Genomic DNA, 69,759 nt, shown 5'->3' on the forward strand with positions numbered 1-69,759 from the left:
AGTCTGGACGAGGACCACTGCCTGCTCCACAGGGCTCAGCTCCTGCATGGGCAGCTCAGGTCACACCAAACACGTGTGACAGCAGTGTATAATGAGTGTGTGTGACTCTCTGCATGTGTCCACCCCGTTTGCTTGCCTCTGCAAGTACATATGTTTGCAAGCACACGTGTGAGCCTGTGTGTCCAGACTCCTAACCCCATTTCTCTGGGAAGGAGCCACTCAAGAGCTCTTTCCAAGTAACGTTTCCAATAAATAAACCTGCGTAAATGGTGCGTAAAGCTTTTATGAATCAAACCCTTAATCAGAACTTTGGGTTTCCGAGCACATCCTTCAGGCCTAGCAGCCCTTTAATGCATTCATCACATTAAGAGTTAATTTACAACACGCGGTTTGAGACAAGCTCTCGGCCCTTCGGTAAGGATCCGCCTGAAGTGTGAGCCATGCGTTAACAACCCAAATGTATTCCACTCTCAGGAAAAAAAAATTACCCCTGATATTTTTGCCCTTCAAGGGAGACTGTGGGCTGTGGAACAACATAGCAATGGTGTGACGGGACCACTGCCGCGTTCATGAATTTTAGATGCCTGCGAGAAATTATCTATTTTGCCGGACCCTTGCTGGGCTCAATCAGTTCCTCTGTGGCTGGTGACAATTAAAAGCCAGTATGATGCAAAGAGGATATTTTAGACACTGCTTGACACCAAGACTCCCATCCCACTAGCTTTGGTTTCTTCTCTACCTTCCAGGAGATGTGCCTTCTCTCTCTTTCCCCAAAAAGGGTCAGTATGTTTGATGTGCTCCCAGTTTCCAGGAACTGGGCTTTCATGTCCAAGGGTTTTGTGTTTCTATACAGAAGTTATAATTGTATTGGAAGGAGAGGAGTTCATTGCCTAAAGCCATCTGCCCATGCAGGACATTGGGAAGTCTTGAGACGGGACTGTGGAGCACTGTGGTCCATACAGAGTGGGTATCAGAAGGGCAGATCTTCCTCAGCTTCTCACTTTTCTTCCTCTCTCTGTTTTCTAAGCAGATGACAATTTTCAGACCGTTTTTCTCTTTTGAGACAGTACTATTCTGGAGCCAAGCCACAAATCTGCTAGTGAAATAAAAAGGCCATGCAAAGCACTTTGTTAAGCAGCATCTTTCCTGGGGAGATCTTGCAGAGCTTTGCAAAGCTTTGCAGATCCAGAAGGTTACAATAGTAACACGTAATGTATTGTTCTCCCCATGTCCTCTTTTGTCTTCTCATAGTAACAGATCAAAAACTGAGGTGCAGGGGACATGAAGGGAGATTACAAAGCCACACTGCCAGCTCTGCAATACTCTTCCCTCCTCCCCGACCCCACTGTCCCCCTTCGCTGCACCTGTAGCGCTGCATGGCACAGCTCCTCGTCTCAGCTGGTCACAGCCCAGCTGCAGGCGTGGGCTGCACTTTGTATTGGATAGAGTCATACCAGGAGAAGGGAGATGATAATCAGCTGTAACCCTAAAAGAGGTGGCCAGAAAAGCTTTACAGTTTTTTATGAAAAAAAGAGGCTATTTTAATTTAAATGAAAATCTTTTTCAAAACACAACAATTTCAGCATAATATTGTCTAGGAAAAAAAGGCTCAAATTATCCTGTATTCATATGCTGGCATTGGATGACTTCCGTTTTTCATCTGTTTTAATTCAAAAACAAACCCAGAGTTTGTAAGAGAGAGAGATATATCTATCTCATATAGCATTAAAGGTCAAAGCAAAACAAAGCTTGAATTCACTGAAACTGAACATTTCAATTAAAACAGTTTTTACAAGTTAATAACATTGTACAAGTTTAAAACTTTGGTGTTTTCTACTAGAGAACTGGAGAAAAAGAGAAGGATTTGTCAAATTTTAATGAAAAAAACAAGCGGTTCCCACCCCACTCTGCTACTGAGAAACTGACATGAGGAACGCAGGAAACTTGGGTTCACATCCCTCATCTGCTTGATTTGGACTAGAGACTTGGATGTGACTTTTCTACAAAAAAAGCCTTACTTATCTCTCATGGGCTTCTGTCATTGCCTGCCGCTCAAATTGTTCCACTTTTCCACAAGGTAAATAGAATAGACCTGTTAGGCTTTGCCTGGATTAGGGCAGCATCTCTCCATCAGTTTGTTTGCCTTGGCCTGACTCACTTTAAATACTCTGTGATGAAGATAGCATTGCTTTTTCTAGGTGAAGTTTGCTTGATCTTCCTGAAAAACAAACCCATTCCTTGATAAGTGGTTTCCTTCTCAGCCTCTGATCATTCCTCCTGTTGTGCCTGCCTTGGTGCCCCTTGCTTAGCAGAAAGTCTCTGCTTCCCAGCATTGCAAAGCCTGGCTCACAACTGCAGGCATCTGCTCTTTTCTCTTTTGTACCAAGATCTCAGTTACCTTAATGCCAGCTACTGAGGTTTTCCTGTGTTTATAGAAGATGGTGAAAGCTGTATGGTGTTGTTGAGAAAGCTTCAATTTCTCAGCCCAGGCAAATGCCCCCTTGACTTTTGCAATGGAGCAGAGACAAGTTCTCTGCTGCACAATAAGCAGACAAATAATTCCCATGCAGTTTATTGCAGATCTCTTGATCCAGTCTTTGAGTTTGGGAGCCCTGTATCATGTAAATACATATGAAAGCCTATTAGCTCCTTTGATCATATTAACTTGCTGCTGTGCACAATTAGTTTGAAATCTTTGAAAAGCTCTGTATCAGTGTAAGAAGAGGTGCAGGGGAGGGATTCAGCATGTCAGAAGAAAACTATTGTTGAGAAGATGAAAATTGTGTACAGTTAGGTGATTCAAACATAGTTCTTTCTAGTCTAACATGAAAACCAAGTCCAGATTTATCATGAAGAGCTCTAGGATGCACTGATCCCTCTGCTAGGCTTGTGTTGGGGCAGACACCATCCCTGGCTGTAGGCGGACACAGCATATGAAATAGTGGGGTGACAAATGGTGACAGCACAGAAGAAAAGATGATATCAGAGCCTTGATATTAAAGAATTTATGATCTAAATAGACACAGTGTTTTGGGGAAACAAGCATAATGTTGTTCCTATTTCAAAGATCTTATCTGTGGCTGGTATATATATATATATATGTAAAAAAAAAAAAATCCAGATTAAATGCTGAGTTTCCAGTCCAATATATTCTCTTACCCGTGGGGTGATCAGTCCCTCTCTGGAGGGACCCAGTTTTCTGTTCTTTGAAAATGTGTTGATCAGCTCATGAGACAGAAGATTTTGCATCCTGCAGTTTCACCTTGACTGTTGACCGTATCAGTTTCATTCTCTTGAATACTCTTGTCCAGAAGGGATGTCCATCCTGTTTTCTCCAAAAATTGCCTGACATCATCATCCATTGAGTAAGCTGTTCAGGAAACTCGCTATCCTTGTGAGATCAGTCTGGCCTCTGCTGGAACCCATCCATCTCCTCTCTCCTACATGGGCTGTTCACCTGACAATTTGTCATTTTTAGCCTCTCCAATTAGCTGAAAGGATGAAGACAATGACAGCTTTGTTTCTCCTATACAAGGCATGGGAATTACTGCTTCTATTCATAGATTTCTGCCCCTGCCTTGGTCTTACAGCTCAAGGTGGCTGGACCTGCAGCCTCCCAAATGAGATACAACCTCCCTAAAAGCCACTTCTCCACCTGTGCGATAGCAGCAGTGTCTCTTATCTGCAAAGATCACATAAGCAGTAAAACACTCCATCCGAGCCAGGCACAGCCAGGTTTCCAGTGTAATTAAATATAAGGATCAGTTATAGGGGGAAGGGAAGAAATCTAACCCTGTTCAATGAAGGTATTCCAGAGGGAGCTGGTTAAAGTAATCCATGAGGCTAATTAGCCACATTATTTTCTTGTTATTTCTGGGTCCCCTGCATGGTGTCAGATGCTTGATAGTGGCTATTCTCCAATCACCAGCAAAGGGAAACAAAGAGCATCCTCTAAACACTATGCTGGAAGAAAGTTCGCTATATCACGTCTTCATCTGTGCAAGACCCAGTGAGATCAGCATCTCTACCCAGCTCCTTGGTCTGTCAGTGCTACCAAAACACAGCGGTTCTCCTTGTTGCATGTGTCTGGCAGTGCTGGTATGCTCTGGTCTTCCTGGAAAAAGCCCACCCCACACTGCTTGAAAAATCTGCTAAGCTCCTTGCTTTGCAACTCACACTGCTGACATACTCTTTGCTGGAGTCACTCTACACAATTAGAGTTAAGTGCTTTGTTTTTCAAAAGGGAGACGGAGGCAGAGACGAAAGAGCTACACATGCCACATGTTTTATATTTGCACACATGCTGATTTAGCCTCTTGCAAAGGTTTAAGTGGAGCAGCAAAGAGGCTCTTCTGGCCACTGAAGGACCTTGTTGGTGAAGGGACCTGGGTCCTCCCGTTGCCTCACTGTGCCCTCTACGCATTTTGTGCGGCAGGAGTGCACCAAGTTGGTTAGAGGAGAATGTGAGTCCTCTTGCAAACCTAACTAGATTTTGGGAAATGTTCACCTGAATATGGCATCCTGGTTTGTGTCAGACAGCAAACCGTTGGCTTAAAATACCCCAGCCAAATGTTTTGGTGCGCAGAGCTAAACCTTCAGAAGAGGGAGGAACTGGGCATACAAAAGATGGTCATCAGTTACTTGGCATCTGCTCTTTCAGAGGATGTGAGACCTCACCTTAGGCAGAAAACATGCGTATTACAGAATAAGCTCAATTTCAGACCTGTTATTGCCCTCCTAGACACAAATACAGTGTCACACCAGGCAGCGAGCAGCAGCGGGGAGACGGGGATTGCTCCTGTTCATAAAGGTACAGGAGGTGCTTCCCCAGTCGCACCCCCTTTCAACAAAATCATTGCAACTTTGGGTAGGCTGTAGGATAGCTGTATTCCTTGGGCAGTTTGAAGTGGGATGATACCAGGAATAATGATAACATCTAAGCATTGTCATGCTTGTCTTCTGATTGAGCTGGGTGACCCATATGCTTTTTGGCACTGTGGGGGAGTGTTTGCTAAAACAGATGACAGCTAGGCATTTCCAGGCTTGTGATAATTTGGGGAATTGTAAAGAAATAAATTGTTTACCAGTTGGATAGAGAAAAGAGAGGAAAATAGCAGGGAATGCAAATACTTGAGATATCTTTTCTCTGCTCCCCTCTTAGTAATGGTTCTCTGAGCAGTGATAATTCAGGAGCAGCCTTTTACCTCCACAGCCAGCTGAGATGATTTTCCAATTAGCCAAACTTTTAGGTTACCTCCCCTGAGCTCTGTGGAGAACTTGCTGATGCATTATGCAGCCCTGCTTGCCATTTCTACTCTTTCAGCTCACCTACCTACCTACCTACCTGTTCCTCCTTGCAAAAACCATGAAAGCCAGGCACAGGTTCGTACCTGTACATGTCCTTGTATCCAGGAAAATGCCAGAGAGCAGCTTTGCAACAGTTGTGGCAATGAAGAACAAACAAAGGGAGCTCTGCTTTTCTCCTCATCCCTCAGTGGGTTTTGGTTCAAGCCCTGCAGGTCACTTTGATGAAGAGACAGTGCTGCTCTGCAGACCCCAGAGAGTAAGTGGTTTCTCCAATGGACTATTTGCTGTGGTGGCATTTAGCCACATTTCTCACACTGGCAGAACGTTCAGCCTGACCTGATCAGGAACCTGTTTTGAAGAGTATCACTGCATACATACTGTAAATCACATTGTCCCCAGCAATGGGACTTGCATGGACAGGGATGGGTGTATGCTGTGGGAAGGCAGAGTTTGGGAGAAGCATTGGAAAGCCAGGCTGCAGGTACGCTGTAAGTCCCATTACTAAAGACTTTGCCTGAGTTTCTCGGCTGTAATGGCATGCTTCCCAGTCATGATGACTTCTTTCCATGGGTTCCCAGAGCTGTGAGCCATGCCAGGTACCTCAAATGCTCTCAGATCTGCATATTGAAGTTTCTCAGAGACGAATTACCATGTGTAATTGCCATGATGGATAACGCGACAAGGTATTGAACGGGGCCCTGGAGTTATTCGGGACCTACATTTGCCCATTTTGTTCAGATGGAAAATTAAATGATTCTTAAAATAATAAATGTGCACCCTGGAGAGAAGTACTCAGCTGCTCCCTCAAGAGGTGCTGTGCTGTTCTTGTGTTGAGCAAGGAATAATGAAGGTAATTGAAAAGTTATTACTTTGGGGGCAAATTTATCTTGGCTTGTATAGCCTTGCAAATACACTTGGCTGGTGAAGCAATCCATGCCCTGCAACAGGGAGAACAGCCGTGTTTCAGGAAACCAGGCCATCAGTTCTGGGGTCAGATTCTGCGCTGCCTTGTTCTTTGTGTGCTCACAAAGGTCTTGAACGAATCCCATGCTAACTGGCTGCATGGTGCTGCCTGATGTGACCCAGGTGGGAGTGTGCAAGTTAATGTGTGTCACCCGGGCTGGGCAGGCTGAGACCTCCACCAGCCAGGCTGTGGTGCAGAACTCCCTAAGCTGCAGGATGCTGGGCAGGGAAACTCTGTGCTTGGATATAAACGGCAGCGTAAGTGCTATATGGGAGAGGTTGGCCCTAGCCCGCCCATCGGCATTACTGAGTCACATCACAGCAGACCGCCAGGATTTGGCCATGATTCCTCTTGCTGGTATCAGCCATTTGGTCTCTTCCATATAATCTTATCTTCTCCATAGCCACATGACGGAGGGGGAAGTGGGATGGGAGAACCAGTGGGTGCAGGGAGGATTGGCTGGACCATCCAGCTTGAAGGACAGTTGGCTGGAGAAAGCCTGTGAGAAGCCACTGGGGTGGCGGGAGTGGATGTATGAGGTGAGGGGGAAGGGTTGGGTTTGTTTGAGCCTGAAGATGAGAAAGACAAGGAGGATCTCACTGCTGGCTTCATCTACTGGTGGGGGAACTGAGAGGCTGGAGCCAGACTGTCCTTAGAGATGCACAGCAAAAGGACAAGAGGCCACGGGCACAGGCTGCAGCCGGGGCAATGCCAACAAGGTGTAATAAGAATCACCTTTGTAACAAATGGTATGGTCCCAAGTCAGGGCAGTGGTGTGGGAATCTCTGTCCTTGGAGATACTAAAAAACCTCAGCAAGACAAGGCCTGGAACAACATGACCTAACTTTGAAGTTGCCCCCTTTGTGCTGGGGGAAGGACCAGAGACCTCCAGAGGTCCCATCCTGCCTCAGTTGTGCTGCTGCTTTGGTGCTGCTTTGAAAAAGAAGAGGAATTAAACCCTGTTAGTTCTGCAAAGGCAAGGGAGCTGTGGGAGCTGCACTGCCTCACCAGAGAGCTGCAGGTCAGATGAAGGAACAGCTGAGGGGGTTTTTGTATGTTTTAGACCAGGCAATGACAGTGTCCCCTGCAGCTCAGGGACGGGTGGCACGCTGCTACGAGGCAGTGCATTGATTCCTTGAGGTGTTTCCAGAGATGGTGTAGAGGAATGAAGGCAGGTTAACGAACATCGATAATATACAGCTGTGGGCTGGCTTCAGGGGCGGTGGGTTGGCTGATGTGGATAAGGTGCAGCTGTGGCTGGTTCCTGTTAAGTAGTTAAATAGCTCTAAGGGGAAGGGAAGAGAGGTACTGGATGAGGGAGGGCATAGGCTGAGGCAAGACCCAGAAGAAGCAGAGGGAGGAGAGAGAGAGTGCCCTGCATGTAAGAGAGGCCCTGGGGGAAGCAGGGGTCCTGGATGAAGAGGGGCTGGCTGGAGAAGGAAGAATCCAGACACAGTAGATGCAAGAAGCAGGGTGGACTGCTCTGAAGAGGATGAGGAACCATCATGGACAGTAGAATCTGACCAATGGTAAAAGCCTTGTTGCAGCCGTGCTAGTTTTGCTAGTGCTGTGACAGTGCAGGAGCATCCAGTGTGTGAGTGGTCCCCCCTGCCCCACACACGCTGAAGAGAGAAAAGCAAGAGGAAAACAAAAGGGAGAATTTGCTCCTCACTGCTTGCCTGGGACCTGGCCTGCCTGCCGTAAATTTCAAAGCAACACTTCAAAAAAGGGGTTCTGTTTCTTTTTTCTTCTGTTTGTTTTTATAAAACAAACTTAAATGAAATGAAAGTTTTCACATGTTTTTTTTTTCTTTTTAAAAGCTCTCAAATAATTAGAGTACTCAAAGTAAACAGGCTTTTCATGCTTTATTACCTGATGTGTATTATGGCTCCATTAATGCACTGTGGCACTTCTGCCATTTTCCATATTTCAAAATGTTTTAAAGACGGGGCTCAAATCATCAACATTAATTGCCAGCAAAACAGAAATGAACCTTCTAAAAGGGAAATAATTTTACAGCTCTAATTTGATTAAGTAGTAAAGCTCATTGTTTCCATCTTAGGTGGACAGTAAAAACACAAGTAAAGTTAATATTTATTAATCTTAATGTGCAGGCCAGGTAATTACGTTGCCCATTGCGGCAGTGCGGACTGTGTGACTCTCACTTGCTCTCTCACTGTATGTTTGCACACCCTTCTGGTAAACAGAAAAGAAAGGAGGGTTTGGTGCTAATTAGATTAAATTCCCTTTCCGAAGGGCTCCTGATTTTAGTCATGTGCTCTGGACTATGGATGTAGGTAGATAACTGCGTGTGGTGACAGTGGCCAAAACCCATTTTTTTGGGTGGTGAGCAGCTCCGTAAAGAGCCGTGACTTACGCACGCAGAAGTACGTGTGCAGGCACGCACACACACAGTCACACATATGCTCTTGCTGCATGGTGTTAATTTCCTACACAGAAATCTTTCTACTTCCAAAACTACTTTTCTTGCAGATTTTTTTTTCATCTTCTCTCTTTTCTTGCAGCCTAGAAGCAAATCCAGCTGAGATGTGGAGCATCCCAACGCTGTGAGCAGGACCCACACTGCTCTGTCACCAGTCTGAGCTGCAGAACTTGTGTCAGGGGCACCGCTGGAAGCAGAGTCTTGAGTTTAGAAACTTTTGGGGCAGTTTCTACCCAGCTGTGACTCTCCCTGTGTGGACTGTGACAAAGGGGCAGAGCAAAGGCAGGGGCAGGGCAGAGCTGAGCATGCTGGCTGGCAGGGAGGAGAGGGCTTCTGCAGCCAGTGAGGAATTGCCTCTCCTTGGCTGCTGGTTCAAACGCACCTCAGGAGAGCCATGTCTAGAAGGTTTTGCCTTCAACAGTTTTGCTTGCCATGTGTCTGTAAATCTGCTCGCTTCCGTCATTGCACTGAACACTTGTCAGCGTCTTGGCTGGTAGACGCTGGGCTCTTGTGTAGGAAAGATGCTTTTACAGGGCAGGTGTAGATACATATGTGGAAGAAAGATGACAGTTGCCCAGAGCGGATCAGACCCATCGCTTTGCTAAGTCAGACCCATGCCAGGTGCAGAGAGCTTTTGTGTCTCTGATTTGCCTGTGCCTGCGTCAAGCCCCCTCTAACCACGGGGGCTTCACATGGCAAGCTGAGCGCTGCCTTCAGCTACACCATGCCTGTTGGAGTGCCAAGCCTGGCTGGGACCTGCCCAGCCGAGGCAACATTGGCCCCACGGCTCTGCAGACGGCACTAGCTGGTGGTACTAAACCTGTAATATCTGGATCAGCACTGACCTGAATTAACATGAGCTACTTCTAAGGCCATTTGTGCTGGGCAGGAGCAGATGTAGAAATTTTCTAGCCTCGTCTCAATCAACCCAGTGAAGAAGAAAAGAGCCCCAGTGTATCACAAGTCTACCATTTGATTTCCCCACCAAGACTGCTCAGCATCTTGCAGGATTGGCCCTCCTGCATCCTGCCTTTTAATTGCTGACTGATTGTAATATAGGATTTTATTTTCCCTATAATGACTCTTGGGGCCCCCAGATGTTCTCCTCAAGTGTGGTTGCGTCAGCACTAGAGAGTGAATGACTGATACCAGCAATTTTTACAGCTTGAAAGAGGAGAAATATGTGAAGGGGATTTAATTTAGCTCCAATATTGTGTCTTCATCTTCAAGACTCTACAAGAAAATGACACCAAAAGGTTATTTTACAATGAGAGGAGGGAGAATTAGCCTGAGAGAGGAAGAGATCACCAAGCTGGCTTTCTAATATCAGTTCATTACAGATAACACGTTTGCACAGCCACTTTGCTGCTGCTGTTAATTTAAACCTGGATGATTAAAAGCTGTAATTGCACCATTTTAAATAAATGTCCGCTATCTAGATTATTATATTTTTAATTAGTGTGGCTCTGTCAAATGTTTTTATCCCTCTGATTGATCTGTTTATACTGTATTTATTTATAATTCATTGATCTCCCTGACCCTGCTATCTCCTGAGCATGCAGTTTGGTCATGATTCCGGCAAATGGAAGAGGACTGAACCAGAAAAGAGCAAAAGGTACCACCAGGTCAGCTCTCCCTTATGAGCTCTTCGCTGCTCGCCGCCTTCGCCTCGTGACCCAAGTGCTCTTTTGGTCTTTGCTTTTTCCCTCCTGTGAGGGAGAAAGAACAGCTTGGAGGACTGGCTGTCTGGGAGGCAGGATGGGGGAAAACTGAATTGCCATCCAGCAAACCTCAGGATGTGTTGCTGGTAGGAGCATCCCTGGACCCCAAAGTCTTATCATGTGTGTTAGGACCCATTTCTTAACCCTTGCTTCACAGGCAGGAACCTGCTCCTCTGTCTCTGGGGGACTCTCTAAAATTACAAAATGTCCCTGACGGAAGGCATGATTTCCTGGCAGGCTGGGTTACATGTGCTGGAAATGGGTCTTCCAGGACGCAGGCCTCCACCATCCAGATCTGAGTACAAAGCATATTTCTAAGCCTTGCTCTCTTTCTTAATACTACCCAAATGTAGCTGGTATTGGGAAAAATCCAGAACAAGCACCTAGATCCTTACTGGAGTATGATGCCCCATTGCATGCTGTTCTCTGCCAGGAGCAAGGAGATGCAAGCAAGAATAACTTGCAAATCATGATCTTCCTGTTCAGGGCACTCCTTATTGCTGCTCAGGGGCTGTGCTGAGTGGCACCTGTGAGAACACACTGAGAATATTCAAGAGGCCACTTGCTCCTGTAGGACTCCAGGACATCTCTGCTGATGCACTTACCTCCTATCACATGTAATATCTACAGGACAGGGACTATCACTTGCTCTGACTTTGTGCTGCACCCATTACAGGAGGTTTCTGCCTGCTGGCAAGGGCCCCGAGGCACTCTAAAAATGTGATGCATCATGATGAATAGTCTGCCTGCCTGGCAAATACCACAAGGCTTCCAAACACATAACTTTCCCCCATTTTCTATAGTCTCTGGAATCCTTAAGGAATGTATTAGGCCTTCAGCATTATAGGAGAGGTGTCTGCCTGTGTCCTCTGACTACAACATAATGTGTGGCCTCACCATATCAGTGCTGTCTGATGGTCGGTGGCTTTTCCTCTAGCAGTGTGTCAGATGCAGCACTGCAGCTGCTGCATGGGTCAGGAGAACAGACTGGTGATAGCACCTTGCCAGAGAGGCTTTTGCAAGGGGAACACTATTATTGGGCAAGTTTGAGTGTGAACTGAGTGACAGGGCAATAAATGGACAGCCCTCCTAGGTAGCTGTGCTGGAATGATGTTTGTGCATCTGTACAGAACATTTCCAGGACTCGGTGGAGAGGAAGCTATAAAAGCAGCTGCTCATGGGGCACTGGCTACCAGAAAAAAGGGAGCACAGCCCTGAAGGAAACCTCCTGGAACAGCGTGTCCGGTCACCTGATCTCAGAGCTCAACATGGATATGAATTTACTTTTGGAAGACCACACAAATGACACCCAATTGCATTGCATGTAAGCTACACAGCTCCACTCCAGCCTCAAAGCTTGTGTCTAGCAAAAAAAAAGGGAGGGTGTCCCAAGGACAGAGCAGGAAGGAGTTGAAGAAAAGAAACTGCAGAGGTGTCAGCCATGTTCTCATTGTGAATCCTCCAGCTACCCGGTCAGAAAAAAGGGCAGAAACTAGATATGGATGTACCAGAGCATAATTTCATGGGTACTGGGGCAGCCTCTGGGCAGGTGCAACACTGGAAGAAAGGGGTAGGTGAGGGGGTGGCTGTGGCTTTGTAAGCAGCATTAGAGAGAATTATAGTGTGCAGCAAACTAATAATTTTGGCCACTCAGAAAGGGTAATTACACTTTGAGATCTCTGGGGTGTATTTTTCTTGTCCAGTAATCAGACTGTGTATTCCTTTTTTCTTATTTTAATTAAAAATACTGCTTTTCCATGTTCACCAGGCAGCTAGTCACCCTGCCTGAGTATGAATGCTTAATAGCATTTTGTAATTGGCTGAATTGTCTATTATCAAGTAAGCCTTGCAATTTTGTGATCATCCTTGAAGTGCTTACTGTCGTACCTGACACAAAGCTGAGGACTCCTACCTTCAGGAACTTGCAGACAAGAGGAGTGTTAAAGACAAATCAAGGTGGTTTTACATGAGAATAACAGCACGCTCCTATTTAAAACATGGGAGGGATGGGCTGGGATGAGGCACTGGCATTCTGCAGTTGTCCATAGCAACTCTGCTTTCCTGAACTCTTCCAGTTTGACAAGTGGAAATGGATTTGAAAGCCTATGTCTTACTGATTTTACCTAACAGAAAACAGAAACTTCAGCCTTTGCCCTTGGTAGGCTCATTGGGCAGCTGATGGTCATTGTGCGGACAGGCAGAGATGCTGTTTGGAAGCCCAGATCTCTTCAGGCAGCTCCCAGCTGGGAACCTGGGCACTGGTGGTCTGATACCTTACTGACCATGAATGTTTTGACTGCTAGAAAATCCCACGTCAGAAGGACCCCTGTGGAGGTTGTCCAGGCAGGGTCAGCACCCTGGCTGGTTCTCTGCCCTGTGCACTGCCTGGATTTGTGTGCTCTGGGTTCAGTTTTCTCTTAAGGCATTGGTCTCACCCACTTACATTTTTTTAAAGACTAAAAAGGTGTACTGTGACATGGAAGCACGAAGACTGTGAGCTCTGGAAAAAAGCAAACCCTATAGCTGTTCCCTGAAATGCAGAGGGAACCTGGAAGACCCTCTTCCCTTTGCCTGGATTGCCCATCTCCTGGTCTTAAGACTTGTCTCCTCTTTGGAAAGAGCAACAATTTGCTCTTTTATTTACCTGCACCCCTGGGGAAGGGATCAGCCTCTGCAAGCGCACTCAAGGAGCCAGCCTGAGCTGGAGTGACATCTCCCTAGGTAAGCACATGCTTTTAACACGCTCCCCAGCTGAGTACCTGTGCCCCAGCACTACCTGCCCCACTCTCTTCTGAACGACAGCAACAGAGACATCAACCAGAAACCAGGACTGGCGCCGGGGGGCTGCAGCCCTGGGGTGCCAGCCCACAGATAACTCACCTGGTATTCATGCTGGAGATTTTTCTTTATTGATCCGTGGTTCGTGCCATCTGCCCATTGATGTGTGTGTGGAGGAGGGCTGGCTGGTTCTGAGGTCCCAGTGCTATTTCTGCTGGTGGTTCTTCATGTCCCTTGGGACATCACTGTTGTGCAGCCATGGAAAGAAGGGAGAAGCATGACATTGGCATCTTTCGAGGGGAGCTGGCTGGCGGGGAGCCTGCTGTGCGTTGCTTTTCTTTCAAGGCTGTGTTGCTGCTGCAGGTGAATGGCAGGTTTTCCAGCTGGCAGGATGGCATCACCTTCTTTCCCTTTATGGTCCCTCTTGGGATTCCTGTTGATCTAAGGGGAGATGCTTCCATTTCAGGGTACATCCCCAAGGGAGGAGGAAAACGCTCTCTGGTGTCCTGTTCTGCCTGGATGATGGCCAGGCTTTGCTTCACACAGCTCTGAAAGTAGAGTGAGAGGTTTTCTAGGAAAGATTCCAACTTCCCCTTGGGCTGTTTTTTCTTGCATTCATATAACTCCTCTAAACCCTCCCTCAAACTCTCCTTGGAGCAAATTTTCTAGAAGATGCTCTCTAAAACCTGCTTTGTCCTTTGCAACCCTGCAAGTTGCCTAGGGGACCTCCTCCCCTGCTCCTACTTCGGTTTTGTTTGCCACGTGCTTGGCAGTAGGACTAACTGTCTTTTGGAGGTAAGCTTCCACCTCAGAGCCAGCTGTGTCCTCAATCAGGGTGAAGCGGTCCAGGATCCTCACTCCTTTCAGCCTGCAAAACTTTTACAGCAGAGTTTTCAGGGTCCACAGTGGAGTTTGTTTGTGTGCTGCCTCAGTTTTTCCTTTGCGAGAGCCTTCATGAGTACGCGGGCATCCAGAGGATTTCATCCAGGCTGATGGTGCTGATGGTGCCTGGGAGAAGCCTGGTGGTCCTCCTCTACAGGCAGTTGGCCAACAGGTCAGAAAATTTATCTGGGCTGCCCTCAGCAGTCAGGCTGCCTTGGAGCAGCTTCAGCAAGGCACAAAAAAAATCTGTGTCTGGTCAGATTTTTCCATCACCCTCTTCACCAAGACATTAATGGTCTGCATTCAGGATATCTGGCTTTAAGGTAAAGAGATTGTTCGTTACATCCTTAAGCACTTCCACTGAGGCCTGCTGACCCAGTTCCTTCTCCTGGAAGACATAGTTACATCACAGAACAATTTGTTCCTTCCCCTATTTCTTATCTGCTTCCTGTTGCTGGTTGATAAATTTGAGTCATTGAAAGCTGGCTATAAGGAACTCATTAATGTGACCAGACATGGCTTCTACTTTGTTCTTCTGTCTCAGGATGTCCTCAGTTTCTGTCATTGCCTGGATGCTGGTGTCAGTATCACCACAGCTAATGTGACAAGTAAGGGAATTAATGGTGGAGGTGGTGTTATGACATGTGTCATCAGTGTCGGAGATAGGCAGGGTTTAGAATTCAGGGATCTTTTCTAACTGAATTATATCCCTCAGTCCAAAGTGATAGTATTTTCCGGAGACCAGGCTGTTCATTTTCTCACCTGCACGTGGGGGCAGCCTCTGGGGAGCCACATCCACCATGCTGAAGTTTCCTCCCGGAGAGCAGGTGGGCCCTAGCTTTGAGGGAGCATCTCCTGCACGCTGACAGGTGACTTCAGATCTTGTGTTTGAATCATGCTGAGGTTTCTTACTGAAACGCTTTCCTAAAGAAACTCTTGACCTGCCAGATTCCTGTTTTGTGATTTGTTTTGGGAGCAGTGAAGTTCCACTGCAGAACTTTGCTGCCTTTCTCATCCCTCATTCTCTGCTCTTTCCCCTTGGGGACAATGATGAAGATAGGTCCCAGTTTGCTGGCCCCATCCTCCAGAATGGAATTCATTTGTGCTTTTCCCTTGGCTGCACCTATGTCTTTCAGGACTGCTTCTCCTGACTTGAGTTCTCTGGGACGCTGCTTCTCATCTTCACTGGTTTTGGGTGCTGGCTCTTTAGCTGATGCTTGTGAAGACAAGGCTGTTGCTGCAAGTGGTGTGGTTAGAACAGAGGGGAAAGCAGCCATGGTGGTGACTCTAGGGTGTCTGGAAAGAGGTTTAGCAGCAGCAGTGGACTGGGCGGACAGATTGTCGTTGGCATTCTTTAGTATTGCAAGTACATGGTCCTTTGCAGCTGCCTTCAGCTCACTGGTGGCTTCTGTCATCCTCTCAAAGCCAAGGTGCATTATGAAGAAAGGCAGGGCTGCCTGCGAGGCTGGCTGCACGTCCCTGTTGCTGTCCTGTAGGGAAGAGCAGAGGCGAGGCACACACTGAAGCAGGTCTGAGGGAGCTGACTTGAGGGCTGGCAGCTGTTCAGCCAGCCACTGCATCAGTTCTTGCTTCTGTAATGGTATTTCTTCACCTAGATCTTCTGAAATGTCCTGCCTAGCCAGCTACTCCAATATGCTGATCTGTGCAGCCCAGGCATTCACGGCAGCCGGGGCTGCAGCTCTCATGCTACTCTTGCTTTCCCTAAACAGAGCAATGAGGGGAAAGCCCAAGTCCTTCATGTGTTGTTTGGTGTTTGAACCCATGGCTGTGGACAGCTGCTGGAGGATCCTCAGGGTCATCTCTAACAGGGTGGGGTTTGGGTTGTGGAGACAAACCCTCAGGGCTCTTGGGAGCTCTCCTATGTTTGGCTGGATGAATCTGGCTTCCTGAAGGATGCCTGCAACCTCTTTCAGGTCCTCCTTCTGGATGGTCCAGTTCTTCTCCTGCAGCTTTGGTACCAGCTCTGGTGTGATCCTGTCACCAGTGTCTATGGCTTCAGTCCTTCTGTGATCCCCTGGGTCCTCCTGGCACCTGTCATCTAGGCATGGCTTGGGGTTGGCGTGACTGGGAATTGGTGGGACCTGTCCATGCAGCTTCTCCAGTTCAGCATCTATCTGGGGAAGAAGGGGCAGCTCTTCACTCTCAATCAGTGCTCTCAGTCAGCCATGGAAGTTGCAGTCTCCTGCAGCCTGGAGCTCTCACTTCTGGGAAACAATGACTGCCACACATTGTGACAAAGTGCTGCCACCACGGGCCATCTGATCCCCTGTCTTTAACTGGACATAGCCCTTCCTCCCTCTGCCCCTGCCATTGCTGCTTAGACTGTGAAGTTTCAGAAGAGCTGAGCGAATAAGGAATTGTTTGGATGCTGAAAAACAACAAAGAATGCCAGGGGAAAGAAGATGTGCATGGAAGCAGTTTCTTACAGGTTTGCCATTAGAACAAACGTCACTGCATTTAACCTTAGACCAGTTCACTTAGTTTCACATTATTTAACTTTCTTCTAATCCATTAAAAATTGGCATCTCTGACATGAAAAATGCCCTTTAGAAATGGAAAGCAGGCACTTAGGTTGGGGGGCGGGGAATCTTGGTCAGTGCAGCAGCACTGCCTGCAGCCTCTCACACACAACCCTGGCTCCCCAAGAGTGCCGCTCCATGGGGAGCCCCCCTCTCTGCAGGACTCCTGTCTCCAGCCCATCTGCTTGTGGTGAGGTCGTAGCCAGAGCCCAGGCAGCCCCTTGCACAGGGGACACCCACCCTAAGCACCTGCTCACAGATCCAGCCATCAAGAGGGCAATCTGCGCTCTTTGGCTCTCTCTGCTGGCTGCAGCGCACCCCGTCCCTGGGCTCGTGCTCAGCGATGTCCCCCCACATTGCACCCTTTGGGGAACAGGCTGGGGCACAGGGAAAGAAATACTGTATTTGAGCCTCTGGGAAGAATCACAAACCCTGACAGGCACAAGAAGTGAAACAGGGAAGAGAAGAGGTGGCAGCGAAGATTTACATAAAAGCCTTGCAAATGTGACAGCCAATTTCCAGGGGGTTCCTTTTTCTTCCTTAAACCTCAGTCCCGAGCAAGAGGAGAGATTTTCCTTGCAGGCAGAACACAGATCTGTGTAAGGGAGCAAACGCTCTGCCTCGGGGCATAGCAGCACCAGGCTTGTTGCCAGCCGGTGGGATTCAGTGCCTTCTGCTCTGTGCCCAGGGTGATCTAACAAGGGGTGAGGGACGAGCAAGGGAGGGCTCGGAGCGTCTCTCAGGTCCCCTCCTGGGAATGCTTTGCCAGGGCTGGAGGCCAGGAGCGCTTCCTTCCTCCGCACCACGGAGCACAGCAGGCTGCTGGCTGCAAGAGCCAGCTGCATGGGAGGGGGAGGCAAGCAGCAGAGAGCATCGGGAGGGATGCTCTGGCGTTGTGTGGAGGACCAAATCCCTCTCTCTCTGGTCCAACAGCCAACCCAGGTGATGAACACTGTCTGGGTTTGAGTGCATCATTTTATGCTTTCTCAGGGAACCTCTCCGTAGGAAATACTGGGGACCTTCATTAAACTGATGTTGTTAATTGAATGACCAGGTGGGTTTCGATGTCAGATGATGTTGGAAATACTAGTTCATGGCACAAACTGACATTTGTACTATACGTATGAGAAAAAAACTGAACGTGGTGATTTTTTGTGACCTTGTTAATTTTATATTTTTTTGTGTGTGTTCTACAAGTCGTTTATGGGGTAAATCTCCAAAGGCTGGGATCCAAAACAGTCTTCTGAGGTACTCACAGCATCTGGCCAAACAGCTATTCTCCGAAGTGCAATTAGGTGTTGACAAAAACTAACAAATAATTGCCTAATAGAACAAAGACAAAGGAGAAGAAAATGCTCAGTGTAAGTGAGTTTTATTGCATTATTCTGGTAAGAGGCTGTCAAAGAGTCAGGAGGTATTCAGAGAGCAGAGTACAGTCTGTTCCTTTATCATAATAACTTTTATTACCTAGGTATAGCTTTTCTCACCCTGGTCAATAAACAAGCTGCTGCTTTGCTTTCAGAGAATTAGGACTCAGTTGCAGTAGCAAGTGCTTCTTTCCAGACGCCTGGTGCAGACCCATATGGGGGCTGGGGTTGCTCTGATGCTCCCCAGAGATGCTTGGAGCTGGCAGGGTGAAAGGGATGAAGTTCCTGTGGTGAGAGCAGAGGTCTGAGAATCTGAGATGCTCCCGGTGGCTGTGGATCAGTGTGATGGTGTAATGCTTTTTAAGAGCCACAGAGGCAGAGTAAAGGCAAAGGCAGCACAGAGCATCTTACAGGCTGTTCTGGGTGAAGAGTAGTTGTGCCCATGGGTCCAGGCTCTTGATCTTTTCTGCAGAGCCGAAAGGAGTTAGCGGGTGCAAGAATAGACTCAGGCTATGAAATCTGGATCCCGCAGGTATTTCCTCTGCACCACAGGTAGGATTGCTTCAAGCTATCTGTCACCAACAAGCCTGCTGGCCCAAGGAAGACTTGCCTTTTTTTACCAATTTGGGCTGCACGTAAAAAAAATCCCGTCCTGCTTGCTAGAGTGAATGAGTCCCCCTGGAATCGTTAGTTGGAGAGTTTGCTGCTGGGGATGGCTGAAAAGCTTGCCACTGACTTCCCATCAGGAGATGTGTGTTTCCAGGCCTATACAACCTTTTCTAGTTTTCATTAAAAGCAACTCTTCAGACAGCAGTTTCAATCCCTTTTATGTGGTTCCTCACAGACATTTCTCTGGACTGCCTCAGATGAATCACCAGGTTGAAGGCACCTGCTAGAATAGGGATTGCTCTGGGTCTGCCCGTGACACTGAGTTTAAAAGGGGAGATGAATCAGCTGCGTGTGGATCATCACAGCCCCTAACCTCCCTCAGGCCCATGCCGAGGCTGCTCCTCCATGGAGACTCGGCTCTGAGCTGCAGAGAACATCACTTGCAAACCTCTCACAATAACTGCTCTCCCCTTTTGGCAGCTCTGGCCCATGGGAGCTGACCTGCGTGCACATCCCAAATTCAGCCTTGCCCAGGAAGAGTCTTCCCAGCCTGGAACACTGTTTTGTAGCTGCGTGGCCAAGGATTAAATATAGTCATTTAATCTCTTTACCCCACAATGTTCACCTGTCAAAGAGAAACAATAAATATTTCTTTGTGTTTCTAGTCTTTTTAGCTCAGCAGGGCAAGATCGCCTCTTGCATTGTGTTTGTGTGGCTCCTAGCACCTGGGATTGCTGGCGCCGCTGCAGTGCAATTACATGTGGTGATGCTGTATTTAATGCCCTGGGACCCATCTTCCCAAACTCCAGGCGCTGCTGAGTTGATGGAAGGAGCAGGTTTGTCTTTCTGCCTCTGAACCGAGGATGTTCGCACATGCCTCCACCAGTATATCTTCATTAAGCTTTGCAGAAGCTGCCGTGCCGTGTCGCCAGCTGTATTGCTGAAACAGCCTGGTGTAGCAAGTGAATCACTCTGTCTTTAATTCCTGCTTGTGCTTGAGGATCATCTACATCCTTATTTGTGATGGCTTTCACTCCTGCAATTGGCAGGATTAAATGCCTTTCAGAAGCACTGGCTGAGCATAGTGACCAAGAGGAAAAACCTCAGGTGAGTAGTGATCTATTTATATCCCATGAAAGACAGACTCTGTGCATAAGAATATTCAAGCCCCTGGCACCTCCACCCCCTTTCTGTTCTTAGTTGCTGCCTTGAGACTGTCTCTGCACTGAAGAATTAGCTGCTTTTGGAAAGCTAAGTGGAAGCTCAGTCAAGACAGGAACGAGGAGCCAGGGGTAGGGAGGTCTTTGCTTTACTGAATTGCCTAAAACCTGGCTCCCTTGATGATGCATGGCACCAAAGGAATCAGATGTGAGCTAGGACTGTTGCTCTCTCTTCAGGGAGTTTGTCTCCACACTTTCAAATGGGGTCCCATTCTCACTCTGCTTTTAGGGCTGAGAAATGATCTACCTTACCTGTGTTTCTCAAAGGTCTTTTTGTTGGAGGCTCCCCCCCCCCCCAGCAGTGCCAGGCCTGCTCCTCTCCCAGGGGTGAGTTAGTCCTGCACCTTCCACAGCTGCACCAGTCACAGAAAACCAGGGAATGAAAAAGGGTGCCCTGTGTGCCAGGGCCCCCCCGTCCCCCGAAGCACCAGGAGGATCACCGTTCCCTGCCCAGTCTGCAATGCAGCCAGCTCGGGTAAGGAGGACAGAGCCCCTAACCCCACCGCACCACGTGGGGGACAGTAGGGGCCAGGGACCCCACATTTCCCCGGGTCACACCACGAAACCTATCCCTCTTACAAGGGAGAAGGAGGAGAGGCTCCCAGGGGCTGGGGACATGCAGCATCATGCCACTGCAAGGCTTCTGCAGTGGGTGCAGGATTCAGCTCCCTCGGCAGCAGCAGGCAGGGATCAGGCAGCACCCAGTCCTGCCTCTGGGATCGGAGGGGGTGATGCCAGCATCTCCCCTCCCCGTGCATGTCCCCGCTGCCCTTGCCTGTTGCCAGTTAGCTGTGGAGCAGCCCAGCCAAGCTCAGTGGTGAGGAGCGTGGCAGGGCTTGGATTTCACATGGGCACTGTCATAGCTCCCAGTGACAAGGAATTCACCTGCCCCCCATCGGAATCTAACAAACCCCTGCCCACAGGGAAAGCAGGGCAGGCACAGACCAAGAATAAAGGCAACGGCTCATGAGCCATCAAGGGTGATGTCTCACAGAGAGCTACACTCAGCGCAGACCAGAGGCAACTTAACATGCCCTCAGTTAGGGAATCCTCCTCCACTGGGGTCGTGCTCAGTCCTCCACCTATGAACATCTCTAAGATCCCCCATTTTTCACCTTTCCTCCACTTATGATGGCTACAAAATGTTGGTTAACCTTTAACCCTGAATAATGAATTTCGCATCAGTGATACCCACCCCCTATGCAGGATCCATACTCTTCGGCTCCAGCTCACCCACAACCGCATGTCACAAATCAGCACAGCCAGAAAAGGAAGAGACTCTGCAAAAGCATGAAGAATTTCCCTGCCATTGGGAGAAGCATGCCTTTTCCCCAATGCTGTCTCCTGCCCTACTGAACCTTTTAACATTGCCTTTAATGGTGATGTAGTGGGTAGAAAACCTGCTGTAACCAGTTTATTGGGTGGAGAGGGGCTGATGGCACGGGGTTAACGTCTCAGCTCTACAGGGATACAAACCTCCCCCTGCACAGCAAAACAAAGGAAAACTTCCAGAAGGAATCCCTGAAGCAGTGTTTGCCGGGGATGTTGCAAGAAGTAAAGTAAGACAGGTAAGAAAACCTTTTAGTGTTTGTGGCTGAGGAGAGAATGAGGTATGTGTAGGGTAAATTTGTACTGCGAGCCACTTTTATTATCCCCATCGCTTGGAATACACAGCTGTGATTTATAGTGATGCCTCTGGTGATGGGTGTAAATCCCCTAGACTGACTGAAGTGCCAGTGCTGTCAATTTGACTCAGCCACAATTACAGGGATTTGATATCTAAAATACCACTGCGTTTCTTGGTCCCTTAGAAAGCCCACAGCAAAAAAAAAACCACACTTGAAGAGATGGTGTGTGTGTGTGCATATGTGTGCATGCGCATGCTGTTTGCTGCTGCTGCCCTGAGATGAGTTGCATTTCAAAAAGAAGCAGCCAGAGAGGTGACTTAGGTTTTTCCATTGACCACCAAGTCTTAGCATCACTGTTTGAAACAAACTTTATTGCAACAAAGAATTAAAAATAGTACATCTGAAAGAGTCGCAGAGTGCATGTCATTAAAGAACTAGTCAGAAATCACAACTCAAGCAAATTGTGTACAATTGGAACAGAAAGTTTTATTAAAACAATTGGAAATCAAACTCAATTTTTCCTTGTTTGTTTAATTTTACCATAATCGCGGATTGTGTATTTACAGTCTTCGCCTCTTGTGGTGAAGGTTCTGCTCAGGGTGGGGGGCTAGGAAGAAGGCAGGGATGGGCAGGGAGGAGAGATGGGTTTCAAAAGCTAACAAGATGTGAAAGTTTTCCAGAAGAAGTTCTTGCAGCCCGCTTTGCGTTCCCGGGGCGCCAGAGCGGGGTTTGAGTTAGCCGAGCGCTCCAGCTCCAGTCTCACTTCATCCTGCTCAGCCCCTCGGGACAAGTCCTCAGACTCCAGGGCTTCATTTTCTGTCTGGCTTGGCTCTGAGAGCAGTTCTGCCAAAAAGTACTTGGCCAGTTCCTTGGGGGACAAGGGAGAAAAAGACAGAGAGAGAGACCACAATTACTCCTTGGCTTTTGGGGCTCACCACTCTGTTCCTCTAAGATACCTTTGTGCCCAGATTAGCGACATGCCAGGACTCTGGAGGAGAAGGGGAGCCCTGGCTTTCCAAAGAGCCCAGCCCAAGAGCTGCTGCGCAGCAGCTGTGCCTACGGCATAAAGCGGAGCAGAAGGGCACTGACATCTACCTGGTGTGGGGAAGAGATTGCTGTTGGCCGTGGCAGGGAGCGAATTCACCCTAGCCCCGCACCGCCTTCCCTTCCCACTGCTCCAGCACACCGTGCCAGGCTCAGCAAGGCTGCTGCGAGGCTGCTGCTAAAGTGACACGGGAAAGGTCTTTGGGTGAGCTCACAGGGGAGGCTGAGGTGGGTCACCCTCTCACTGGGGGTCACTTTTTCTCTTGTCCCTCCAAGACCTGGCTGTCTCCTTGCATGGATGAGGACATCCTCCTGCTGCACCTGGGCAGCTGCCTTGGTTCAGTGCCCTGGATAAGCCCCAGAGAGCTTTGGTGGGGGCTCTGCCCTCTGCAGTGGCTGCTCCTCATCCCCTGCCAGCAAGCACCCAGCTGGGCTGGGCTGAGGGGTGTCTCCCCTTGCCACCCACAGCTGCCCAGCCTGTCACTGGTTCAGCCCTGGCAGGGAACTGGGGAATCCGTCAGGGAATCGGGGTCTGAAGCAAGCAACTGAGGGTCTGAAACAGGGACGCTGGGAAGGTCCAGTGAGAAACTGGTGCTCTATACTGAGGGTACTGGGGTGTCCAGCGGGGAACTGGAGTGATCTGCAGCAGGAAAGCTGGATGTATGCAGTAGGGGAGCCAGGGGCTCTTCTTGGCGAAATGGAGGGTCTGCAAGAGGAATTCAGGGGGATCTCTGGAGGAGGAAGGGGGGGTCTGCAGCAGAGAAGTGTGGGTCTGCAGCAGGATGGCCGGGGTACCCAGTGGGCTGCCCGAGGGGTGGCCGGGGCCGCCCCGTCGCGGGGCTCTCACCTGCTTCCCGGCGGCGGCAGCCAGAGACTTCTGCAGGAACTGCCGGAGCCGCGGGTCCGAGGGGGCGGCCGAGACGGTGCCGAGGGCCAGGGCGATGGAGAGCAGGGCCAGGGCGCACTGCAGGCGGCACGACAGCATCTCGCCGGCGGGTCGGGCACGGAGAAGCGGCGGCGGGGAGGCGCTGACGGCTCCGCTGCGGCTCGGCTCCGGCGTTGGGGATCTCCTCGCCGCCCTCCGCCTTTATAAACCCTTCTCCTGACGTCAAGGCGGGGGCGCCCCCCTCGCCCAGAGCCGCCGGGGGAGGGTCCCTGCCCGGGACCGGCGTGGGGGCCGGGACCGGGGATGCTCCGCTCTGCGCGGGGCCGGCCAAGCGTCTGCGGTGCCCCCCGAGTCCCCCCCTCCGGCCGCCCCCGGCCCCCGGCGCGTTTTGCCCCCAAATCCCCGCCCCTCCGGAGCTGCCCACCCTGCTCGTCGCTCTCTTCTCCGCAGCCGCAAGCCCCTCGGCGCGGCGATGGGGGGTCCCGGCTGTGCGCCGCCCGCCCCACGGGTCTGACCCACGCCGCAGGGCTAAGCCCCCCAGCAGTCCCGGTGCCTAAGCCCCTCGCCCTAGCGCGGCTTCCCGCCCCGTCGGGTAAGAGACGGCTGCAGAGTCCGGGGAGCTGGAAAGGGCCCTGTTAAGGGCGGATTCACCCCCGGCTCCTGCAGGGAGTGGGGAGCGGGGGATGCTGAATTGCCCCTGGGGGTCCTTTCTGCGTTCCCGGCCCCTGCGGGGCTCTCCGGCACTGGTCCTTGCCCAGACCCTCCCCACGGCCCCGGTCAGCTCCACCGGCCGTCGGGCCAGCTCCACCGGCAGCCGGCAGCCTCCGGGGAGAGCGGCCCCGCTCTGCGATAGCTTGGCAGTTCGGGGACAAGGTGACAAATCGGTGGCTCGGTCAGGGCTCACAGGTCCCTGGCTGAGCCTGCAGGGACCCGTCTCCGTCCCAGGGTCACTGGACCTGCTGGTCCCACGGGGGATGCCCCTGTCCCACAGGCATGGTCAGTCTCTCCCACTCCTCCAGCCTGTCACCATGAGCTGGCTGATGCCCACGCCAGGCAAAGCTGCTGCAAGCCTCTGGCCCCTTCAGCCATCTCCCCGCTGGCAGGAGCAGGGCAGGGTGTGCAAGGGCTCTGCCGCTGCCCAGAAAAGGGGTATCAGAGTCTCTCCCCCATCTTAATTTCCAGCTGAGGAAAGTCAAAGACTTGTGGGAACAAGGACCCAAGTACTGCTCAAAGGTCTCCAGAAATCTTAAAAAGGATGTTTTATGTCAAATTAATGTGCCTTCACCCTTTTTAACCCTGATGCTTATGGCTGGGTTCTCTGAGGCTGGGCTGGGACCATGGACCAAGGTGTGGCTGCTCTGCTTTACAGTCCAGCAAGAGGAATCTTGCTGGTCACTCATTCCAGTCCAGGCAGACCTCTGGTTGAACTGGGACTGCCCTCCCTTCGTGGTGCCTCCCTTCCTTTGTGCAGACATTCACAGCCACACATAGCCTTCAACCTCTGTGTCCTCCCCAAATTATGGTGCAAAATTAATTACATCCATGAGAGAAGAAATCTTCATTTGTAGCCCAGGAGACCCTGTGGGTTGGGTTGACTTGTGCTGCTTTCACAGCCAGCTTTTCCTCAGCTGCCTGACCTGAACGAGGCCCAGCCCTGCACTCCTGGGACTCTATCTGCCTTCTAGCACTGGTGTTGCTATGGGGGAACTGGTAGAGAGGGGTCAGCCCCTGCTCTGGTTTAGACACATTCCCTTGTTTCAGGCACAGAACACAGCCTCCTGCCAAGGCCAACAGGAGTCATTTAGACCCAAAAAGAGCAGATTGGCTCCTTGACCACGACCCCTAGAGCTTCTCTCTCCACCATCTCTCTGTGCTATCGTCTGAACCAGCATCCCTCCTTCAATCAAAGAAACAAAGCTAGTCCTGGGCATGGCAAATGGCCAAGGCAGCAGATGCCAGGACATCAGACCTATCCTGGCCCTCTTGCCTGCCTTTAAGCGAGATTTCCCAGGGAGGGTTTCTCCCAGCAACAGTGATTTCCCCACTTCTCTGAGCTATGCCAGTAGCAGCGAGCTGGGCTCCCCCAGTTTACTTGCATTGGGAATAGACAGCTTTTGTAGCCCCCAGGCTCTCATCCCTGGCACAGCACAACCCAAAAGCAAGCAGCCGTCCAGCCCAGCACCCTTCTGTCACTGAGCTTGTCATCCCAAAGGGAAGGGGATGCTGGGAGCCCCCATCGCTCCTGAGCAGGGAGGAATGGCTACCAGCTCCCTGAGCTGCCACAGCTATGGATCTGTACTGATGTGCCACAGCAATCAGTTCAGCATCTATATTTCCCAGCATATAGCAATGGGCTGGAGTGCAGCCTTGGACTGCTGCATGGGATGGAAAACTGCTACATTTTGGCACTGTTAGGACCCATCTGTACACCAACACAGAGATGGGAACTGTAGGACCTGGCACAGTGCAGGAACAACCTCCTTGTTGTTGTTCCCCATCTTTCTTGTTTCCTGCCAACTTTATGTGGGGTCAGCAGGACCAAGACACATTTGATGGGATTTTGCAGAGGTGCAGAGCCTGGTCTGAGGTGGATGAGTTCTGGTTGGGCCAGTGGGGCTGTTTTTAGGAAGCCGATATGGTCATGCTGGCATAAAATGGAGGAAGATATTAGATTTGAGTCCTGAAGCGGTTTTGAGAGGCCATTCTTGATGCCTTGCTCAAATCCACACTGTTCAGCACCCCACTCTTTCCCAGCTACCTGCAGCACCTCTGTGTGCATGAGCCTAGCCCTACTAAAGACTTTCAGCCCAGAGCTGTTCCTTGCTAGCCCCTGTCTTCACCCATCCTTCATTTTTCATTTTAAGATCTATCCACCTCAGCTCTGCCCTGTCAACCCTCCCTGGCCACCTAGCCGTGCAGGACATCCTGCTGCAGAGCAAAAATCCCCAGCTGGGCTTCAGTCTAGGAGCAACATTGCTGCAGTTGAAGACAGGCTCCCTACAGTCTAGTTCCAGGCAAGCACAGACCCCCAGTCACATTGGGAATCCCTGGTTTTGATGGTCACTTTGGCTACTGTTGCCCTTTCAGCCACATGGGGACAAGGTTTGGAAGACCAGGCTGGCTCTGACTCCATCTCTCTGTGCAGCACTGGAGCTGAGTGGCTGTCACCCTCTTCCCCTCTCTACCTGGTGGAGGCTGGAGGGAGTACACTGATGTCCTTTAGCAACAGAAAAAATCTTACTGCAGGGAAATGTCTTGGATCTGTTTCACTGAATTTCAGAAGCTTACCCGATGAAAGCAAGGGTGTGCTCATCTGCTCTCTGGTCTTGTGGCTCATCAGAACATGACTTGGCTCCTGAGGCAGAGTAGCCTCAGGAAGGCTCTGACGTCCACCTTGGCTGTTTTCCTCTCTTGGGATTTGGCTGAAATTGTGAGGCTAGTGGAGGCAGAACCAGAGCCAGGGCTTTGGTGAGAACATTCCCCTAAAACCATCTCAACCTGTTTAAAGGAAAGAAACTGAGTTCCCATCAGATCTGAGCTTTGTTGATAGATGGAGTGTTGAATAGACTGAAGTTCTTTGTAATCTCAGGTAGTATTTTGCAGAATCATTCTGGTGTTCTTAATCTGAAAAGTTTCGATATTTCATTTCAAGGAAAATCTAAAGGAAAAATACCATTTAAATGAAGATAAAAACATGTGCTTTGGCTCAGAAAACCATCTTGTGCTGACCTGAAGGAACCAGCAATAAGGGAGTCCATCTACTCTGTACATCTTCGAACTGTCTCCTACTGGGGGATCCTGGGGAAGGGATAATGGCAGACCTCCAGATGTCCTTATGACTCTGGCACAGGCGTGGAAAGGCAAATAACTTGCAGATTGATTTACCAGTTCCCTCTCCCCCAGCTCCTCTATGGGATCAGTGTGCTCTGAATTTTTTTACGCTCATTCCCCAGCCAGAGAAATCCATCATCCGCTTGGCTGCGGTGAAGGCAATTCTGTTCCTTTCTTTCTGCCGCAGCGCTGCGGGGCATGTGGCTTTGCAGACGATTGAATTGCATTGAATTCCTGTGACTGCTTCCTTACCCCCACGTTTCCAGCTTGCTCCACAGATCCAGAGCAGTCCAGCAATGCCTGGGACTGTGCACAGGCTTCATGCTCAGCGCTGTACCAGCAAAGCGTGCCCTCTGCTGTCACCACGGCCGCAAGCCCGGCTCTCACTGCACCTTGCTTCCCTGGCCATCACCTACAAAATTCTCTCCATACTCTCTCTTTCATGAGCGGGACAGGTTTGCTATGTATGACTGCCTTGCCAGCAGAGAAAACCCCTTTTTCTTATATTCTAGCACTCAACCCGGTAGGTCCAAGCTGTGATCTGGGAGCCAGGGCCATGAAATCCCTCATCCTGGCTCTGGATATGCAGCTGGTGTTGCAGGGCAGTGAGGAAGCCGCCACAGCCGAGCAGCTCTTGCAGGTTGCTGAAAAGCTAATAGAGCAGGACCCTGCTTGCGGAGGGGTGGTGCTGCCCCAGGAGATACAGATGAGCGGAGGAACAGCAGTTGCTTATGCTTGAGTGATAATGAAAAACAAGAGCTCAACAAGGGAGAGAAACTCCTGCCGAAGGGTACCATGCATCCCTGGGACAGGCCATGAAGAGAGCGGTGGTGTCAGGATTGCACGTGGACTTGCCACAGACCTGAAAGGTTTCTGAATTAAACGCTGTTTCTATAGCAAAACTTGGGCACAAATCCAAAAGAATTGGACTCTCCATTAATTACAGGCCTCTGGGATTTCTGCTTCAGGTAACAAAGTCAGAGGGGAGCCAGGCTGTGGAGGTTCACAGAGGAGGGATTCTGCTACCTAATTTTTGTAATGTCTTTGTCTAAAAGCCCAAGCTATGTTCAGGAATTCTGGTGCTGCTACCTGAGATTCTTTCCTAGTTTCAGCCTCCTAGGGTGCTGCCATATCATCTGTAGGGCTGAAAGGAGATGCCTTGGAGTCAAACAGGGGACAGATCAGCACAAACCTGTGCAGGAGCAAGGGGGAACAGGATGAGCTAAGAGAGTACTGGGGTATTTGCCTCTACTGCTACAATGACTACTAGGAACCACGGATGGGGCAGTGTTAGGGACTGCACAAGCAGATGCTGGCCTGTGCTGTAAGGAGTTACTAGCATAAGGCAAAAGGTGATGGATACAGATGGGTGAGCACATGGAATTATGAAATAATGCAGGGCTCTGCTTTCCACTCTGTGTAACTCCCCTCTATAAACACCAGCTCCACAGCAAGAGCTTGGGCCTCCCTTCCTTCCAGCTGTGACACTGGCCCCCTCTCAGAGAGGCCAGGCCAGGAGGCTCCAGGTGGCCACAGGCAGTTGGGTCCCACCCCATGAACAGGCACGGTGCATCCCAGTGGCACAGGATCCCGCCCGTGGGATCACAGTGGCTCTCAGGCTGCTCCTGGCCAGCTGGGGCTGCAGCTGGTCCTTCCCCACAGCAGATCCACACCGGTGGGGACGGGCTGGGCCTGGGGACAAGCTTCAGCCAAGCACCTGCCTCTGCCTGCAAATCTTATGGAATCATGGAATTGTTTATGTTGGAAAAGACCTTTGAGATCATCGAGTCCAGCCGCTAACCCAGGACTACCCAGTTGACCTAAACCGTGTCCCTCAGCATTTCATCGACGTGTTTTTTAAACACCTCCAGGGACGGTGATTTCCACCACCTCCCTGGGCAGCCTGTTCCAATGGGACCATCCTTTCAGTGCAGAATTTTTTCCTAATATCCCACCTAACCTGGATTAGCCGGCACAACTTGGGGCCGTTTCCTCTTGTCCTGCCGCTTGTTACCTGGGAGAGGAGACAGGCACCCACCCGGCTACAGCCTCCTTTCGCCCAGATGTTCTGAGCGACAGATGTTACGCGTCGGGCTGCAGCAGCTGGGTTCGGCGCGGAGCGATGTTGCTCGCGGACTCCTCGCCCAAACCCCGTCTTCGCTCGCCCCCTGCTGGAGGCCCGGCAGAAGGCAGCGGCGCCCTGAGCGCTCCGCGGCCCGCGGCGGGGGGGGGCTCGGCCCGGGGGCTGCTGCCGCCGAACCCTGCCTGGGCTGCCAGGACAAGCAAGAGCCGACCGTGCGGCTGAGCCCAGCCATGCACCCATCAAACCTCCACAACTTCGGGAAGTCACAGCCTCGGTGCCTGCATTTAAGCCTTCCACATTCCAGCGTCGTTTTCACTCCGCACAGGTTTGTCCGTACCAAAACCAGGCGCAAGGAGGATCGGTGGGTGCAGCAAAAGCTGGGTCCCGGTGGGTCACAGCATCACTGTGGGTATCCCCCATCTGCCCTCGTCCCGAGCCCTGCTCAGCCCCAGGAAACCTGAATCCCAGGCCGAGAAGTAAAATGGGGAAGGAGTGGGCACTGGGGCGAGGGTTGTTTTTTAGATTGCAGAAGAAATTTGAAGGACAGGAAAACTCGACAATATCCCCCATCATTGGGCAGGGTTTATGTGGGAGAAGGGGGAGATGGGTACCAAAAGAGCTGCTCAAACAAATTCGGGAAGCTTCCTGGGAACCAGCCAGTTTATCGGTTTGGTGGTGACCTTTCTTCTGAGTCTTGGCAAGAGTCAGACCCTGTACCTGGAGCCAGGTTTTCAAAGGGCAGATATCCCGGCGGTGCTGACACAGGCAGGCCTGGCCAGGTCAGGGTTTGTGGGCTCTGCAGCCATAAAACTCGGTAGGGCAGCTCTGTGTGTGCCTGCTCCCTTGCCTCTGCAAAGCACCATCCGTGCTGAGCAAAGCTCACTGGCAAGGGCTGGCTGTGCCAGATGCACGCAGACCTCTGCCCTGCCAACAGTAAGAGAGCGACTGCTAGTGCTTCAGCTGGATTGCCTGGAAAAGTTGTGACATCATTGTTTAAAAAAAAGTATCTGTCAGGAGGAGGAAACACAGCCATGATCCAGGAAAATACACTATTTATTTTGCAAATGCAGCTGAGCAAGTCAATGGGAAATAGAGGTCGTGGCTACGCAACCTGCTTGTCTGGGGCAAGCGGGGCTGTCAGCCCAGTCCACCCACTTCCAACAGTGACAACTGCAGTAATCAGAAAAGTAGCGAGCTCAAAGACAGGCAGCTCTGGTCAGAGAGGGGAGAGACCTATGTATGTGTGTCAAATGAGGACAGTATATATGTCAAAACACCATCATGAGTACAACCAGCTTTACTAAACATTAAAAACCCACCGGGGAGAGGTGGAGAGGGGAAGCAAGTGAGGCAGCAAAGTGGAAAAGCATGTTTTTGCTATTCCCAGTGCTCAGGCAATGCCCCATTTGTTGTCATTTTTACCCTACCCTGTGCCCAACACGAGTAAGCTGGTGAGGGCTGGTGCTGGGTTCAGCCGGGCTGAGCAGTCAGTGGGATGCACCAGCTCTGCGGGGTAAGAAATCGGCTCCTGCCCCGGGAGGATGCAGGTGACAGGACCTCACCCCACAGCCAGCCTGCCGGCTGCCAGGCAGCCCCCCCGGCTGCCTGAATCAAAGAGGAGGAGGAAGGGGAGACTAGCTCCAGCTCAGTGCTCAGCTCCTGCTTTTTGGGGGCTGCTTCATGTGCCAGGCGATCTGGTCCGCTGGGAGACAGGCCAGAGGAGCTGGGGGCCTGCAAAGCAGTACTGCAAATTGGCTCCCCCCTTCTTGGCGTTTCCCTCCCACGCAGGGCTGCTTTGGTTGTCCCGTGTCCACCTTTGTCCCGTGGTGCATTGAAAAGTCCATCCTCCTCTTCACCTTCAGCTCCTCCTTCCTGCAGCCTCTCCTGACCCTGCAAACAGGTAGGCTCTCCCCTTGCAGCTGGTGTTTCCTAGTCCCCTCACTGTGAATCACTCCCCAAGCTCTGCACCAAAATTATCCATGAGGTAATTTAACTAAAAATGAAACATACCATGTACAGCTCAGACCCTACCTCGGGCCATGCTGAGCAGTGCCCGAGCTCCACACTGGTGCTGGTTGTAGCCAGTCCTGCCTGGGTAATTCAGAGCAGCTTTTTGAATGAGGCTCTTAGTTTTTTTGCAACCAGTGAGCCCTCACCAGCAATGAGCTGCTGGGTTGCTTGCACAGCTCACGAGGCCTGATCACCCTATGGCTTCACCCCTCAGCTCTGCACAGCCACCCAAATGGACCAAAGCATCTCCTCTCACTGCCGCAGGAGAGCAGGGGGACTCCTCAGCTTTAGCCTGCAGCAAGCGTGCAATGGCTGGGAGGCCAGAGATGATGTTGGTCAGCGAGTTCCTGGAGGGGGTTACAGACCCTGCTCCACCAAACCATTGCACAAAGTGGTGGAACTGGCAGCTTCTTGCAGCCCGAGGCTCTGGAAAGTGAGAGGAACAGCAGGCAGCCTTCTTCCCTGAGTGATCCTGGCAATTGCATTGAGTTTCCAGGAAATATAAATAATCACCCGGCCATCTGGAACCGGCCCTGGGCTGGTCAGCAAAAGGTCCCTCCCAGGCTCTGCCCTATTTCCGCAGTGCGAGTGCATGAAGTATCAAGGAGGTGGCACATGGGAGAGTCCCCACTGGGCTGCAGAGCAGGGAGCTTGAGGCTTGCTCCCACCTCAGACCAGGGACCATCTTCACTTGACCCTGGAAGAAGCCCCTGCCCGGGTGCTCAGCCCCTTCCTAGGGCACCAACTGGCCTTCAAGGTGCTGAAGGACAGGCAAGAACAGACCCCTCTCACTCCATCATACTTCACTTTTCTTCATTTTATTCTTTTATTTGTACAGCTATATTTTACAGAACGCATTAATGCAGTTTAGACACAGCCCAAACCCTGTCTCCCGAGATTGTTTATAACACAAGCATGTAAAATAAGACAAAAAAAACCCCAAAACCAAAAAAATAAAAAGAAACATTCCCCGATAGAGAATTCCACCAAAACTTCTTTCGCAACATCAGGCTGTACCTTGAAGAAACTGAGCTCAATATAGTCCATACATTGAAAACTTCCATTGAAAAGAAAGGCACCGTGCGAAACCACATGTTACATATATACAGACTGAGAACTAGAACAAAAAAAATTACACTTTATTATTATTTTAAATTCCTTCTGCAGCTTTGTTGGTTTAATACACACTTTTTTGTAAATTGTAAACCTTCACTTGCAAAAAAATACAAATACACTGATGCATTTAGACAAAATATTTTCTTACTTGTACAGATGCAATACTTTAAAATATCTCCTTAAGTGCTCTATCATAATAAAGATTCTCAGAGTGGCTTCTGCCTGCAGAGTCCAACTGAGCCTTTAATGCATTTTATATATTTTTAATATAGCTTTTTTAAAGGTCTATATATATTTATTTTATATATATATTTATATATTTATATCTATATATATTTACAACTCTGCCATAGATTCCTTCACCTTTGGTTAAAAAAGTTAAAGCCCTCTCTTTAATAGCATACTTTCTTTTTAAAAGAACACACATTTTGCATACAAAAGAAAAAATCTGTTCCCATAAATCAACATTACATTCCTCATCTTCAAACGGCAAAGGCTGTGAAGGTTAGACTCCAGAGTTTATCAACACTCCACTGCACAGACATTTAAAATGACTATTTTTATTTTTTTATGTTTTATATACAGTAAGATCTGAATAATTTTATTTTTCTTTTTGTTTCACATAACTGGGAAAAATAAAACCCGTGTATTTGTAATTTTTTTTTTTAGGTTTCTAATGTTTTTCCACCTATCTGTACTATGGGTTTAGAGGCACTCCATCATGTGATGAATTTTTCTTTTTTTTTTTTTTCTTTTTTCTCTTTTTTCCCCCCCTCCTTTTTCTTTTAAAGTGTTGCAAGTATCCTTTGGACAGCTTCTCCCCTCTCCCGCCCCAAGGTGACCTCCTCCTGGGAAATCCTCTGCCTTCAGCAGGCCTTGGGGAGCTCCGGAGGCACCTCGCTCGCGGAGATACGGTACTGCACCTTGGTGTTGGTGATGGCCCCGTGCTTCTGCCGGAGGTGAAGCCGCAGCTGGCTTTTGTGGCGGAAATGCAGGTTGCACTTCTCACACTGTGGGGCGAGAGGCAAAGGCAGAGGGGGTGAAACACCATGGCAGGGGGCACATCCTTCCCTTCAGGGTGGGGGTCCTGCAGCAAATACCTGTCCTCTGCCCACTACCCCAGGATGCTGCGCCCATTGTATCAGTAGATGAGGGAAAAGTGGGAACGTGGTGGGAGAAGCAGCACCTGGGGGCACCCCATCCCAGGCTTTCAGCAGCACATTCCAGTTTATGGGATGCACAAAGGCTGAGGTCCCTTAGGAGAGGACCCTGGCTCCAATGGACATAGCACCAAGCTCCTTATCTAGATGCTCAAACCAGCTAAAGGGCTATTTTGGGAGCGGCTTTTGACCCCTGCCAAGCTGGATGGCTCCAGGGGGATGTTTGGATGAGAAGCTGTGCTCCAATTCCCTCTCTAGCAGACAGGGAAAGCCAGAAAACCCTCAGCAAGGAGCTGGGAGCCCCCAGGGCTGCAAGCAAGGCAGGGTAGGCTTCTTGCTGGGCACAGGTACCACTGACATGGAGAACCTCAGGCCAGGCTTTCTGCTCCTTTCTCCCATCCCTGCACACAGCGGGTGGCTGTAATTTAAGCCACAGCTATTTGGAGAAGTGTGACCTTCTTCCACATAGGGTGGAAGAAAAGAAGAGCAGCTAAGACGCACCCAGCCTGGGTTGCACGTCAGTGTTTCCAACGCAGCCGCTCATGACAAAATACATCAGCATCGGCTGATGCATGAGAGGGGGACCGGACACAAGGAGCAGGGATGTGACCTTGGTGTGGGGCATCACGAGGCTGGTGACAGGCACTGGGGTGCTGCAACCAGCCCATGAAAATGCCCCAGCGCCCTCCCAGCCGCCAGGTTTGGCAGCCTCTTCTTCCAGCCCTGGCTGAGAGCTCCCACCAAAAAAACCCAAAAACCAACCAAACAAAAAAACCCCAAAAATCCCAGGGTCACTCACATGATACGGTTTCTCTCCTGTGTGGATTCGAAGGTGACTTTTGAGGGTCTGCAGGTGCCGGAAGCGTGTGCCACAGATCTCGCAGGGGTACGGCTTCTCACCAGTGTGAATGAGCACATGAGCACGGAGGTGGGCCACCTAGAGAGAGCAGCTCTGGGTGAGGACAGCCCCAGGGATGAGGGCATCCCACCGGGACCAAGGACATCCCAGCAGGAGTGGGGTTCTGTCCAGATGTCTTTTTTTGTCTACTGGGTTATAGCTGGGAGCCAGGCCCACATGTGTCTGAGGTCTGATACCTCCAACCCTTCACAGCAAATTGAGGAGAGGAGCTTAAACCAGCCATCAGGCTTTCTACTAAGCCAAACTGGCCCACACAGACCTTAAGGCCCCTATTTACCCACACCACCACAGCAACAGCTGCCCAAGGCAGCGAGCGTGGCCCATCAGCCTCCTCCCTGCCATGAGGCATCACCAGTCTTGAGCAGGAGGTCCGGCCATGTCCCACCTCCCCAGGCACTGCAGGTCCCAGAGGCCACATGCACCTGGACAAATCTGGCCCCGCAGGTCTCGCACTTGTAGGGTTTCTCTCCGGAGTGGATGCGCGTGTGGGTTTTCAGGTTGGCCGGCCGGTTGAACTGTGCCCCACAGATGTTGCAGCGGTACGGCTTTTCTCCTGCAGAGCCCAAAAGAAAGGGAGAAGGGTTAGGTACAGGTGTGCTCAGCCCCCATGATCCGTTACATATACATATACATGTATACATATATATATATATATATGGCACTCCCCAAAGCTAAGTCTTCAGGCGCCAGACCCCATGGCATAGAGCACTAGCCCTGACTCCTGTCCCTTTTGGAGGTGGCTGCGGACATTGGTCAGGGCAGCTCAGGGTGTCCCCAAGAGCAGGGTGAGCTCAGGAGGGCCCTGGGCACTGTGGGTACCTTTGTCTTTCTTGGGTTGGGAGAGGCAGCCTTCAGGGCAAGAGAGAAATTTGGACATCTCTGCCAGTGAGGATTAACAGCAGCAGTCCTCCTGGTCCCAGGACAGCAGCTGGCACCTGCATCTCCCTAGAGCCGTCAGTGGGCCGTGCAGGGCCACACAGGTGCCTTCAGGCTCCTCACGGTCCCCAGCATGTCCTGCCTCAGCCATTTGTCACCTCTTTAGAGGAGTAAAAAGAGCTGATAGAGCGGAAAGCTCTTTTTGGAAGACACTCAGTTTTTGGAGGTCTCCTGGAAAACACCCAATAACCCAGCTCCCAGGTCAGCTACAATCACTGCTGCTGCTGGCTCCCGGTGATGTGGGGAGCTGCATAAAGGTTTCAACTAGTTTCTTCAGGCTTGTTGAAGATGGGCTCAATGGGGAGTGAGAAGCAGCCATACACCTTTCCCTTCTTGCCTTTTTCTTTTGTTTCCAGGCTTTGACCACATGCACCCTTGAACCCTGCCCTGGCACTTGTGTCATCTCGTTCACCTGTGCAGCCTTCCTGGAGCTCAGCTGAGAATGCAGGGAATTCATGTCTAATTCAGTGCAGCAGCACTGAGCTGTCAGCCCAGACTTCCCTTCCCCAGCTAGCGAACTGGCTGTTAACATGTTAAGCATCAATAAAAGCACGAAAAAAAAATCCCTAGGTTTGTCAGCAAATGGCTAAACCCTTAATATCCCCTTCCTTTCTCAGCTTTCATTGTGCTGATTCAGAGTCCATCCATTCACAGATTTTCCCATCAGCAGAGTTTCTGCCAGGCTAGATAGGATCTGGATTTCTAGGATGCAGGGGAAAAAATATCCCAGACTTCTCCCTAAATGTTCTGGTTATTTTTTTAAGTTTTCTTTTTTTTTTTTTTTTAAATCTATGACAAGGTAACCCGGAGGCCATGCACCTGCTCCCAGCTGTGCATTTTTCAAGATGCCTTTAGAAACAGTGATGCCCAGCACCTGACAGCAAAGGAGCTTGAGCTCCATCCCTGCTGTGAGGCCAGGCAGCATCTCTTGCCATTCCCAGGTTTGGTGCTCTGCCCAAGGGCTCCCTGGCAGTGCCAAGAAAAGCACCTTGCTCTTCCCACCAGGGACAGCTTGTGTCACAGAACAGGGGATGCTACACCTGCAACAAAGCCAGCCACAAATGCTCACATGCCCAGCAACCCACAGCCTCCCCAGTAAGCTGTCCCGGTGGCCAACACTGTACCTGTGTGGACGGTTTTGTGGCTAGCAAGGTTGCCCTTGTAGCGGAAGGAGGCCTGGCAGCGGTCACACTTGTAGGGCTTGTCACTGTGGACTTGCAGAGAGTGTCTTTTGAGAGAGGCTTCCTCAGAGAACCGGCAGTCACACTCATTGCAGAAGAAGGCTCCATTCTCTGGCAGGGCAGAGAAGAGAGCAATGAGATGGGCAGTGCATGGGCCAGCTCCCCGATAGGCCATGGGATGGGTCTGGGATGGTGGAGAGGGGCAGCCAGAGCAAGTGGTGGAACAACAAGCTGAGTGCAGGTATTCATGGTCAGAGCTCCTGACCTTCACCTTCTTGTGCACACAGCAACAACATGCATGATTTGAGAGTGCAGTCACCATGAGCCATCCCTCCTTCAGTGCAACACAAGCTGCTTCCAACAAGCCAGCATCTCGTCCGGACATCTTTCAGAGAGGTCCATAAAAACACCCAAGTTATCAGGCATCCTCCGAAAAATGGATGCTCTGCTCTGGAGCACCTCCAGAACCTTTAGAGGTCTCAAACCTTTACATGTACAGATGTCTTCCCTGACCATGGGAAGACCATCATCATCTGAAGCGCAAGGTAGGTCCCCCCAGTAGGAGGGTGTGTAACTCTTAAACACTGTATGCAGCTTTGAGCATCACCAGTGGGGTTCCCTCTGTGGATCTCTGCCCATACCACAGGTGACAATTCTGCATTCCCTCTCCCTGAGCTACAGGCAGATGGGTGCACAGATACTTGTCTCTGGGCTTGTAGAGTTTTGCAACAAGATTGCAAGCCTCATTATCTGCATTTCTCCAGATGTGTGCACTGGGCTCCCTGATAATGAAGATGATATGACGGATGCATGAGACACACCATCTTGCCTAATCCCCATTAGGGTCATTACATCTGCCAAGCTTGTTCTCCTGTGGTTCTGGTGGGGTGGGGTGCACTTTGTTTCCTGTCTTCAGCTGCCAAGTTTGCAGCCGGTGACTACCTCCCTGCACAAGGTATCTGGATGGTGCTGAGGAAGGGGAGGAAGGAAGCAATTCCCATGTGCGTGTGTCCCTCACATGCATGCACACAGCTGGTTAGCCAGTTAAGAGGGGACTGTAAAGCACCCTGGGATCCACCAGCATCAGGGACAAGTCTGAATTCCCACTTGGACACTGGGTGGATGGGTGCCCAGACTGCAAAGCCCTCTTGCCTGCTATTTGAAAAAGGTGACCAGGGATGCAAGACTCACCGCAGCTGGAGTCAGAGTATTCAGACTGGGTTTCCCCCATCTCCTCTCCAAAGTTTGAGCCAGGGGTATGAAGGCACATCTCAGCATGTTGTGGGGACTGGCAGCCACAGGAGCTGCACTTCGACGAATGCATGTACAGCGGGGACTGCCCTTCGCTGCTCCGGGGGGACCCATCCCGGGACCTGTGGAAGGACAGCAACGCACACAGCCGTGAGAAGGCTCTTGCTGTGCTTGAGCTACTGAGCCCTTGGTTGCACCCTTCCAGACACGAGGGACAGCCATGTTTTATGGGGACACTTTTGTGGTGAGATGCACAGCATAGCCCTGATCAACAATAGGTCCCTGAGCCTCAATCCTTCAGGTGCCCATTCACCAAACAACCTCAAAGTTCTCTAGAAACATCCAGGTCCAGAGGCCAGCGTACTGTTCTCCGGTAGTTTGGCTGTTCCAGCGCTTACAGCCAAACAAAAGCCTGAAGCACAGGGAATCTGGTGAAAACCAGGGAGGGCAAATCCAGGCTTCAGAAACCTTCCAGAGCTGCCAAAGTGAGCCAGGGATTCCTGACTCAATGTTCCCAATTCCATTGCCAGTCCAGGCTGGAACCGCTACGGTGGGGACATCTGGCACCCAGTTGATGTCACTGGCAGTGCTCCACCAAATGCACAGGCTTCCATCTGCTCACGGCTGGAATCCCCAGCCCAACGCTACAGGTATTTCACACACTTCCAAACCCTCAGCAACAATGCAGGGAGTCCCGTCTCTCGGCGGGATGGGGTCGGGGGGTAGGGGGGTGCAGATCTTCTTACCTGTTAACGATATTGTTGAGCCTGCTGGCTTGCGGGATAGTAGAGTCTTCTCCATTCACGCTTATCTTGGTGGGGGATTGCACGTTGAGATGCTCCGGCTCCATGGACTGCTGGCAAGTGGACATGGGCACGTAGGTGCGAGGAGAGAGGGTTCCCATCTCATTCTGGTCAGCACTGTTCTTGCTTGGTGTTCTGATTGAGAGAGTTGAGGACGATGAACTTGTACTTCTTCCAGTTGCAGGCTTTGGGGTCTGTGGGGCTCTTGGTGAAGAGGGAGCTGGAGTTCTGACTGATGCGGGCATTCTTGCTGCTGCTGGACTCGGTTGGTGAGTTGGGCTGACAGTCTGACTTCTGGGGGCTCTGGGGGCTGATGAGTCCCTTGCGGTCCAGGGGGGTGTTGGTAGGCTCAAAGTGCTGGCTGATCTCATCCTCTGAAGAGGTCCGCTCCTCCTCTTTGGCCACTTTGTCACAAGAGAAATAGGGATTGTTCCGGATCGAAGGGACAACAGGTTTGGGGCCAGAGGCTACGCTGTAGTGCATGTCGCTCCTGGCTTCTTCAGCAGCACCTTCTTTCGGAGCGTAGATGGTAGCATGGCACATGTTGGCCGAGATGTCGGTAATGGTTCTCATGTACTCGGTGGGGATTGTCCTGGAGCTGTCGCATGGCAGGATCCGCTCCTTGGGGAAGGAACCTGCCCTTGAGAGTTCAGAGAGAGGCATCCTCATCTCCCGCAACTCATCATCCACAAGGAAGCTATTTAGAGGGAGAGGGCTGTATCCATGGTAAGAAATGGGGGATCCAGACAAACTATTGATCAAACCGGGTGCAAAGGCCCTCCCATTGCAGAGGGACCCATTTTGGAGAGGCATGCCATTCTCCGAGACATCTCTGCTCCGATAAGCCATCACCTCTGGGTGGCTCAGCATCCGTCCAGCCAAAAACTCTTCCCTTGGGGTCTTCACAGCAGACACCATCTCCGCTTCACTGGAACCAGGCAAAAAGGAGGGAGATGCAGTCATTTTCAGCCCATAAGGATACATTTGCAGATACTTCGTCAGTTCTGCCCTCTCACCCCCCAAACACACCATCCCAGGCTCTCCAAAGTTCACTCACGGTGCTTACCTAGACTTGACAAACCTTCGGCAGGTATCAACCACATGCTCCATCTGCAGGTACAGTGCTGTGGCCATCACGGCCATGATATTGTTCTCCCTCAAGTTCAGGCGGGATGTATACATGAAATCCAGGAGGATGCAAAACCCCTCAGGGTTAATTTCAGGGTCCAGGTTGATGACATTCAAGTTGCACTTGAGCTGGTCAGTGAAGATGCTGTAGAAGAGGCCACTGAAGAGAGGAGACAGGAGAGAAGACAAGTGTTATGACAATTCAGAGGAAAAAAAGGAGAATTTGTCCAAAATCCCTTAGCGCAGAGGGGTTTGTGAACGGGAAGGGAGGAGGAGGCAATTAGAAAATTCCCGGAGCTTCCCCCTTATTATCAAGCTTGGTTTTGCAGCTTAGTAAGCGTCTTCTGCACTGCACTTTTCCCAACTGGAACAGCCTGCTTTTAGATGTCACCTGCTCAACAACTCCCCATTGCCTCCATTTAGAAATTCCCCTTCTTTTTTTTTGTTGTTCTTACCACCACCCACCACCCCCTTCCCACTCTGATTCATGCCTTTCAGAAGCCTCTTGGTGCATCCACGCTTACTCTGTAACTGGGGCCGGGGGGGAGGGGGGGGGGCGGCGGGGAGAAAAAATGGAAATGTTGGCAAAACATTTTTCATATAGTCAAACCTCGGCTTTTTCAAATTTGTATATCTTGTCAGCAGGAGACTCTGGAAAGCATCTGCTGTAATTCAACTGGGCAATGGTGGGATGCTAATTAGTGTTCTCTAGGAAGCAATTCCAGCAATCCTAGGAGCTGGAAAGGGATTTTAGACCCCACCGTGTTTCGGAAAAAGAGCAACAAAGGTGGGTGCAGCCAGCAGCCTGGGAGCCAGGGAGGAATAGCTCTAAAAATAGCAGTGGCCAGGGACGCCGTGGTCACAGAGGGCTCACTCACCCTGGTGAGCACCCAGCCCTCCCTCCCCTGCCCTGTCCTGCCCCTGTGCAGCATTTGTGCTCTGCCTTCAGGGTGTGCCTCATGACTGCTGTGCTCCTGTTTGTCTCTGTGGGCCGTGCGTGGGCAACGTGGGCATGCAAGGAGGAGAAAGGCATGGGCATGCAAGGAGAGAGGTGTGGGCACCGCACTGAAGGCAAAAGTTCTCAGCTCTAATCCTATTACAGTTGCAAATTTCTTGGCAGCCCCTTTCAGTTCTGCTTCTCTTTCTGTCTCCCTGTCTGTAAACCTCAGGAGCCTCCCTGGGGCTGCAGCAGCATTCTGGTGGCCAAAGGCAGAGGGAGCAGGGAAGGGAGGCAGGGACAGGACCCTGCTCTCACCTGCAGGCCATCAGGACTGTTTTGTGGGCTCTGAACTGCTCCCGGTTCACAATGATGACAACATCGGTCAGGATATCCCGGCTCCTAAGGCGGTTGAGATTGAGGAGGACATCGCTCGCATGGCGGGTGAACTGGATGCAGCTATCTGCTGGCGAGGCCATCTTGAGTCTGCTCAAAACAGAAGGAGGAGGAGAATGGGAATGGGAGCTGCTGCCCTGGGACGTGCTCAGATGGCCAGCTGCCACTGGTAGAGACAGCACCAACTCCTTGGTGCCCAGGCAAACCGCCCTGCACCACACCAAGCGCCTGCCAGGCTGCTCAGTGAGGCGTCTTGGCTGACGGTGAGACCTGGCGTGTCTCAGTCCCACGTAACAAGCTGGCGGGCAAAGGCAACCAGACCCTCCTGAAGATTAGCTAACAGGCTCCTCTTTCTCCCTGCCTCACCCACGGTGGCTCCGCCCCAGCCCACTCCTCCCACCACCGCTTGGGTTCATCTCCATGAAGCTCCACACACAGCTTCCTAAGCCTTCTGATCTTCTTCAGGAGCCATCCCCTCACCCGCCGGCTGGCTGGCTGTAAATCCAGCCACGGGAATCAGAACAAGCCTTAAGGTCCCAACTGAGGCTGAAGGATTTCAACACCTGGAAAATCCAGCCCTCAGTGGAGCACCAACCTTCACCCACCAGCAAAATACCTTCCTGCTCCCGAGCGGTGGCCACTCTGGAGAAGACCTGTCCACAGTTTCCCAATAAATCGGTGGTGGCAATGAGGAGCAGAACTCATCTAACCTGCTGGGCTGCTACCCACACCACAGCCCAGTCTCTCCCCATGCGCAAGGCTTGGGTTAGTCGAAGAACATGAAGCCTTCCCCCAACACAACACCCGCTGACCCATCTCAGAGGTGTCCTCCCAACTAGCACCCAGGAGAGCCCACATCTCCCTGTGTCTGAAGTTTAGGCTGGAATGTGCATCCTCACTGTGAAATTCCTCCACAATCCACCCCCTCCCACAACCCTGACTCCTCCTTTTTCCCCAGCAGCATATGAACGTACGGTATTTTCTACAGAGCAGCTGCTCTCCTGAAAACAAATTCCAGCTGGGTCTAATGAAATATTTCATTCAATGTGGTAAAGGGAAGGGAGGGCTAGGAGGAAAAGCACAAAATTTAAATTTACATACCCAATGCCTCAATTCACAGTCCAAAAGTTTCTTTCAAACCTACAAATAAAGGCACAAGAAAACAATCGCCACATTAGCTGGTAATTATGAATTGGCTGTGGCAGGACACAAGCCTGCTGTTTTCACTCAAGTATCAGCTGGATAAAAGCTAAAGATAACAAACCTTCTACTCTCCAGTAAGGTTAACATTTGTTTCTTCGGTACAGTACGTTCTTATCACAACCACAGGCTTTGAGAATCCAATCATAGCTTCTTCCACACCCTCTAGCCCAAACCATGGGGCGGATGCCAAGGAGATTTTCATTTCCATGACTCAGGAACTTAAAGGCAGGTGGGGAAGGGAAGTCAAGCGAGAATTTTCTCACCACTTCTTTTGGAGGTAACTCTTCCCCTGCCAAGACTGAATTCCCGGCTGGTGCCACATTCAAGACCAATGCCATTATTCCCCAGCACCTTGTTAACAGGTATGACTGACAGAAACATCTGCTGCTACTCTGCTCAGAAACCTGGAAAGAGCCTGAATCCAGTCCTCCCAAAACAGTTACTGCCCTTCTATGAATATCTGTGCGCTCCAGACACCGGTGAAAACGCCCTGGGACGGGACCGCTGAACAGACTCGGGAGGATATGGGCGTCAAGCACCAAAGTGACTTGGCTAGGATTGCATAGGAAGCCAGTGCGGAGACGGGATGAAGACCCAGAACAAATGCCTTCCTCTGCCTGCTGTAAAAGCCTTCCCCTAAACCACAAGCTTTGTCTCCGTCTGCTGGCTTCACAGGCAACACTGCTGGGGGCAGCATGGCAAGGAAACCCAGGAGTTAACTGCCTTCCAGAACTCACACCATTACTCCCTAATTTACCTAAAACCAACAAAGACAACTGGCCCAGAACCAACGCAGGAAGAAGGTTCCCAGGCAGCCGCCCCCAGCAGGGAGAAGTACAATAAATAAGTGAACCCACAAACCCCCAAGACCATCATCACATTATTATGAGGATGTCCCCTAAAAACTGGATGGAGTCAGTAAGACTGCCAGAGCTTGTAAAGCCCATTCAGCCCCCTTGAGGACAAGTGTCCCCTTCCCTCTCGGATGCTCGGATCTGGAGCCCAAGTTCCCCTCACACTCCCAGAGACACTGGGATGGGATGAAGAGTGACGTTTAAGGCAAGGTATCACACACAAAACTCAGAAGGATGTCTTACAGCCCCTCCAGCCATCAAATGCAAATCTTCAGAGCCACTCTGAGCCTGGCTAGCTTAAAACTTTACGCACATACAAAAAGTGACTCATTTCCCAAATACTGCAGACTCTGACCTTTCTGTACGCACTTTCTGCCAGCTATCATCAATCGCCCAGCACACATCCGTGCGTCCAGATGAGCAAATATATGCATTTGGGGGCAGCTGGGTGGCATCCCCACCTCGGCTGTGCCAGCAGACGCGCTGCACCGGGCTCCCGGGGGCCTCACCCCGGTGTCACAGACACGGGGAGGGTGACCCATCCATAAACCAACAAAGTTACAAACTGTGAGATGAACTCTGCGCCCATGAGCATCACGTGAGAAGCTGCTGCTGTCGCCAAATTCCCTTACTCACAGTGAGGCTGCAGCGCTGCCTGGGGAGACATCCAGCTCCTCTCCCACAGCTGGACCCCAGCACAGCACCCACCCCACCCCCCCCCATCCCACTCCAAAATCACCCCTCCCCCAGGCTGTGCTGCTGCAAAGCCCACAGCCCCAGAGCCCAGCAGGTGTATCCCCAACAGCTCCCAGCTGCAGGATGTGGGCATGCAAAAGGGGAAAGGGACCTTCCTTCCCCTCACTCTGCAGAGCCAGGTTAACCCTGCCCTTCCCAGCCTCTGCACAGCACCAGCTCTGCACCCCAAACATGGGAGGATGCTCTGACCAGAGAAGCAGACAACAAGGAGCAGAAACCAGCGATGGGGAGCAGAAAAGACCACCACAGCCGAGCATGGTCTTTCACCATGCACACCCCCCCTCCAAAGCCCATGAGGCTCCCCCAGGCTCAGCTGGGGCCAGAGCATCACCCCAAGCCCCTGTTCCCACCCACTGCGCCCCAGTTTTCCTGCCCAGTACCTCACTGGTGTGAGCTCTCCAGCAGCACTCAGGGCTGCGCACCAGGGCTTGCTGTGCCCAGAGATGAAGGTCTGGGTCAGACGCAGGGCACATTTCGGGGGGTGGCCATACGGGGACCGCCACTGCTGCTGCCTTCCAGGAAGGCAATGGGTCTGCCCCAGCGGTTCAGGGAATGGCCCTTCCCCGCCGGCACCTCCCCGAGAAAACCCATTCCTGGAAGGGAGCCCCAGGGCTGGCTCTGCCCTCCCTGCAGCCGGCTCAGCAAGCACGGGGAGAGCGCACCTGCATGTGGGGACCCCCTCGCAGCTCCACCCCATGCAAAGGGAGGACCCCCCACGGCTCCCCCCACCGAAGGGCAGAGGGGGAGAACCAGGGACTTGCCCACCCCCACCCTCCCAAATACATCTCTGCCACGCACAGGGAAACCCTGCCATCCATCCACTCCCCCATTTATAGGGAATCCCTTCTCATCCATCCTCCTCCCCACTCTATGCACAGGGAGAACTCCTTGCTTCCCTGCCCCTCCATGCATGGGGGATACCCTGTGGTCTCTGCCCCCACCCATCCACAAATGCATAGTTTTTGGGGAAGGCATCGATGACTCCCCCTCCCTGGGATCACTCCCCCTCCCCTGTGCCCCCCCTCTCCTACCCCTCCAGAGCCCGCAGCGCCGACTCCCTCACATCACCCTGGAGGGTTGGCTGGGTACAGTCTCCCTTCCCCACAGCCTCATCCCACACAGTGCTCTGAAACTGCCCGCCCAGGGGAAGCTCCATCCTCCCCCTCCCTTTTCCTCCCCACTCCCAGCACCCTGCAGGGTCCCAGCCCCCACAGGAACATCCCATCTGCTGCCATGGCACACTGCCAGCTGCCTCCACCTTGCCAAGGGATGCCTGGTTTCTCCTGAACAGCGACCAGAGGGGACAACCAAGAAAATGGGGTGGTGTTGGGGTGGTGTTGGGGTGTCCCCCCCCCCCCAGCACAGTCATTGGTGCTACAAGCCATGGTGAAGAGGATGCTTTTGACTGGGGGGTGTGCAAGCACCCAGCTCAGCTTTCCCGATGTCATGCAATCAGGGGGCACTAAGCGTCCTTTAGCTGTCACAGCAGAGTTTTATTAATTTAGTAGCTTCTGGTTGGTGTCTAGGCCAAAACGTGGCTGGGTTAATAATAACCCCAGAAGAGACCAAGACAAGTCCCTAGCGCACAGTGTCAGCACAGATCAAAAGCAGCATCGCTAGTGCAAGCCCTGTCCGTATTTTCTGTCGTACCCTTCCGTGAGCGGACTGCACTCGTTCTATCGAGCGGTCTCTGCTAACTTTCAGTCTGATCCAATTTCCTGCCAGCAAACAAATGTTTCTAGGAAATGCAATACATTATCTGGACGGGTTTATTATCAGCATTTGGAACCAGGAAAACTGCATATTTTCTCAAGCGCTGCAGGGAACTTTATAGTTTGTACTTCAAAAGAGGGTTTAAAAGGATTGCCCTTGAAAGCTGGCCCGGCTCAAGTCTCCACATTATTTTGGTCTTTGCAGAAGAAAAACGCAGAGGCGGGGGGGGAAGCACACTGAAACCGCCTCCAATGTTTTCCACTAAAGAGGACTCCCCTGACTGCGAGGCAGAGGCAGTGTGCGCCCTTGGGAAGAGAGGAGTCAAGCCTTCTTCAGCATTTCAAACGACCCCCAAGCAATTTGGCACATTAATTTTTTAAGGGGAAGGCAGGAACCGCATCCCAGCTGAAGTCAAGGGAGCTACTCCAGAGAAACAAGGGACAGGACACCGTACCCTGCCAACACCGAGCCCTGCACCGAGCTGCCAGCCCAACGGCAGTGGGTACAGCTGGAGGCTGGATGTCCCCAGCAGCTGAGCCAGGGTCCCGAGTCCAGCCGGGCCAGGAGGAGGTGCCCAGTCATACCCACCCCACACCGGGGTGGCACATCACCAGCCGGCACCGACCCCTCCCCTCCCTGTCTCTGTCCTCCTGGGGCTGAGGGTGGCACAGCTCCTTCTGGCAGTAAGGAACCACTTAGGCATCCCACCTGGATGGGACGAGACACACAGGCAGCTTGGGGTCCCTTGGCCAGGAGAAAGACAGCCCCTCAGCCCTACATTTAGCCAAACAGATTTAAGGAGACCCATTTCAGAGAGTACTACAGGACACGTTCTTCAGGACTCACTGTCCTGCAGTGTGCTTGTCCCAAGCTGTCCCCTCTGTAAACCGGGGGTCCCACCGTCCCTCGTGGGTACCTTCCATGTAGTCCCCTAGGCAGCACACTGACCAGGAGAAAGAGCGGGAGTAAAACAATATAGACCAAAATTTTCTCCCCTCTCCCAATGCCCTTAGTTCTCCCTGTGTTTCAGCTGTGAAGCTCTACTGAGATTACTGGAGTTTTAAAAACAGTCCTGAAGAATACACACTTGCTCCAATTTAGGGGGTGTGTGTCCTTTTGGCTGCCAGCATCCTGCAGCAATGAGAGCACACAAGATCTAGCATGGATTAAAAAAAAATAATTAAAAAAAAAGAAAAAAAAAAAGCAGGGAGGACTACATTTGCAGTCTAAATTTGCAGTCTGAAGTAGTTTACTGGTCAGATGCTGACTTTTGGATACTCATCTAACCAAACTGCAAACTGTGAACTCCTGAGGTTTGCCAATGCCTGCTGTAAACATGGAAACCAAGTGTCACTTTTTGCCAAACAGAAGAATGGTTTAAAAATAGATCTAGAAAAGAATACAGGCACTCAGCATACAGGGCTCCCGTTTATAGACTCCCATGCTACTATAAAATGGAACAAGAGCTTATGAGCACGCAGGCAATTTTTAACCAAATTTAGATTTTACAAACTTCTCAGAAACCTGCAAACAACATTTCAGGCTCCAACTGAATCAGTAAAAGCTCTCTGTGCAGAGTTCGCAGCCCAAATATTACAGCACATGGACTAAAACAGGCATGAAATGGTTCTTCAACCTCAGTGCCATAAATATGTGAATACCATACGCAAGCTGCACGCTGAGAAATGCACCTACGGGTTAGAGCCTCATTTTACTCCCCTATAGACTTTGTAACAAGATTTGATTTTCTTTTTAATGGAGTATTAATATAAAATGAGAGGACACCCACCCCTGCTCCTACAACACAGGACTGTCTCACAAAGTGTTACCATCTGTATTTGTAATGTGTTTTTGAGGACAACATCACTGTTTATTAAAAAAAGAAAAACACCATTCCTACAAATTAGTATTAAGTTGTTGCCATCTGGGGCTGAAAGCTGTCCCCCGCCCCCCCCCCCCCCCAAAAAAAAAAGAAAAAACAAAACAAAAGAAAAAAGCATAGCTTTACAATACATCCTAAATTAGGCAGAAATTCAAGGGCAGATTAACACCACAACTTGGAAAGATTTTCACATGTGATTTCATGACCAGACCCGGAGAGAACTCCATATGGAAATGTCAGTGACTTTAGTAAGTGCTCGGTTGTTTCCAATTAGACTCCTTAAGCAAGTTCAGTGGCATCCAGAGTTTCCTCTGCCACCTTCCTCCTAGCTGGCAAGCAGTTTTGGTGTTGGGTTTTGTTGGTTTTTTTTTTTGTTTTTTTTTTTTCTTCCCCCCCCCCCCCCCCCCTCTTTTTTGTTTTAATGAGCAGTTAATAAATACGTCCCTACTCTCCCGAGGTTCTGGGCTCCGCCAGCCCCTGCCCTGGCCGGGCGGAGGGAGCAGACGTGACACTAGATGGCACCAGTCAGCTTTGCTGCAGGAGCAAATTTTCCCCTTGGAAAATAAAACACCCCAACCAAACCTGGAAAACATATAATTTTGTCGATGTAATTCTGTTTCTTTTAAAACGCGTCTGAGCAACATTACTTTTACGAGCTTTTCCAGCCTTGTTTTGAAAAACTTAATGTTTCTGCTAGGTTTATTTTTGTCTCATCAGACAGCAGGCTGAAGTCCTCCCAGCGCTGCAAACAAGGATGTCTAAAAAGTATTATAAAGACTTTTGACGGATTTTTTTTTTTTTGGGGGGTGTGATTTGTAAGAATCACTTCTCGTTCCGACTTCTTCCTTTGCAATAATAACTAACCAGTTAACCTCCACTTCCTCTCCCAATATTGACTCAGACAGTCAGAACTGAGGGGGATTGGAAATTGGAATTGAAATGCATCCCCAGAGATCTTTGATCTGTTTTGCCAGTCAAAATTGAACGTTTGGAGATGAAGTCTTTTCTTACTGGAACAATGTAATAATCCATTCTTCTGGAAAATTGCTAGACATCCTTTGAATATTTTAATGGCTTGGTGACTTGTTTCATGGAGCAAAAAATGTCGTCTCTAAGTTTTAAACCTGGGATCCTCTCGTTAGGAGAAAAGAACAGAACATCAGGTTCTGCCTCTCCATGTCTATATAAAGAGAGGTTTCCCCTAAAATATTTTTAAAGCAATTTTTGAACTGTAACCCAAGGGCTGCAGGAGGAAGCCTGTATTTGCTCTTAAAGCACTTATCCTTTAAACCTTTGAAAGAATACAGCAAATAATAATTTGTAGCGCATTTAAAAGCTCAGGAGAGGAATCAATAAGCATCCTCAGATCGAACAAGGGCCTGAGCCCATACCCGGCCCTGCTGACACTTCTGCTGGCACAGGTAGGAATGTGGCCCCAGACAAACGTCAGACCAATGCAGCGCTTCTTTGCTGAGCCTCACCCGCCCGGCCCCAGCCTCCCTTCGCACTGATCCTGCGCCTACTGAAGTCAGTGGAAAAAACTAACCAGGGCCGGGTTTGTTTTTATTGTTTTTGACTCATGATTTTAAGCCCGGATTTGCTTCTTCCCTGGAAATGCAACAGGGGGGTCAAAGGCAGCTTTTTAGGCACATCTGAGAGGCCGCTGCAGATTTTTCTAAACAAACGCCTTGCTTTCTCTTTCCCTCCTTCCCAAGAGGCGATTTCATAACATTTCATACAGTGACTTTGCAAACTAAAGGCGGGGGGGCAGGATGGCGAGGCGGAGGGCCGGGGGGGGGGGGGGGGGGGGGAGGGGGGCAGCCGGGAGAGGTCGCTGCCGCCCGACCACTAAAGTTTTCATAACAAAGTTAGGCTTTTTCAGTTTTGTTTTGCCTTTTTTTTTTTTTTTCAGGGGGGGTTTAAAACAAATAATATAGCTACACACACAAAACCACACACCTTAGTAAAAGGGGGAAAAAAAAAAAAAAAAAAAAGAAGCCTTGTCCCCTTTCCCTACCCGGTTTTACTTTCCCGGGGAGAGGGGTGGGCCGGGGGGCGCGGTGCGCGGGGGTTGCGCGGCCGGCCGCGCCGCTCGCTCCAGGAATAGCGTGTGGCCGGGGGCCAGCCCCGCGGCTGCCGGCGGCAGATTTACGAGCGCCTGTCGCCGCGCCAAGTCCGCCGCGGTAGTAAACACAGGGGAAGGGCTGCGCTGGGGGCACCGGGCGGCTCCCCCGCGCCGCGCCCGGCACCCCGTCCCCTGCCCGGCTGCGCCCCGCTTCCCCCGCCGGCCGCCCTCCTCCCGGCGCAGGGTCCCTGCTCCTCCCGGCGCGGGTTGCGATTATTATTATTTTGAGCCCTGCGCGTAACACTCGGAGTTGCTCCGCACACTTTCTTCCCCCTTCGCGGGCTTCGCCTGGCGTTTTATTTTCCAGCCGGCGAAAGGCGGTCGCTGCCGCCCCGGCACACCCCGTCGAGGCGAGCGCGGCTCCCCCCTGCCCCGGGCTCCGCGGGGCTCGGGGGCCGGCAGCCGGCGCCGGCCGAGCCTCCCCGCGGGCTCCCCCCTTCCCCGGGCAGAGAAATGCCGCAAGTCTTCTCCATCACCGCCCGCTCTTAGCCCGGGGCTTGACAGACCGCGGCGCAGCCCCGCCACAGGTTGCAAAACGCACCACCAGCCGTTCCGCAGTTGCATCGGAGACGGAATAACGATAATGATTTTATATTAAAATAATAATGAAAATGCGGGGGGGGGGGGGGGTAATGATGCGGAAAGGCCGGAGCGGCGGTGCCCGGTGCCGCCGAGCCCCCGCGCTGCCGCCAGCCCTGCTCCGCGGCGGCTTTGTGCGCTGGCGGCACGACAACAGCGACATAAGACGCACACAGAAAAAAAAATAAAATAAAAGGGAGGAAGGAGAAGGGGGGAGAAAAAAAAAAAAAAAAAAAGGAGGGGGGTTAATAACACACCCCGACCGAGGGATCCAGCCATTGGGAGCCGACCCCGAGTCACGCAAAACGCCACCAGCCCGGCGGCCGCGCTCGCCGCCGTCCTGCGCCCGCGGGGCGGCTGCAGGTGCAGAGCGGAGCCGCCGCCGTCCTCCCCGTCCCCACCCGGCCGTCACGCGTGCGGGAAAGCCAATAATCCCAGATAACCGATAATCCCCGGGAGAGGACGGCGAGGGGAGACACCTCCCCCCCTCGCCGCCGCCGCCTCCCCTTATACACGGTCCCAGCGTTAAGACATGCAGGCACCCCTATTTTTCTCGCCTGACAGCGGGCAAGGAAAGAGGCGGTGTGCGTGTGTGTGTCTGTAGAATTAAATAAATGAAGCGGGGGAGGGGGGGAATAGGAGAGAATAAAAAAAAATATAATAAAGGGCTGCCGGGGCACCTGCAGCGGGAAAGGGGGGGAAGGAAAGAGGGGGGGAAAAAATGGGTAGAAATATATAGAGGCGGCTCCGCGCCAGGCGTCGGAGCGGGGCAGGGAGGGAAAGAGGAGGGAAAAAAAAAATGGAGAGGAAAAAAAAAAAAAAAAAAAAAAAAAAAAAGAGAGAGAGAGAGCGAGCGAGAGAGAATTAAAGGGTAAAATCGGCCGCGGCAATAGAAGCAGCAATCACCTGGTCTCCGGGCTTTCCTAGAAACTCCTTGCATCACCACTTCTAAGAACCCCAGTTCTAAGAATCAACAGAGCCCAATTCTCGGAATTTGAGCTGCAGACTCTACCATTGCGCCGAGCATGGGGAGGGCCGCGGACCTCCCCCTGCCGCTCCGCCGCCGCCGCCGCCGCCCTCCCGGGCCGCGGGCCCCCCCCGCGCCGCCCCCTGTGGGGGCGGCGCGGGGGGGGGCGCGCTGCCCGGGAGGGCGACGGCGGCGGCGGGGGTCCCATCGAGTCGCCCTCCCTCCTTCACTCCCCCCCTCTCCCCGTTCCCAGTGGTCTCGCCCGGGCGGCGGGTCACGTGGCGGCGGGTGCTGTGTGTGACGTGGGGGCGCGGCGGGGTGGCGGCGCGCGGCCGCGGAGCAGCGCGCGCGGCGCGGAGCTGCAAGCGGCGGCGGCGGCGGCGGCGGCGACGGCGGCGACGAACGGGGGGTCCCGGGTGCAACTCCGGGCGGTGCAAACACACATCCCACCCCCCCACCCCCCACGCCCCGTGCCTCTCCGAAAGAGAGGGAAAAGGAAGAGATCTGAAAAAAAAATTATTACGCCTTTTATTTTTTTTTTATTTTTAATTATTTTTATATTTAATTTGGGGCGGGGGGTCACTTTCGCGTCTAAAAGCAACCCTCCCCCTGAAAAAAAAACAAAAAACAAACCAACCCAGCGAGCAAAGCCAGGATCCTGCTGCATTGCACTGGATTTTTACTTTCTTTTTTTTTTTTTTTTTTTTTTGTAATTATTTTTCCCTCAATCAGCTTTTTTTATAATTTTTGCAAACAGCCACGTTCAGCTCACGGCCTCCGACGGGATTTACTCTCGGGGAAAGAAGCTTTTTCCTTAAAGACACCCACCCCCACCCCCACCCCCCCCCCCATGTACTCCCTTCCCTTCTTCCTTTTTGTTTTGAATTTTTCTTTTTTTTTTTTTTTATGATTTTTGTATTTCTTTGCCAGGATTCTCCAGACAAAAAAAAAGATGATTTTTTTTTTTTTTTGATCCGTTTTCTCTTTTCCTTTCCAGGACTCTGGAGTGGTGGGTTAATTCTTTGTAGCTGTTGTTACTATTGTTGCAATATAACCTGTAAGTCTGTAAATACTCTGCTTGTATGGAAATGTCGGACTGTGCTGGGGATGCAAAACCGCGCTGGCTTTGCTGGAAGGGGTTTGATTTCGGCACTTTTTGCCTCTGGCTGGGCAGAGGCCTCTTTGCCGGTGGGCTGGGGCGGCGGGAGGGCAATAATGCAAAACCTTTGCAAGCCCTGGCTCGGCTGGGCTTTGCAAGGGGGTGCAGAGGGAGGGGGCCCATCACCCCGGCCTTCCCCCGGACCTCTATGGAAATGTATGACCCTGTATGTAAATCCGTCGAGATTTCTACCTCTCTGTCCCCCAGCCTTGAGTATTTATTCCGAGCGGGCCTGCTGCGCGGTTGCTCTCCGGAGGGGTGGCTCAGCACATCCAAGGCTCATTTGTCTTCCCCCGTCGGGTTTGGGGGCTGTGGGGTGCGGTGGCGGGGAGCAGGGGGAAGGCACGCTCCGCGATGCCATTCCCGGGCCGTTGCAATTAATAGAAATTTGTTTACGAGAATAACCACCGCAGGTCACGGTGCCCTCGGTCCACTAATGCAATTGCTCAGAGCTACTGATTCAGCTACCGCCGAGCCCCGCGGAGCGGCCACCTTGAACGCAAAGTCCCCAGGTGCTGCTTTTATTTTGATTTCTTAGCTGAGCTCTTGAACCGAAATGCTTTGAAGCAAGGAAGGGTGGTAGTAGTGGGGGGGATGAAAAATTAGGAAGAAAGCCCATCTGCTAATCCGACTCATCATTAAAAATAGCCCGGTGGCAAGACAGGGATGGTGCTCCAGAGACACTTAAGATGGAACAGATATGCTGGAGACGGCTTTCCTGTAGTTAAAAAGCAATATTTAATTCCCAGCGAGCGAGCCCAGCCTGAGCTGTGCGACTCCGGTGTCGTCCCCGGGCAGGGAGAGGACCCCGGCCGTCCGCGAGCGGCCGGAGGAACAACGGGCACAATAATATAAATTCAGCTCCGGGATTTTTTTGAAGTTTGGGGTTTTTTGGGGGTTTGTTTTGGGTTTGTTTTTTTTTTTTCTTTTTTCTTTTTTTTTACAGCAATGAAATTAAAAGGAAGGAGGTTGCTGGTGGTGATGGTGGCGGGGGGAAGACCTTTTCTGTTTGTCATTTCTCTGCAGCTTGTGACGCTGTCGCTGCAGCCGGAGCGGGTGCCCAGCGGAGCCCGGTGCCCGCGGGACGGCCGGTAGCAGCGAGGGGGCTGCTGCTCGGGGTTGTGATTTGGCAGAGACCCGAGGTCGAGCACGGCTTCTGTTCAAGTAGCACTTTTATGGGGGAGATGTCTCGCTCTGCCCGGCCACCGCCAAGCCGGGCTTGCATCAGAGTTTCCATCCTCTCCCCCCTCCTTACAGGGACGCAGAGAGCAGCCACCAGCAGCCCCTCTGGGCTGGGAACTGGGCGGCCTGGGTGCCTCTGTGGCGTTTTTGGCCTTTCTGCTCTGGTTCTGTACCTTCTCTTCCCTGCTCTCCATCACCCAGGGCCCGGCCACAGCTCTCTGGTGGCTCCTGCCACCCACTCCCACCTCCCACTGCTTCCTGCTGTCCCCCAAAGCAGCCCAGGTCCCCGCAGTGCCTCACAGGGGGCTTCGGGGTGCCGGGGATAGGGTTGTCTCCCTGGGACCCCTCTCCCCCCATTGGCCAGCAGGGTCAGGGCCAAGCGAGGCCTTGTCACCCTCTCCCCTCGCCTGTCCCATCTGGGTCGCAGCTCTGGGGACCAGCGTGGCAGGCGGTGGTGGTGGCTGCCAGGCGGGTAGGGTGGCGATGCCCCACGGGATGGCCTCCCTCGCCTCTGCTGGCCCGCAGCAAGCGGCTTGGCTGTGCAGGGGGAAGGTGGCCCCATGGTGGGGAGGGTGGGAAGCCACCAGCAGCCCCCGTGTTGGCTGCGGGACGCTCCCCACCGGCCTTGGGGCAGCTCCCGTGCACCCACGAGGTGCCTGTGCGGCACCAGGAGGGGCAGCAGCTCGGCCCCACCAGTGGGGAGCTGCAGTCACCCCGCTGTGGGGGGCCAGCCTCATGCATCCCCCCCTCGAAAACACCCTTCTCCCTGGAGAGACCCCCCTCACCCAGGCAGGGGTTTGAACCCTGATGCGCTGCCTGGCGGTGCTGGGACAAGGACGATGCTGCTGGAGAACTCCCCTTGGAGTTGGCAGGGGTATTTCTGGACACACTCCGAGGAGTGGGAGCGGAGTCAGGAGCAGCACTGGGCATCGCTACAGGTGCCTCAAACCGCTCTGTGGGCATCCTGCTCCAGCCTCTCCATTGTCCCCCTGGCAAAGCTCCTCGGATGGAAAGCAGCCCCTCTGCCTGCATGTTGGCGTGTGGGGCACAAAACGGTGTGAAATTATTTAGCCCTCCCTGAGAGCTGCAGTTTGCTGGTGGAGGCCCTTGGAGCTGGAGGGGCACCTCTGCCGTGATGGGAGCCCCCGGGGCTGGGGTCGTCCCCCCCCAGGGGACACAGAGCGGGTTTTTAAGCAGCGTTGAGGCCAGTGCGTATTTTTCCCAGGTGAACTGCACTTCTGGAAAGAAGCGCTGCTGCTTCTACAAAATACTGCTTAAATAAACAGTGCCCCACTATAATTTTTCTTTCGAAATTAACTCCTTCAGGCCATGAGGCTTACCCATCACTGTACAAAATAGCTGCCAGGACTTTTAAAGAAAACAAAAATCGTGTCTGGGAGAGAAAAGTTTAGCCTGACAGAAGAGAGCCGGTAAATCTCTCCCCTTCCCCGTGGCAGTTGAGGATGGGTTGCGGGAGCAGCCTGACCATTTTGGAGCCGGGTGCCGCCGCACAAACGTTACTTAAAAGGAGTTTTGTGCATATTAATGTGCGTGCACTGAGGCCAGGCTGCACGCTGCGCAGGGACAGCCTATTCCCTGGCTGTATTGAACTATCTTGTTTTCTAATCTAACCTACTTTTTTTCTTTTTCTTTTTTTCTTTTTTTCTTTTTTTTTGTCAGAGGTTGGTGCTTTGCAGGAACCTGTTCTTAGTGCAATCTCAGAGCTTTTTGTGGGTGTCTGATTTCTGTAACACGTTTTGGTTTCCAGTATGAATGTAACGTACAGAGAATATCATGACACTGCTCTAGGTGTATGTGATCTTATCTACCTGACATTTAGGGGTTTTTTAACCGTCCAATTCTCCTGATTTGCATAAAAATCACATGATTTTTCTTTTTTCCTTCTTTTTTTCATGCATCATCATAACAAACTACTCAGGTTTACCAGGCTGTTTTCTGCCTGTCAGCATGAATGCAGGGCCCGTCTCTCTCCCCCTCCTTCCTCCCCAGTGAAGGCTGGGGATGTGGAAGGTGGCACTTGGAGGGGACCTGTGATCCCTGCCAGCCACTGAGATCCTTAATAAGTGAACGTGTACCGTTTAACTTCCAGGAAAACAAAGCAGCTCAGCACACATTCCATCCGGTTCTTGTTAATTTAAACAGATGAGACTCCTTTTTATTGATAAGGAAACTCCCCCGGAACAGCCCCCTGCATCCCAGAAGGCTCCCCCTGCCGTGGCCGTCCTCATTACAAAACAAGGCCGCAATTAAAATAAACTCCAAGAGCTAAACAAACTGCTGCCTCTCGCTGGTCATGTGTTAGCTTTAGCCTTTAATGCAGAACAAAATGTTTTCCTGGGTATCGGAAGAGGCATGGGCTCTGGCTGGGGAGAGAAGAGGGAGCAGCAGCCGGGCGTATGGAAATGTGGAAATGGCAGAGAGTGGAGTACTGTGATGCTCATCGGGGCTCCTTTTTCTTGCTTTCTTTTCCTTTTTTATTTTATTTTTTGTTTTGTTTTGTTTTAATTGGCGTGTTTGTGATCTGTCTCAGTCCTTACTGTGAGGGGAAGGACTGGAAGTGGAAAAACTTGAATGTCGTGGTAAAGCCTGGCTGTTCCAGCACGCCCTGGGTACACCTGACCGTCCCTCGCTGCCGCCCAGCCCAGCTCTGAGTCAGCCCACCGACCGCTTGCCCACCTGCAAGCCCCTGGCCCAGTTTGCTCCCATCACACCTCCTGCAGAGGCTTTAGACAGCCATAGGTACCACTTGGCATCTGCTGGCATCTGGAGCCGGACTGGTATGTGGGGGGGGGGGCGGGGGCGGGGCAGGCACGGGGCACCCCAGAGGACAGGACCAGAGGGATGGTGAGATGGGTGGAGGGAGCGATAGCCAAAGGCTGCGAAGGGGCATGCGGCTGGCCGGCCCGCAGTGCTTCCGTGACAAGACATGGCTCTCCCCACCACCTTGCTGCCTTTGTGCCATGTACAGACGCCCTGCTTGGGGTGACAAATTGTGCTTGGACCAGTACCCTGCAAGGAGAGCCGCTCTGATGATGGAGGGCTGTGTGCCCGTGCTGCGCTCAAATAAAACCCCAGGATAATATTCCTGCAAAATTGCCGAAATAACTGGCATATCTGCTTGGCTGTTGCTGCCAGGAGACAGTGCAGACTTGCCTGTCAAAAATTACTTTCCTCCCACATAAGCAAAGGAGTGAGATATCTGCCCGTCTGCCTGCCTAATCTCCCAAACACTGAGTATGAGTAAACATCAGTTACCAGGAGGTGTGTAAGGAGTGTCCCCGTCCCACTGAGCACCTACAGCCCCGTGCCATCTCTGCCCCATCTTTGATTTAAAAAGGAAACTTCATCCAGAGGTTTTCCAGCCACAGATAATTATCTCCCACCCCTCCCCGGTCCCAATCAATTTTTAACCAGTTACGGACCAAAGCCTGGCAATGCCTTGGTGGGTCTGTGCTCAGAGAGGACCCTCCGGGCAGGGCACGTGGTGGGCGAGCCTTTGCCCGGCCAGCATCCCCAGCAATGCCTTGCTTGTCCCCAAATCTTGTCACCCATGAAAATATGAAGTGTGTGACCTGTGGAAACTGAAAATGCCTGGCCCGTGGCTGAGTGGCACCGCTGACCTCTTTCCTTTTCAGCAGATCTGTCAGCTCTCAGCTGTCAAGATTAAGAAATCCTCACTAATCCCTACAGATACTTTCCTGATAAGGAGTTATGCTGAGGTGGTTCAAGCTGAATGCAAAAGTGGTTGCTTTGTTGGGGAAAAAAAAATAATGAAAAGAATAAAGGCAGTGCTTACTTTGGATGGTTAGTAGTATTATTTATTACTCTTATGCCTCGGACAATCTTGCAGATCCCTGATGTTAAAAAGCAGAAGACAGGCTAAGAAGAAGGATGATGCCTCCAAGTTTTGCAGGCACAAACACATTGAAATTAAAAAAGGGGTTTGCATCGATCCTGGACATTTTGAAACAGGCCTCTCAAGTTCAGGCTAAACCAGCCTGTTGTTTTTATTTTGTTTTTGTTTTTGTTTTTTAATAAATCCTCGGACATCTCGGCCAGTAGAGTGCTACATGAATTTCAATTTCTCTCTTCAAATAAAACATAGACGTAATTTTTTTATTCTTTGAAATTATCTGTACAATTTTGTTCACTGAAACCCTCTGATTTAGACTTAAAGGATTTAGTGACTGGATGGCAGGGTATCTGGAAGTAATGGTGAAAATGGTAATTATTTGTTTTACTGCCTCCTGAAATTCTTTTATTTCTCTGTGCTATCTGTAAAAGCATGCCTGGCAATAGCAAACTGTCTCTGAAAAGAATTCAATTAAATGTATTGCCAACAGAATATTTTAAAATTTTTTATACCAGTAGTTAGAGTGTTAAATAATATATTAGTAGATTTATAGACTACATTTAGGTACAACTATGAATAGCTACAGTAAAACCCCAGAATATTCATGTAAAAAGGGAGGGGGGAAAGTTTGGTTTCTGGGTTTTAAGATTTTTTTCTCCTCGTCCTTCTTATTTGAGTTTCAGTTTTAAGACTTAAAAAAAAATTAGATTTTCTCGTATTTTTCTGTTATTCTCAAATGACAAGAATAAGCCAGCTATTTTTTGAGACGAAATTCCCCGTGGGATTTCTCCTTGTTTTAAATAATTAAATATTAAAGGAATAAGAAAGAAGCAGGCAGATTCTACGATATGGACATGAATCGAATGGGATATTTATTTGCATAGGTACATGGCAAACAGGGAAGGATTGATCCCGAAGCTGTATGAAATTGCCAGTTACTCCATTACAGTGTTAGAAATAGATTATTACCCATAAGATCGTAACTCTTAATGTCCTAAAAATAATTTAACTCTAGGATTATTTTTATTTGATCTGGTAAATGACAAATATTTTTTTAATTCCTATAAAGCAGAAATAAAATGTCTCCCAGGAGCTGAAAACTAAATCCAGCTGCTCCCCCCTACCCCTCCTATTTTTTTATGGACATTTATTTCCTTTTTTTTTTCTCCCCCCTTCTTTTTCTTTTTGAAGTCTCCTCAGGTCTTCTGAATTTTGCAATTCATTTCTCTTTCCTTCTCCCCCAAGAAAAACACTTTTCATCAGAAAACATGATACATTTTTTCTTCTTAGCCTCCCTGCAAATTGCCTCGCTCTCTCCAGACAAGTTTCTAGGATCAACAAGTTAACCTTCAGAAAGATTACAAAGGTACAAGTGGGCTGCTTAAGAGGTGAATCATTAAACATAAGGTGAAGTATACGACTGCAGAAGGTTTCAATTAAAGTGACAGTTCAGGCAGCCTTTGCCTGCCCGGGAAAGGTATGCTTTTATTGTCGGTGCCGCGTTGGGAGCTGCATCCATCCCAGGCAGGGAGGGTTTGTTCTCCCCGGCCGTGTTCTGCACTGCCAGGGCTGCTGCTGCTGCTGCGGTCCTCACTTCTGCAAACAGCTCCGCCGGTATCAGCGTGATAAATTCAACTGTGACAGCATTAAATACGGGAAAGGGGCCAGATCTCCTTTCTGACCCACTCAGGCTGGAATGAAGGAGCCCATCTTGGACCTGCCTTCCCAGAGGCTTCACCCGATGCTCCTCATTTCCCCGGCCCAAGGGAGAGCAGGATCAGGCCCGCAGCCTACCCCATTACTTCCCTGAATCCTGCTTGCTTCTATATTCTATTATTTTTTAAAGTAGTTTTGTTTTAATATGACAGCATATTTAATAAGCAGCCCCGAGGTGGAGGGAGGAATGTGAGATCCCTGCCGAGTTGTGGAAATCTTGCACTTGTGCTGCCTCGTCCCCAAACCCCTGCAGCTGCACGGAGTGGGGCTGGCACACCAGCACCTCTGGTCTCCTTGCCAAATTTTCTGTGGGTGCCCAGGGACTGTCTGCCCCGGCACAGAGCCTGTATCTATGCGCAGAGGGCAATGCATGGATGGGCAGTCACAGGCAGCTGCAGCTGCTCTGCCTGCCCTGCATGGAGATCCCGCGTGCTTGGAAGGGGTACGTGCAGCCTTGGCTTTGGGGAGTGCAGGCAGCTCGGTGCTGAGGGAGGAGGTAGAGAGCGGTCAGGTCAGCTGTTCCCCCCACCTGGAGCAATGCTGTGACTTTTTCTGGCACTTCCCCAATTTAAATTTTAAGTATTTCTGGGTTTTGTATTTCACTCCAGCATGTTCCTGTACGGCAGCCCCAAGCGTGAATGATATCTTCTCCACAAGGATGCTCCAGCAATTGGGTTAATTCCCTCCTACTAATTCCTTACATAATCATGTGGGCTCAGATCCTCAAAAGTATTTGTGTGCCTGCCTCCCTTGGAAATCAGGGAGTTTAATTGTCTGCTAAAATCATTGTGTTTTGTTTTGAAAGCAGAACAGGAAATAACAAACTTGGGTTTTATGAGATTTGTTTGTCTCTCTGTGGTCACAGAGCATTTTATCCACCTTTGCAAATAAATTCATAGCTAAATAGTGTAGTGCCCCGATTACAGATGGATTTTTTGACCGTGACCTGTGGGAACTGGGTGCCGCCATATGTTAGGAGAGCTGGGTCTTGGCTGGTTGGTGCTTTTGGTCCCAGTTGGTAAAATGCGTATAGGACAATGGCACAATCTTGCAAAGATGCTGGAGGGAAGAATCCATTAAAGACTATGAGATGCTGAGATAGGAGGATAATAGAGATCACGTCAGTGAGAGATGCCATCTATTACAGATAACTATTGCACAGCTGACTGCATCTCCCACTCTGGAAATGGCTCCTTTCTTAGTTTCATTTTTGGCTATATGACCCGAAAGAATTCTTCGCAGTCCTTGGCGTTTGTCTCCTTCAGATATTGCACGCAATATGGAAGAAGGAGGAATCAAAATGCCATGACATTGAAGTTTATTGCTGATTCTGCTCACGTCGGTTGAAATCAGTCACTAAAACCTCAGCCTGCAGGACCCCGTGCTCTGTATTTTTCTTGTCTAGGTAATCGCAATGGCAGCAGGGGGAGGTAAGTAGAAGGGAAAAGGACTGATTTTATTAGGTGTTAGAAGAGCTTATTAGAAAACAGGGGGGGGAAAAGCAATAAAATTATAAAGACAGGAATTAAAACAAGTGATGAAATCCAGTCCCTGCTAACTGCAAGGGGACACTTCTCTCTTCACGCACCCTTTCTCAGTTTGGAAGATGCCCAGGCATTGATAAACATTTTACAAGAGCCCGACTCCACAGCAGCAAGCGGTGGTGAATACCAGGAGAAAAAAACACTCGGGTGCCAGGATCAGCCCGACAGCTTCAGAGGCAGCATTTAACCTGCTGTCTTGCAGCCTGTGGGTCCTGTTTGGGTCTGTTGTCAGCCAGCTATTTGGATCTGCAGTATACCTAGGCTATATTTAGGCCAATTAAATTAATTGCTGGAACAGACTACCCTTTTTAGACCCAAGGCACTTTTTGCCCCCCTTTTCGATCTGTAGGACTGATGTAGTGATTCTGGGGCTTTGGTTTGGCAGTCAGAGCATGTGTGTATTTTACGTAAGAAACAGCAGCAGGAATGGATGCTGCTAGACAAATATTTGGTTAATTTTTGTAATTATTAGTAATAACAATACTCTGCTCTCCCAAGCACCTTTCATCTCCGAGTGTTTTCGAAACATGAGTAAAGCCAAGCCACGCAGCTCTGCTCTAGGGGCTGTAATTAGCTTTAGTTCCACGTTGTAGATGTGGAAAGTAAGGCGGAGGGAGGCGAGCGGACTGGAGGTGCAGCAGAGCCGGGGAGCGGTGCCCCAAGCAGCAGCCAGCAAGGCCTGCCTGAAGCGAAGCTCTGGCCACTGCTGGGCTCTTGGTGGACCTGCCCTGTGAGGCAGGCTCGTCTCACCCTGTTGTGCTGCTGCTTGGGCCAGCGCATGAGCCAGGAGTCTGAACTTTCCCTCCTGGGACGGGGAGGTTCAAACGTACCCTGGCCAGAAGGGTATCCCTTGGCCACCAGCCCATGTCATCTCCCCTCAGTGTCAGAAGTGATGGGACAAGACAGTTTAATGTAGTTCCCTTTCCCAGCCCTCCCAGTGCCCAAGCTCCACGTGCCAGAATCACATGAGATGACGACAGTCCCTCAGTGACCAAGAACAGGAGGGACCTGGTGGCTTTAGAGCCCGGTCCCCACAGCTCTGGGACACCACATCCTCTTTGGCAGCTACAAACTCACCAGGTTGGCTTTTTGCCTCTGGCTGCCTGTTGCAGGACCATTTTCCCCACGTGATCAGGGCACTTCTTCCAATTTCCACCCCATGTTTGTTCATAGACTGTAGGTCAATTCTATACCAGCTTTGCCTCCCTGCTCCTGTATACTCTAGGTCTCTTGGACATCTGTGACCAGGCTGTGTTTGCCTTGCTTCAAAATGGGTAGAAAACTCAAGAATTTGAGATTATGCCTTAGGAAATTCAGTATCTCATTCCAAAGTGATTTAATAGACCTCTGCCCATTTCTGACTGACTGATTCCTGCCCCTCTTCTTGGCCCTGGAGCGGAGATAGCAGAATGCACTGTGTGGCCTACAACCTGGCCACCAACCTGGCAGTCTGCCCTGTGCCCTTATCACCTCATCCTCCTGCAGTTAGTATGTGGGGCTTTGGTCCATGACTCTTGTTGGATTCAGCTGTGGTGGCTGAAGAGGTTGCCATTCCACACTGTGACTCACGGATGCATGTGGAGGACACAGATCTCTCAGGAGCGAACCCTCTGAGATTTCAGGACATGGATAAGGTGATTCGCATGGGCTTTTCCAGTCTGCACCTTCCTTTAGTAGGGTCACGCCATGTTAGTGAGGAGCTAGGTCTAAAATTAAGTTGGGTAAGTTTGTTCCAGATCTAATATTGAAAAAAAAAAAATACAACCCCCACCTTAATAATATATTATTTCTATTGTATTCTATTCTGTTCCATTCCATTCTGATGCATCACAAATGTGTGTTCCCAGCAAGTTTCCTGGTTTAAACCATAAGTACCAGCACAGAGATCCTGGCTCTAACGCTGAAATTAGTTGAACCCAGCAGATCATCAGAGCTTCGACCCAACACAAGGATTCAATCATCTAAGTGTACTTCAGATCCCAATTGACCCGGTACTTCTCTCTTTTATTATCCGTGCACAATCTCTCCTGCTGTGCCAAGATTTCTGTGTTCTTCATTTCTCTTCCGTCTCTGATGCCACAAAGTCAAGTGAATGTCTTCAAGGAAATCTCTGTAATAAAACTTATTTCCTCCTCCCTGCTGCAAAGAGAAAGCAGAGTAATAGTTTCTTTATCCATCAGGGACCAGTTAATGCCTTGCTCCTCATCATCACCAAATGCAACTAATAAAGGAGTAAAGGAGATTTGGCAGTTTAATGCAGCAGCTAATTTTGTGCCTGCTGCCCTGCCAGAAAGTATTTTCACTTTTGGGTGATGCCAGAATAGCAGAGCTGATTAATTAGTCTACTTTTGAGCAGGGAGAGCTCAGCTAAGATGCCTGCAGCCCCCAGATATCCCAGGTATTGGTCAACCTTGTTAGTAGCTGGCATTCTCCGTATCTCAGGGGTTCATTGGTTTGTCTGTCTGGGTGAGGCAAAAAGATGAAGGTGCAGAGCTTCCTCTTGGGAGGGAGCAAGTCTATTATACAGATTAGGTCTAGCTCTGTCATTGAGACAGCTGGCTAGAGAAAGCTCCTAACATGTAGATGCTGGCCAGGCACCACCGATGTGGTGGCTCTCAGTGGGTCACTACAGATCCCAGCTCTGCATTTAACAGTGGCAGTGCACAGACTTTCAAGTCCCTCTGCAGATCCAGCTTTGGAGGGGTCAGCACAGCAGCCGTCACATACAGGTGTGGGAGTCTATGCAAGATGGCTCTCAGGAGTAGTAAATACATTTATGCAATGAATAGAAATGCAAAACAAGGGAACTCCAGCTTTGAGAGTCTCTCAGCAGAGACGTTCAGACTCATTCATTGACTGCAAATAGTCAAATGCACAGGATACACCAGGCACACGCGATGACAGCCCCCCAGAGCAGCAGGTGCCCACGGGACCCTGACAAACAGAGCCCCCATGCTGGCTCAGTAGTCTCTCTATGGGCCGCTAACTTCTTGTGAGCTCTCCCTGCCCTGCCTTTGTCTTCTGCAAGGTGTTTCAGAACAGCTTAAGCCTGTGGACAGATTAATTAAACTCAGAGACAGGAACAGACAGTTTCTGTAGGGCCTGGTCATTTTCCTTTCCATGTAATTTTCTCAGAGGTTTTATGGTAATGCCTGTAAGAGTTTGCAAGACCAGGAACTTAGTGAGTATGTTCGTAGGCAGAGAAACTCCCTCCAAGCATGTGATGTGTAGGATGCAGCAAAACAAGTCCTTTGGTCTTGGTTGGGTCCTTCTAGATGCTGTGACAGTAATGGTAATACTGAGAATTTCAGTCTGGAGGCTTGAACAGCTTCTGCTGTCTGAGAGCTGGTGAGGAGACAAGTGGCTGTGAAGAGGGGGGAGCAGGCAGATTCCACGGTGGGCTTCTCCTCTGGACTTGCTGCTGGGCTGCAGTGTGAACCTGGGCTGGTACCCCAGCGTGAGCATCTTCACTGGGGCTGGCTAGCTGTGCTGCTTTTGTAATGGGTACTGAAAACCAGATGCTCTGAAGAGGTCCTTCATCCCATCCCGAAGGAGCAGTCCATGGTAGGCTGGTTGTGCCCTACAAGCACCTCTACAGACTGTCCAGATGGCTACCTCAGATGCAAGCACCAGCCTTGCAGATGTTCAAACACAAGCCCCGTTTGTGGTTCCCTGCTGGTTCCCAGCAGCTGGGGCTGTGGGGCTGGTGCTCAGCCTGGCAGAGCACTGGCTGTGCCCTGGCTCAGGGACAGGCTGTGCCCATGCTGCTTCTGCATGGCCAGGGTTACAACAGAGGATGGAAACTCAGGAGAGGCTTTGGGAAATATGAATCTCCATCTCTCCTCTTTCCTGACCCTACAGCAGAAGGTGGATAACTGTTTTTTATGATCTAGGGAGGACAGATGAGTTAATTAAAGTCACAGGGCCCTCCAGATGGGAGGCCACTACAAGTGCACGGTGTTATTATAGTGAACGTTATTTTATGATCTTTACACCGTGTCATTACTCTATTTGAGATGTTGCTGTGGGGAGCAGCACCTGCACTGTACCGTCTATGGGCAGAGGAGAAGACCCCTTTGATCCCACCTCCCCAAATCCGCTCTCCTGGGAGCTATGCTCAGGCACAGCTGTGCTTCACCAGGCTCACCCCGACAGACCCAGTTTTCAGGTTTTTGTTGCTTGCAGCACACCCTGCTTACCTCAGGCAGGGTACAAGGGCCTGTTGTCCATCCCGCTCTGCCTTCGCCTCTTAGATGCCGCTGTGTCAGGCTGGGCATCCAAACTTGCCCATGTGCTCTTCTGGCTCTGAAGTGGAGGGATTTCTGCCCCAACAAGTGGATATCATCCCCATCCTGGAGGTAGCATGGGACCCCCAGGCTATTCCCACCTCCTTGGGCTTTCTGAGCATCACTTCAGCCAGCCCCATGTGTCAAGCTGAATTTCTCCACTTGGGCACTTATTCAGAGAGGCACAGGCTTAACTCCATCCTTATTCATCAGAGAGCTTGAATGCATCCTTAGTAGGAAGCAAGGGCTATACCCTGTTGCAGGTACGTGAGGTTCAAGCCAGTCTGTAAAGCAATCAGGTCAGAGGGAAACATGGTGCCTCTTGCGCAGAAGAGCTGGCAATAGCTGAAACTTGCCATTTCAACATGCCAGACTGCTAAACTGCAACAGAGAGGGGAGACCTTGATCCAGCAAAGGAGATAAGGTGTTTCAACTGGTAAAAAGTAGACAGTACAAAACTGGACTAAAACCAAGAGAAGGTTGCATCTATGGGGTGGTGCAGCCTGGTGATGGGGCGGTAGCCTTCAGGCCCAGTGCTCCACGATGTAATGCAGAGATAAGAGACAACAAGCACACGGTCAGAAAGTGTAAGAGGATCAGTTTTGCATTTTTCTGGACCAAAATATTTTTCCATGTAAAACATATTGTGCAGGCATTTCCATCACACTGTATCCAGCTTCACGGTGTGGTGGAAAAAGTTGCTTTAGTTCCACCGATCAGTTTTTACATGGCTGCTCCAGTTGGTACAAGACCCTTGGGATTGCTTGTGGGATGCAATGGCAAAGCATTTAGGAAGGGTGGCCTTGGCCTTTTCCAGGCATGGTGGTGTGAGTGCATGATGAGAGCTAGATGAGGCTATGGCATCCCCCTGACCTTGCAAAGCAGTCCCCCTGTTCCTGGAGAGCGGTATGCCCAGGTCTGGTTGTGCGGGGGTAGGTGGGTTCCCCAGTGCACTGTGAAGGTGCAGACAGAGCTGTGGGGGCAATGCACTGGCTGCATGCTTTACGGTGTGTGGCAGAGACTGACAAATCAACTCACCTGGATTTGTCTTGCTTTCCCAGATGATATCTTGAAATGTCTCAATCCCATTGCTCCAGCCCGACTGGCCAGATAGGAGACAGCTTGTGCATGGCTGGGACAGGGTTTAGGCAGCGAGCGAGTCCAGCTGGCAGGAAGCGCGTCGCCTGGCTGCAAGGGGACAGATCTTTCTGCTGTGGCAGTCACGAGATCAAGAAATACTTTTTCTTCAGAAGAACTTGTTGATTTTAAAAATAAAGCAGCCACAGCCTATGCTCCCAGGAATGTCTGGGATCAGGAGCATGGAAAGACTTTTTTCCGTTCCTAGTGCAATTTGTGCTGTAAAACCTAAACAGTGTTTGTCCTTCTGGACCTCCTCAGCTCCACACTTCTGCAGCATTTATCAACACCACGTTTTGGTGAGTGACCTTCCTCCAAATCACTAACATGGCTGAAGTGATGCTGTGATAGTGCCAAATTCCTGGTATCTGACAGCTTCCCCCTTCCTACCCACAGAAGCCAAGTGGATCAGGGGAGTGCTCCACTCATGGAGCAAACAGCCTGATCCGAAGGTATCTTTAGATCAGACCAAGGCCCAAACCTGTAAAAACTTGTGCACCTGCTCAGCTCTGACAGCATGAGTAATCACAGAGACTGAACATATTATTTCTATCATTTATTCATATACACTATTTCTATGGCTCTCTTCCCCTATTATCTCAGTGTCTCATAAACATTAACGAATGGTTCTCAGGTCCCAGCACACTGCTTCATTGTTTGGGTTGCAGGCCACAGGGAATGATTAAAGTGATGGGAATAAATGGGGGGTTGGATTTAAAAATGCCTGGTTTTATTAAAGTTTCTTTGCCTAGCTTCTGGAGCATAGGAAATGCAGGTTACACTAATTGTGTTTTTTTGAGCCATTTCAGAAAATAGAAACCATTGCCCCAGCTGCCCTGTTTCATCCTGCTCTGAAAGATTCATGAAAGCTGTTAGAGGTGTCTCCAAACCTTGCTGTCACTAAAGAGTTAATGCACGTGGCTATAAATCAGACTTCAGGGTCATTTTGGATGAAAAACCATTTCCTCTCACTTAACTTACTTCTGAGAAAAATGTTGCTCCTAACCTTGGCTGCCTGATTTTATTAGCTACTGTCATTTTCACCAGGACCTCAGAAAGATGGGGCTGGCTGAGGTCCATTTGGGCTGGGCTGGGTGACCCCTGCCCTCATCCCCTGGGAGGCTGCTTGTCCCCTCCAGCCCTGGGTGCTGGTGCAGGGAAGTGGCTCCCGTGTCTCCCATCAGGAAGACAAATTTCATCAGGGAGCAGAGCCCTGAAGGGTTGGTTTTTCTGCAGCCATGCAGCTGAGGCAACCTCATGTTGGGTGCTTGGGAGCGATATTTTTGTTTCTTGATCGATGACCGGGTTGCTGTAGGGTTGGGACAGGTTGTGTTGGTGTGAGATCAGGATTTGGGATGGGTTCCCTGGCCTTCAGACTGGGGACTGGCCTCATGTTCTCTGCTGTCATGGGAAGGAGAGCGACCCACACAAACTCAGCCAGGAGCTGAAGGACCCCCATGTGCCATTTGATCCCTCTCTGTATGACACCACATTGGGAGGAAACCTTGCCAAAATGTTAAAAGGACAGAGCTGCCCAAATACAGTATGCAAAGCCTGGTCTGGAGATGTACCCTCAGCAGTGAGATGTTGGGTGCAAATGACCGGTTGAGTCAATTCACACAATGGCAAGGGCTGGAAGATACCCTCAGTTCCCAGGCTCAGAGCTGGAGATGGGTGAAATTCTTTCACCTGAAACTTCCCTTGTGTGAAAAATGCAAATTTGGTGACAAATACTTTTGAGCATTAGGGCTGGTTGTACTAAATTGTTTGTCCTGAGAAAAAAATTCCAAGAAAGTGCATTTGCAATGTTTATTTCAGTTTGAAATTCCCCTCCATTTTACTTGTAAATTGCTCCAAATCAAAGTGCAGCATTTTATCCTCACCTTTCACGTTTGCTGTAATTTAAATAAATAGTCCTAGTTGCAATCTGAACTAATTCCCTCCTTCCTGAATTTTCAGAACTACTCATGAAACAAAACAACTCCAAATTCATTTTTTCAGACAGCTCTCCTCAGAACTATTAGGCACATTAACATCCACCACATAAATGAAACCACAGGCTATCAATGTTTTGAGGCAGCTGTATTTCCCACCAGAAATTTGCATAGCATCACCTTTGTAGCACTCTGACTTACTCCACCGATATTTTTTTTGCAGGAAAATGCAAGTTACTGGTAACAGATCTAGAATTAGGAGACTAAAAGTCCCCAAGCAAAATCCCAGCCGTGCTCTTATCCACCAGTCCTAGGTCACTCCTCCTATGTGCTAGCACCGAGCCATCTTCATTCCTTACCCCATCTCTCCTTACTGTTTCTGTCCCTAAGAATGTGGCGTCATCCCATTTTCATAAACCACTGGCAAAGCCATCCTGCTAAAAAATCTGGTGCAAAGGTTTAAAATGCCTTTACAGCAGCAAAGCATGACCTCTCTGAGGGTTCCAGCAGCTCTCTCTGCAAAAATTTTCATTTTTGCCACCACTTAAGGTTTTCATCAAACTCCCATCTAACAAAGTGTAGTTCTCAGCAACTGGAAGCAGAAGCAATTCAGCCCTCTGGGCAGTGATATTTGTCTGCATCAAGAAAATTCTCCCGATTAGACAGAAAATGGATATTTTTTTCCCTGTAGTATATACTTCTAGTGAAATCTCCCGGCTCAGTTCCCCTCCCCCCTCTGAAAAATATTAAGAGCAGAAAGAGAAAATAATGAAACCAAAAAACGGTTTTCCTGCAGAAAGCACCATTTCCTGGTGAGCTCTGCCACCAGCGTGCTCCTGCTGTGTCCTTTGGGAGGCACAAGCTGGGAAGGTGCAGGAAGGCAGCAGCTTGCCTTGGTACCTGTGTGCTGTTCCTGCCCGTTTTCTGTCTCCCCCACTCCCAGGTGACCAGCCCCGTGGAAACACAAGGTTTTGCTCTCCCCGCAGTGGGGAACGTGGGAAGATGAGCCTTTTTGGAAGGGACCAGCTTTGCACAGCTGAGTGGAGATGAGGAGCATGTGAGCCGTGTCTTCTCATCAGGGATGCTGATGGAAGTGGCTCAGCTTGCTCCATGCAGTGTTCTGCTGGGATATGCAGTGGGGCCAGCAGCTGAGGATTGTGCCACTGGGTGGAGGGGCTCAGTGTGGACCCTGAGGGCCACAGGAGGCTGGCTCTGTGTGGCCCACGGGCTGGCATGCAGCACTCAGCACTGTGTGCCCACCCCACTGCCTGCACCCGTGTGGAAATCAGGCAATGTTTAAGGAAAAAATGAAGGAGGTGGAAAAAGGGAAATGAGAAAGAAACACGAAGGAGATGATGAAATATTTGCCCTGCCTGGAAAACTGCCTTAGCAGGGCAGGGGCAACGCGAGCAGCACTAGCAAAACATGCTGACGCTGCCCCAGAAGCAGCCTGCGGAAAGATGTGGGTCAGTTAAGATGGGTGTACTCGGAGGCCCGTGCCCAGAAATGCCAGCTGTAGGAGCCCTGCTAGGCACATGCCAGGGTGCTGTCGTTACATGGCCATTGCAGAGAGGTGCTGCCAGGGCTGGAGAGGAGGAAGAAGGGGGAAGGAAGGTTTGGGGAGTCTCTCATGTCAATGCCACAGGTTCTGGCAGCCCAGCTCAGCTCTGTTTGCCCTGGGAAGTCTGAGTCTTGTCTTGCCAGGTTG

The 69,759-nt window shown here is 50.7% G+C and overlaps 3 protein-coding genes and 1 pseudogene across 3 annotated transcripts; 1 reads left to right on the plus strand and 3 right to left on the minus strand.

Moving 5' to 3' along the window:
• Positions 1-13,455: 13,455 nt before the first annotated feature.
• LOC130158267 (cytoskeleton-associated protein 5-like) lies at positions 13,456-16,992 on the minus strand (annotated as a pseudogene).
• A 4,817-nt stretch (positions 16,993-21,809) lies between these two features.
• SST (somatostatin) lies at positions 21,810-23,551 on the minus strand. The gene is made up of 2 exons (XM_056358781.1): positions 23,351-23,551; positions 21,810-22,327 (listed from the first exon to the last, which is right to left on the minus strand). Exons 1-2 carry the CDS (start codon positions 23,486-23,488, stop codon positions 22,115-22,117), a joined length of 351 nt encoding a protein of 116 aa, XP_056214756.1. The 5' UTR covers positions 23,489-23,551; the 3' UTR covers positions 21,810-22,114.
• Positions 23,552-32,112: 8,561 nt separating this feature from the next.
• On the minus strand, positions 32,113-51,277 carry BCL6 (BCL6 transcription repressor). The gene is given in 11 exon segments (XM_056358428.1): positions 32,113-33,439; positions 34,389-34,526; positions 34,931-35,061; positions 36,569-36,736; positions 37,817-37,998; positions 38,623-38,798; positions 38,800-39,607; positions 39,746-39,967; positions 41,063-41,230; positions 42,242-42,280; positions 51,159-51,277. Coding segments are annotated over 9 exon segments (2,130 nt in total). The 5' UTR covers positions 41,224-41,230; positions 42,242-42,280; positions 51,159-51,277; the 3' UTR covers positions 32,113-33,295.
• Positions 51,278-51,539: 262 nt separating this feature from the next.
• On the plus strand, positions 51,540-55,855 carry LOC130158080 (uncharacterized). The gene is made up of 2 exons (XM_056358429.1): positions 51,540-52,890; positions 53,405-55,855. The coding sequence occupies exons 1-2, from the start codon at positions 52,302-52,304 to the stop codon at positions 53,884-53,886; spliced, it is 1,071 nt and encodes a 356-aa protein (XP_056214404.1). The 5' UTR covers positions 51,540-52,301; the 3' UTR covers positions 53,887-55,855.
• Positions 55,856-69,759: the final 13,904 nt, after the last annotated feature.

This window comes from Falco biarmicus, chromosome 13 (genome assembly GCF_023638135.1).
Source record: "Falco biarmicus isolate bFalBia1 chromosome 13, bFalBia1.pri, whole genome shotgun sequence".
In the NCBI taxonomy this organism is placed as follows: Eukaryota; Metazoa; Chordata; class Aves; order Falconiformes; family Falconidae; genus Falco; species Falco biarmicus.

Excerpts from the sequence above, each read along its gene's own strand:
- SST (XM_056358781.1), bottom strand. The coding sequence starts at position 23,488 with ATGCTGTCGTGCCGCCTGCAGTGCGCCCTGGCCCTGCTCTCCATCGCC. Across the intron at positions 22,328-23,350 it reads CTGCCGCCGCCGGGAAGCAG|GAACTGGCCAAGTACTTTTT; the intron begins GTGAGAGCCCCG and ends TTGTCCCCCAAG.
- LOC130158080 (XM_056358429.1), top strand. The coding sequence starts at position 52,302 with ATGGAAATGTCGGACTGTGCTGGGGATGCAAAACCGCGCTGGCTTTGC. Across the intron at positions 52,891-53,404 it reads CTTGAACGCAAAGTCCCCAG|CTTGTGACGCTGTCGCTGCA; the intron begins GTGCTGCTTTTA and ends ATTTCTCTGCAG.